General features: G+C 39.4%; 2 protein-coding genes and 1 long non-coding RNA gene across 3 annotated transcripts; 1 reads left to right on the forward strand and 2 right to left on the reverse strand.

Annotated features, from left to right (window-relative positions):
- Positions 1-1,146: 1,146 nt before the first annotated feature.
- Positions 1,147-1,868, reverse strand: LOC128922444 (uncharacterized). The gene is made up of 2 exons (XM_054232883.1): positions 1,272-1,868; positions 1,147-1,176 (listed from the first exon to the last, which is right to left on the reverse strand). Exons 1-2 carry the CDS (start codon positions 1,866-1,868, stop codon positions 1,147-1,149), a joined length of 627 nt encoding a protein of 208 aa, XP_054088858.1.
- A 4,467-nt stretch (positions 1,869-6,335) lies between these two features.
- LOC128922679 (uncharacterized) lies at positions 6,336-26,258 on the reverse strand. Its single transcript, XR_008471860.1, has 3 exons — positions 21,376-26,258; positions 11,155-11,476; positions 6,336-11,082 (listed from the first exon to the last, which is right to left on the reverse strand). It is a non-coding gene; the product is annotated as an uncharacterized LOC128922679 (long non-coding RNA).
- A 3,961-nt stretch (positions 26,259-30,219) lies between these two features.
- On the forward strand, positions 30,220-31,035 carry LOC128922678 (uncharacterized). The gene is made up of 2 exons (XM_054233970.1): positions 30,220-30,623; positions 30,685-31,035. Exons 1-2 carry the CDS (start codon positions 30,500-30,502, stop codon positions 30,867-30,869), a joined length of 309 nt encoding a protein of 102 aa, XP_054089945.1. The 5' UTR covers positions 30,220-30,499; the 3' UTR covers positions 30,870-31,035.
- The last annotated feature ends 41,054 nt before the right edge of the window (positions 31,036-72,089 follow it).

Here is a 72,089-nt window from a genome sequence, read left to right on the forward strand (position 1 = left end):
ACGACGCGTAAATGTTGTTTGATGCTCGGTTTCATTTGCAGATGCGATTAGTAGATCGTCAATGTATGCGAAGACGAACGGTAAATCTCGAGTTACCTCGTCGATGAACCGTTGAAAGGTCTGAGCTGCGTTTCGGAGTCCAAATGTCATAAATGGAAACTCGAATAAACCAAACGGTGTGATTATAGCCGTTTTATGAACGTCTTTGTTGGCTACTGGGATCTGGTTGAAAGCACGAATCAAGTCGATTGTTGAATAACATGATGTACCGTGTAAATTTGCGGTGAAATCTTCTAGGCATCGAACTGGATATCGATCAGGTATAGTACGTTCATTGAGGCGACGGTAATCGCCACATGGGCGCCATTCGCCACACTTCTTTGGCGCGAGGTGCAGTGGGGATGACCAAGGGCTGTCTGATGGTCTCGCTATGCCCAGCTTGATCATCTTCTGGAACTCTGATTTTGCGATTTTAAGTCGATCGGGAGCTAATCGCCGAGCTCGACTGCTGATTGGAGTACCAGGTGTTGTTTTGATGTGATGTTGCGTTGTATGTGTAACTTGTGTTGGTGCACCATCGGGACGAGTGATTTTAGGAAATTCGGCTAGCAGTTGCCAAAATCTTGATGATTGATCCGGCTGTTGAAATTTGATCGACTGTACATTCACGCTTCTGGTTGTACCTGAGGTGCACAGTCGAGTGGTTTCGTCGATGAGTTGTTGATTTTTGAGATCGACGAGTAGACCGTAGTGCGAAAGTAAATCGGCGCCAATGATCGGGTTCGAGACATCTGCCAGTATGAAGCGCCATGTTAACGATCTGCGAAGGCCGATGTTGAGAACGATTGTTGCGACACCGAATGTATTAACGGGTGTTCCGTTAACTGCGATGAGTTGGTAGCCGGTCGCCATCTTCGAATTTGGTTGTTGTTTGTGTGGGAAGACTGAGACTTCGGAGCCTGTGTCCACTAGAAATTGTGTGCGAGACTGGCGGTCCGTGATGAAGAGGCGGTACGATGGTGGTAGAGAGGCGCTTTCCGCCGCTAACGTCTCTCCGATGCGTTTCCCGCTTGTTTGCAACCTGGTGTGCATTTTTGAGCGAGGTTGCCAAACGTTTTGTGGTACCAACACGTGTTGTTGGTTGAATTAGCAGGAGGAATTGATCTTCTTCTGTTGCTGTTTTGTGAGCGAAAGCGTTTTCGCCCAGTAGTTTGATGGTTGTATAGAAGCTTCTGAAGACTTTTTGTAATGTGAGCGAGTTGTTGTCCCACATCTGTAGAATCGGAGCCGTGGTTGTTTGCAAGTGATGTTGCAGCCATGTGAGTCCCTTGAGAAGGTTTGAGTATCTCATGTAGACGATCTGCGGCTTCACTTAAGTCCTGTAGCTCGGCCGTGTGTTGCGTAACCAAACACGTGCGCATTTGGTCGGGCAGGTGTGAGAGCCACCTTACACGTAATATCTCCTCATTTATGTCTGGCACTAAACTTCGAAGGTGTCGAAGGTGTTGAGATGGCGTTTTGTCGCCAAGATACTCACCATCCAGTAGTTGAAGGAGTTTTGCTTCTCTGGATTTCGAATAGCACGCGATTAGTGCGGCTTTCAATCGTTGATATGGCTTGTCGGCTGGTGGATTGAGAATGATGTCTTCAGGGTCAGCTGCTATGCGCGTGTCAATCAGTGGAATCGTATGATGGAATTTGTCCACCTCGTGTGTGACGTTATGATTCCGGAACTGTGATTCCAACTGCGCGAACCAGAGACCTGGTCTGTCTTGGTTGAAATTTGGAACACGAATTGTTGCTGCGGGTTTGTTTCCCATGAATATTGATGCTTTCGGCAGACGTGGTGTGTCATCGTCGGAAGGCATATTGATTCGCTTCCAATACAAACGTTTTATTGTTAAATAAAGAAAATATGCGAACGATAGTTACAAAATTCCGATGGTTGATGAAAAACGCTGCGAAATGTTGGTTGGGTGATGTGACTTTAGGTTACGTTCACCTTTAGTGGTGTGGCCGGTTGTCGGTAACGGGCTGCTTACTGTTGTTCCACTGTTAGTCCAAGGTGACTACTAAAGTCATCACGTCGGGGTCACCAATTGTGGTAAATGGTTCTTTATTATTACACGTCTGGGCGACGTGGTAACCAAAATCCAACTGATTGTTGAATAGCTTAGCGTTAGTTAACTTATAGTAAAGGTAACGGTGATCGAGCATCAGGTGATGATGCTCTTAACATGTTTGCTTAGTATAATAGATTAATGTAATTGCTTAATTACTATGCGTAAGAGAGATAGCAATAGTGTAACTCTTAGGATAATAAGGTAAAGTAGAATGTAGGATAACAAGGTGAAGTGAAATGTAGGATAACTTAACCTTTAGTTGTGCTAATATAAATGATCTTAATATTAACCTGTAAGTGATCGCTTTATATAAATTATATGAAATGTTAAATGTGGGTATCGCCACATATATACCAAAGTGATCAGGGTTACGAGTAAAGTTCAAATCCGGATGTCTGTCTGTCCGTCCGTCCGTCTGTCCGTCCGTGCAAGCTGTAACTTGAGTAAAAATTGAGATATCTTAATGAAACTTGGAACACGTGTTCCTTGGCACCATAAGAAGGTTAAGTTCGAAGATGGACGGAATCGGACCACTGCCACGCCCACAAAATGGCGATAACCAAAAACACATAAAGAGCTATAACTAAGCCATAAATAAAGTTATTAAAATTTTGAACATAGGATCCCATTAGGGAGGGGCACATTTTAATGTAATTTTTTTGGAAAAGTGGGCGTGACCCCGCCTCCAAATAGGTTTTTTGTATATATCTTGCAAGCCAATAAAGCTATATAAACCAAACTTTCTGCAGTCGTTTCTTTTAGCCGTTTCCTTATACAGTCCAAAAATGAAAGAAATCGGATAATAACCACGCCCACCTCCCATACAAAGGTTAGGTTGAAAATTACTAAAAGTGGGTTAACTCACTAACGAGAAACGTCAGAAACACCAAATTTTACATAAGAAATGGCAGAAGGAAGCTGCACTGAGATTTTTTTACAAAATGAAAAATGGGCGTGGCATCGCACACTTATGGGTCAAAAACCATATCTCTGGAACTATTAAACCGATTTCAATGAAATTCGGTATATAATATTTTCTTGACCCTGATGACACTGGTGGAATATGGGCGAAATCGGTTCCCAACTACGCCTACTTCCCACATAACTCAATTTTGAATCCTTCTGATTCGTTCACTTTATAATGTATACATAAGGAACCGATAAAGATAGCGAAATAAAACTTTACACAAATACTGTCAAGGCCCCTGATATCAAACATGAAGAACTCAGTGCCAAAGGATAATTTTTTAACGAAAATATAGGTAAATCTCCAAATAAATTGCGAGAGTATAAAATGTTCGGTTGCACCCGAACTTAGCCTTTCCTTACCTGTTTTTATTAAAACATGTCGTTTAACGAACTTCACTCTTGGAAGTTCATATATATATATAACATATATATATATATTGTTTGTTATATATTATATATCAAACATTTTAAGTTTGAAGAAGATAAAAACCATATACAAGTACACATTTCATGTGGAGGATGGGATCATGTGTAGAAGTTCACGCAAGTGAGGAAAGTTTTTGATTGTCACTCACTTGGGAGTGGCCAGAAACGATTCTTCTCCACATGGTTCAAGCAGCTCACGACTTCCGGTTTTAGACCAAGTATCCTCTGGGTAGCCAACAGACATCCGTTTGAAGGCGAGCTAAAGTGAGAAGGCGAAGCCCGCTTATGCGGTTGTGCGTAGGGTTTGGGACCCACCACATAAAAACACCCCCCAATGAAAAATCTACGAAAGCCTCGGATGAGACACCCCCCTTTTGATGACGACCCCTGCAAACGTTTTAAGGATAATGATATAAGGGCATGCACCTGGAATGTCCGGACCCTTAATTGGGAAGGTGCCTCTGCCCAGCTGGTTGATGTCCTCATACGACTTAAGGCTGACATCACCGCCATCCAAGAAGTGCGATGGACGGGACAAGGACGGAAGAAGGTGGGTCCTTGTGACATCTACTACAGCGGCCATATAAAGGAGCGCAAATTTGGTGTTGGATTTGTGGTGGGAGAGAGACTCCGTCGCAGAGTCCTGGCATTCACCCCGGTGGATGAACGTCTAGCCACAATCCGCATCAAAGCGAGGTTCTTCAACATATCGCTGATTTGCGCCCACGCCCCAACGGAAGAGAAGGACGATGTGACCAAAGATGCTTTCTATGAGCGCCTAGAACGCACCTATGAGCGCTGCCCCCGCCACGATGTAAAAGTCGTGCTTGGTGATTTTAACGCCAGGGTGGGTAAAGAAGGTGTCTTTGGCACAACAGTCGGAAAATTCAGCCTCCATGACGAAACATCGCCAAACGGCCTGAGGCTGATCGACTTCGCTGGGGCCCGAAATATGGTCGTCTGTAGTACCAGATTCCAGCATAAGAAAATACATCAAGCTACTTGGCTGTCTCCTGATCGAAACACGCGGAACCAAATCGATCACGTTGTGATAGACGAAGACATGTCTCCTGTGTTTTAGACGTGCGTACGCTCCGAGGACCAAATATAGACTCGGACCATTATCTGGTCGCAGCGAAGATACGCACCCGCCTCTGTGCAGCAAAGAATGCCCGTCAACAAACACAAGGAAGGTTCGACGTCGAAAAGCTGCAATCGCAACAGACAGCCACGAAATACTCTACTCGACTTGCACTCCTGCTCTCTGAGAGCACTCATCAGCATCTCGGTATAAGGGAACTGTGGAACGGCATCTCAAACTCACTGCGTACCGCTGCAGCCGAAACAATTGGTTTTCGGCAACGACAAAAAACAAGCTGGTACGATGAGGAGTGCCGTCTCGCAGCGGAGAGAAAACAGACTGCCTACCTCGCAACATTGCAAACGACCACAACACGTGCGGGATGGGATAGATACCGAGAGCTGAAGAGGGAAGCGAGACGCATTTGCAGACAAAAAAAAAGAGGCCGAAATGCGTGAGTACGAAGAGCTTGAGAAGCTGGCAGACAGAGGGAATGCTCGAAAATTTTATGAAAAAATGAAGCGACTTAACGAAGGTTTCAAGACCGGAGCATCCTCATGTAGAGACCAAGGTGGTAATCTGGTAACCGATGTCCAGGGCATACTGGGATTATGGAGGGAACACTTCTCCGACCTGCTGAATGGCAGTGAGAGTACAACACCAGGAGATGGCGAACCCGATCCCCCAATCGATGACGATGGAACAGATGTTCCATTACCCGACCATGAAGAAATTCGAATAGCAATTACCCGCTTGAAGAACAACAAAGCAGCGGGGGCCGATAGATTACCGGCAGAACTATTCAAATACGGCGGCGAAGAACTGATAAGGTGCATGCATCAGCTTCTTTGCAGAATATGGTCGGAAGAAAGCATGCCTGACGATTGGAATCTCAGTGTGCTCTGCCCAATCCATAAAAAGGGAGATCCCACAATCTGCGCCAATTACCGTGGGATCAGCCTCCTAAATATCGCATACAAGGTTCTATCGAGCGTATTGTGTGAAAGACTAAAGCCCACCGTCAACAAACTGATTGGACCTTATCAGTGTGGCTTTAGACCTGGAAAATCGACAACTGACCAGATATTCACCATGCGCCAAATCTTGGAAAAGACCCGAGAAAAGAGGATCGACACACACCACCTTTTTGTCGATTTTAAAGCTGCTTTCGACAGCACGAAAAGGAGTCGCCTTTACGCCGCGATGTCTGAATTTGGTATCCCCGCAAAACTAATACGGCTGTGTAAATTGACGTTGAGCAACACCAAAAGCTCCGTCATGATTGGGAAGGACCTCTCCGAGCCGTTCGATACCAAACGAGGTTTCAGACAAGGTGACTCACTATCGTGCGACTTCTTTAACCTGATGCTGGAAAAAATTATAAGAGCTGCAGACCTAAACCGAGAAGGTACAATCTTCTACAAGAGTGTACAGCTCCTGGCGTACGCCGATGATATTGATATCATCGGAAGCAACAACCGCGCCGTTTGTTCTGCTTTTTCCCGCATGGATAAGGAGGCGAAGCGAATGGGTCTGGAGGTGAATGAGGACAAGACGAAATATCTCCTGTCATCAAACAAACAGTCGGCGCATTCGCGTCTTGGCTCCCACGTCACTGTTGACAGTCATAACTTCGAGGTCGTAGATAATTTCGTATACCTGGGAACCAGCATCGAAAACACGAACAATGTCAGCCTAGAAATCCAGCGCAGAATAACTCTTGCCAACAGGTGCTACTTTGGACTGAGTAGGCAATTGAACAGTAAAGTCCTCTCTCGACGAACCAAAATCAAGCTCTACAAGTCGCTTATCATTCCCGTCCTGCTTTACGGTGCAGAAGCTTGGACGATGTCAACATCAGATGAGACGACACTAGGAGTTTTCGAGAGGAAAATTTTGCGCAAGATTTATGGTCCTCAGAACATTGGCAACGGCGAATACCGCAGACGATGGAACGATGAGCTGTACGAGTTATACGACGACATTGACATAGTTCAGCGAATAAAAAGACAGCGGCTACGCTGGCTAGGTCATGTTGTCCGAATGGACGAAAACACTCCAGCCCTGAAAGTGTTCGATGCAGTACCCGCCGGAGGAAGCCGAGGAAGGTGAAGGCCTCCACTCCGTTGGAGGGACCAGGTGGAGAGCGACCTGGTTACACTTGGGATCTCCAACTGGCGCCGAACTGCGAAGGAGAGAGACAGGTGGCGCACTATCGTCGATTCGGCTATAACCGGCTAAACGGTTGCAACGCCAATCACATACACATAAAGTTTAGACATATTACATAATATAAAAGGTAATAAATTATTTATCTAAGAGATCCTTTTTTGCTGACCATACATAACGTACTTCACCCTTGTGTACTAATTCTGTACAATGTATAATACTACTTAAATAACTTATATTTAATATGTTCTTTAATTTTGTTTTTATAAGTGCATTTTTTAATGGTACCAACGGTACTCCAAAATCTATCTATTGATATCCATATCTTTCTTTAAATTATTATCACTTAACCCAAGTAACTTCCATTGAGTTATTATCTTATCGGGATCACAGAAATAAATTTTTAAATTTTGAATTAATGGTTGGTTGGTTCTTTTTCCAAAAGAACATTACTTGGTGTTATAATATTTAAAAACTGCAAATCTTCCCGGTAAAAATCAAATCTCGATTTGATTTGGTCTAAAGATCAATATTTCAATATATCAAGAACGTTTGTTTGATTATCACTTATTTCGTTATCGCTAGTTTTACTTTTAATATACATATTCTTCACAGTTGTCTCAACAAATATTTTTGATACATGAATACGATTTTTCGTATCTTTATATTTAATAAATATGTATATTGTTTCAAAATTTGTTGCCAATGAAATTACTTAAAATATGAAGGAATATTTACTTAATATTAGAATAAAATGATTACAACCGACAACTTTCCGACTGAAATTCCTTATTCAAAATATTAATATTTGGGTGTACATACACGCCGAGGATGGGATCATGTGTAGAAGTTCACGTAAGTGAGGAATGTTTTTGATTGTCATTCACTTGGGAGTGGCCCGAAACGATTCTTCTCCACATGGTTGAACCATGTCACGACTGCCGGTTTTAGACCAAGTATCCTCTGGGTAACCAACAGACTGTAGAAGAAAAGATTATACCGCCTTTCCTCGGCGCCAAAGCCTCGTTAACCTCGCTAAGCAAACAGGGAGTGCCCCGCGTAAATGAGCTTAATTGATAATCGGAGAGCAGAGCTATATATTCCCTTTCCCATCACACATCCCCCAGTCTTTTGCTCCCCCGCAGAGCATATCAATATGTGCATATATCCTTTTTAAAAATATTTGGGATGCAATTTTGAATTAGTTGGTTGTTATGTTTAGCTTAAGAAAAGTGCATTGGGGAGTGCGTATTCCAAAATTTGCTAAGCTGTAATCATATGCAATGTATAGAAAACAATTTTGTCAAAGTTACCCTCGTTATGAATTGATGATGTGATCAAATGTGAACTCAGTACAACTTCTTGGGTTCACGTCTCGGCATTTGCAATATTGTATAAATATATTTTTTATATATTCTAAAAATTCCTTTAAAATCATATTTAAGAGTTAAAAAATCCTATTAATCAGTAAACATTACTAAAAAATCATGGTCATTCCTCGATAAATCATTTCAAAGCATGGACATATCACATCAAAGGCCAATCGTCTCATTCTCGTTGTTATAAGTTCTCTGGCCTGCGTTCCTGCTGCTCGCCTTAATACTCTGCTTCTTTATCTTCTGATCCTTTCGCTTTACTTATTTTCTTCGCTTTACTTTATTGTTTCTTCTGGATTTAGCTTGTTGCTGACTTGATACGCTCATGCAACGATTTACGTCGCTTAAAATTTTCTGCTTCTCCGCTTATCTGTCACCGTTATACGTCTATATGTTTATTCGGTTACTTTTGCTTTATATATTTTGCGAATGTACAATTTCAGCGGACGTTTTATATTTTATAAAAATGATTAAAATGGTAATATGTCGGAAACATTTTGATTTGTTTTATAACTTTATGAGCACTTCTCTTTTGAAATGTAAAATGTCAATTGTAATATTTAATTAAAACTTTTATCTACCAAACCACTCCTGACACCAATTTGAAGGATCGCCCTTTCAAATAAACGCATTTAGTTTAAACTAAAAAGTTAATAAAATTATCTACGACTTCGCAGTTATGACTGTCAATAGTGACGTGGGACCCAGCCGAGAATGCACTGACTGTTTGTTTGAGGACAGGAGATATTTCGTCTTTTCCTCATTCACCTCCAGACCCATTCACTTCGCTTCCTTATGCAGGCGGGAAAAAGCAGAACAAACGGCGCGGTTGTTGCTTCCGATGATGTCAATATCATCGGCGTACGCCAGTAGCTGTACACTCTTATAGAAGATTGTGCCTTCTCTATTTAGCTCTGTAGCTCGTATTATTTTTTCCAGCATCAAGTTAAAGAAGTCACATGATAGTGAGTCACCTTGTTGAAACCCCGTTTGGAATCGAACGGCTCGGAGGGGTCCTTCCCAATCATAACGGAGATTTTGCTGTTGTCGATCGTCTTTTCAAGGCTCTTCTCATAGATTTGACGCATGGTGAATAACTGGTCAGTTAGTTATATATGCGGTATTTAGGAGGCTTAGCCCACATCGGCCCACAGATTACCTCATTGGTCTCTACATAAGGACGCTCCGGTCTTGAGTCTTTTTTAATAAAATTTTCGAGCATGACCTCTGTCGCAAGCTTCTCAAGCTCTTCAAATTCGTCTCTCTTCCCTCTTCACTCGGTATCTATCCCATTCCGCACGTGTTGTGATCGTTTGCAACGTTGCGGGGTAGTCAGTCTGTTTTCTTACCGACGAAATCAAATTGTTTCGGCTGCAGCGGAGTTTGAGATGCAGTTCCACAGTTCCCTTATACCGAGATGCTGATGAGCGCTCTCAGAGAACAGGAGTGCAAGTCGAGTAGAGTATTTTTGGCTGTCTGTTGCGATTGCAGCCTTTCGACGTCGAACTTTCCTTGTGTTTGTTAACGGGCGTTCTTTGCTGCACAGAGGCGGTTCATATCTTCGCTGCACCTGGATAATGGTCCGAGTCTGTATTTGGTCCATGGAGCGTACGCGTCTCTAAAACACTGGAGACATGTCTTCCGTCTATCACAACAGTCGATCAGCGTCAGGCCGTTTAGCGATGTTTCGTCATAGAGGCTGAAATTTCCTTCTTTAACCACACTAGCGCTGAAATCACCAAGCACGACTTTGGCATCTTGGCGAGGCAGCGCTCGTAGGTGCGTTCTAGGGGCACATAGAAAGTATCTTTGATCACATTGTCCTTCTCTTCCGTTGGGTCGTGGCTGCAAATAAGTGATATGTTGAAGAACCTCGCTTTGATGCGGATTGTGGCTAGTCGTTCATCCACCGGGGTGAATGCCAGGACTCTGCGACGGAGTCTTTCTCCCACCAAAAATCCAACACCAAATTTGCGCTCCCTTATATGACGCTGTAGGAGATGTCACAAGGACAAATTTTGTCCCGTCCATCGCACTTCTTGGGTGGCAGTGATGTCAGCCTTTAGTCGTATGAGGACATCAACCAGCTGGGCAGAGTCACCTTCCCAATTAAGGGTCCGGACATTCCAGGTGCATGCCCTTAAATCATTATCCTTAAGACGTTTGCAGGGGTCGTCATCAATAGAGGGGTTCGGAGCGCCAATATAATTTTAAATTGTAAAAAATAATTGGACTTTTTCACTTATTTCACGCAATTTAGTTGTGGTTATTTTTTAGATAATTTTTTAGATAAATCTAAATTTGTTTTCGCATACTGCAGAGATGAAATCAAATATCGATAAGATAGCAATCATATATGTATATCCTCCTGTTGCTCGTATAAATTTTACTTTGTGATGACTCTGTTGAATTTAATGCGTTAAATAATATAATGTTGGCCAAGGAACTCTGTTCGTCGAAGAGGCACCCTCATTACATATGGTCGGCAAAATATTGTTTTAAATATAAAAGTGAATGTACATATATTTCTTTTGTTTTTGGAAAAATAAATCGCTTATTTACATGAATAGTGTCACAAATCGAAAGTGGATTTTTCAGGAAAGTGGTTTAAAGTTTTCAGTTGTCTCTTATTTAGCAAATATAGAAAAATGCTATATTTTTATTGACTAAACTAGTGGTATGTATTATATTAAATAAAATGCTGAATACAAGTGGGCTAAATAGAGTGTGCTTTTTTACACAATATGGACAATGATAATGCACACTCAACTTAAAAATCTAATGTTTTAGTTATGACACTATTAATGTAAATTAGCGATATTTAATTCATTTCATTTTTTTTTTTCTTCCATACTCCCCCGCTTTCTTCGGTTTTGAATTAGGTTTGGTCTATAAAGTCAAACGGCAACCGTAATCAGAGGGTAAATTGAAGTAAATTCTGTGATCATAAAAATTTAAAAACTTCTTTTATGTATGTTCAATTATGTGGACTTTTTTGAAAAATTTTCACCTTGTATTGAATCCTCATACCGTTGTTGTATCGCTTTACAAGGACATGTTGCAATACTGAAAGTGCACGTTTCGTTTTCGTTCGCAGTTTTGGGCCTTTCATCCGTGATTGTACCAAGAACAGTGATGAATGTTAACGTGTTATTTGCACGAGCTATATTTATATTGCTAACTGATAAATATAATGTGCAAAAAATGGATGAACGATCTCACTTACACAAGAGGTTCGGGTACTTTTGTCAATTCACCCTTAAGAATATATATAAATAAATATAAAAAATAGATATACACATACCAAATATTGAAATGACCGTTTTTTTGTACTGGAATTAAATAAATAATAATAATAAATTAAAACTAAACAAATAAATTATGAAATTTGTAAGTATGGATCGGTTGCCGATTGCAGGTAAAGATTTAACAATATTTCACCGTTGAAAGTAATAACTGACCAAAATTTGAAACGAACGCTTGTCTTATTTCCTCTGCTCATGGGTTAACATTTCCACAAACGTTAGAGACATTTTCTGGCAACTGTCAAGTTTCGTTTTCGATTTGTTGTGTTGCAATCCACTTTTCATTAATTTCATCATTTTCCTCATTTAAAAAGTTTTACATCACGCTTTGATGACAGCTCTCGTGTTGACCATGTGGTTATCCAAGCCTTTGCCAACCTTATCTTTAAATGATCTAAAGCAGTCTCCACGACTCTTCGGCATTTCGAAAGTACATAGTTACATATTATTTATGCAATGTTCGCTCAATAAAACGACTAGAGCATTAACTGACGATATTTGTCTACTCATGTCTTTAAATAAACTATATTGTGCCAACTGACATTTTAAAGATGAAGTCTCAATTATTGAAGAGTCATTACAACGGCCTGGATTTCAAAAGTTTATGTATATAAAGCGGCATCTATAACATTATAGATATACATTAGGTGTTTAAAAGAGCTTCATGAATAGCATCCACTAAAGCCAAAAGAACGGTGGAATACCATCCTTTTTAATTGTAGTATTCAACAGCATCTTCCGCATAGCGAATAATCGGTAGCTTTATCAACAGTGAGTTTGGACAAATACTTTTTGAAGGAATAATTTTTAAACTGTCTAATTTTTGTTTTTGGTCGGAAGAAAGCATGCCTGACGATTGGAATCTCAGTGTGCTCTGCCCAATCCATAAGAAGGGAGAACCCACAAACTGTGCCAATTACCGTGGGATAAGCCTCCTAAATATCGCCTATAAGGTTCCACCGTCAACAAACTGATTGGACCTTATCAGTGTGGCTTTAGACCTGGAAAATCAACAACAGACCAGATATTCATCATGCGCCAAATCTTGGAGAAGACCCGTGAAAAGAGGATCGACACACACCACCTTTTTGTCGATTTCAAAGCTGCTTTCGACAGCACGAAAAGGAGCTGCCTTTATGCCGCGATGTCTGAATTTGGTATCCCCGCAAAACTAATACGGCTGTGTAAGTTGACGTTGAGCAACACCAAAAGCTCCGTCATGATTGGGAATGACCTCTCCGAGCCGTTCGATACCAAACGAGGTTTCAGACAAGGTGACTCACTATCGTGCGACTTCTTTAACTTGATGTTGGAAAAAATTATACGAGCTGCAGAGCTAAATAGAGAAGGTACAATCTTCTACAAGAGTGTACAGCTCCTGGCGTACGCCGATGATATTGATATCATCGGAAGCAACAACCGCGCCGTCTGTTCTGCCTTTTCCCGCATGGATAAGTAGGCGAAGCGAATGGGTCTGGAGGTGAATGAGGACAAGACGAAATATCTCCTGTCATCAAGCAAACAGTCGGCGCACTCGCAGCTTGGCTCCCACGTCACTGTTGACAGTCATAACTTCGAAGTTGTAGATAATTTCGTATCCTGGGAACCAGTATCAACAACACCAACAATGTCAGCCTCGAAATCCAGCGCAGAATCACTCTTGCCAACAGGTGATACTTTGGACTAAGTAGGCAATTGAACAGTAAAGTCCTCTCTCGACGATCCAAAATCAAACTCTACAAGTCGCTTATCATTCCCGTCCTGCTTTATAGTGCAGAAGCTTGGACGATGTCAACATCAGATGAGACGCCACTAGGAGTTTTCGAGAGGAAAATTTTGCGCAAGATTTATGGACCTCAGAACATTGGCAACGGCGAATACCGCAGACGATGGAACGATGAGCTGTACAAGTTTTACGACGACATTGACATAGTTCAGCGAATAAAAAGACAGCGGCTACGCTGGCTAGGTCATGTTGTCCGAATGGACGAAAACACTCCAGCCCTGAAAGTGTTCGATGCAGTACCCGCCGGAGGAAGCCGAGGAAGGGGAAGGCCTCCACTCCGTTAGAGGGACCAGGTGGAGAGCGACCTGGTTACACTTGGAATCTCCAATTGGCGACGAACTGCGAAGGAACGAGAGGAGTGGCTCGCTCTCATCGATTCGGCTATAACCGGCTAAACGGTTGAACGCCAATCACATACAATTTTTGTTCCGCTGTACATCTATTGAGCTCTGTTTTGAGAGCATCGAACCTAGTTTGCTGCCATCTTCGTCGAAGTTTGCGTTTTTTATGGATTTCATCTAAGAAGTATTTTCGGAATTTGTTTCCACTTAGATTCACGTGAATATTCGGTGTACTGTTCCACCGCATAATTGGCGATTCAATTATGATTTTGATTTAACAATTTTTAAAAAGCTTTTATAATTTCAGTTTAACAATTTTAATAATGTTTTATAATTTGACAAATGCGAAAATAAGAGGGCTGTTCGAGTCGCTCGAGACGTATAGGAATCACCCAAGACGTATGACAGATCGCTGTCGCTATTGAATAGAAAAAGAAGCAAAGGGATTCCCTCGTCGGTCCTTTCATTCCCTTTTGTGTGAATAGGTCGGTGGTGTGATGTGTGTGGTGTGATTGTGGTTGGGTGTCGATGTAGTAATGGAGGATGGAGTCATATGTAGAAGTTCACGCAAGTGAGGAAAGTTTCTGACTGTCATTCACTTGGGAGTGGCCAGGAACGATTCTTTTACATGTGGCTCAAGCAGCTCACGACTTCCGGTCTTAGACCAAGTATTCTCTGGGTAGCCAACAGACATCCGTTTGGAGGCGAGCTAAAGTGAGAAGGCGAAACCCGCTTATGCGGTTGTGCGTAGGGTTTGGGACCCACCACATAAAAACACCCCCCCAATGAAAAGAACAAAACAGCCTCGGATGAGAGACCCCAATTTTGATGACGACCTCTGCAAACGTTTAAAGGACTACGAAATAAGGGCATGCACCTGGAATGTCCGGACCCTTAATTGGGAAGGTGCCTCTGCCCAGCTGGTTGATGTCCTCGTAAGAGTAAAGGCTGACATCACCGCAATCCAAGAAATGCGATGGACGGGACAAGGACGGAAGAAGGTGGGTCCTTGTGGCATCTACTACAGCGGCCATATAAAGGAGCGCAAATTCGGTGTGGGATTCGTGGTGGGAGAGAGACTCCGTCGTCGGTTCCTGGCATTCACTCCGGTGGATGAACGTCTAGCCACAATCCGCATCAAAGCGAGGTTCTTCAACATATCGCTGATTTGCGCCCACGCCCCGACGGAAGAGAAGGACGAAGTGATCAAAGATACCTTCTATGAGCGCCTAGAACGTACCTGAGCGCTGCCCCCCCCACGATGTCAAAATCGTGCTTGGCGATTTCAACGCTAGGGTGGGTAGAGAAGGTGTCTTTGGCACAACAGTCGGAAAATTCAGCCTCCTCACCAAACGGTCTGAGGCTGATCGACTTCGCCGGGGCCCGAAATATGGTCGTCTGTAGTACTAGATTCTAGCATAAGAAAATTCATCAAGCTACTTGGCTGTCCCCGGATCGAATCACTCGCAACCAGATCGATCATGTTGTGATAGATGGACGACATGTCTCCAGTGTTTTTGATGTTCGTACGCTTCGTGGTCCCAACATCGACTCGGACCACTATCTTGTAGCAGCTAAGATACGCACCCGTCTCTGTGTAGAAAAGCGCACACGTCAACAAACACAAGGAAAGTTCGACATCGAGAAGCTGCAATCACAACCGACAGCCGAACGATTTTCTACTCGACTTGCACTCGTGCTCTCTGAGAGCACTCATCAGCATCTCGGTATAAGGGAGCTGTGGGACGGCATATCAAACTCCTTACGTACAGCTGCAACCGAAACCATTGGTTTTCGGAAAAGTAAAAAAAACAGCTGATTGTCGTCTCGCAGTGGAGAGAAAACAGACTGCCTACCTCGCAATACCGAGAGATGAAGAGGGAAGCGAGACGCATTTGCAGACAAAAAAAGAAAGAGGCCGAAATGCGTGAGTATGAAGAGCTTGACAAGCTGGCCGACAGGGGTCATGCTCGAAAATTTTACGAAAAGATCCGGCGACTAACTGAAGGTATCAAGACCGGAGCACACTCCTGTAGGACCCCCAGAGGTGATCCAGTTATTGATGACCAGAGTATACTGAGTTTGTGGAGGGAACACTTCTCCAGCCTGCTGAATGGCAGTGAAAGTATAACACCAGGAGGTGGCGAACCCGATTCCCCAATCGACGACGATGGAGCAGATGTTCCATTGCCCGACCGTGAAGAAATTCGAATAGCAATTACCCGCTTGAAGAACAATAAGGCGGAGGGGGCCGATGGGTTACCGGCCGAGCTATTCAAATACGGCGGCGAAGAGCTGATAAGGTGCTTGCATCAGCTTCTTTGCAGAATATGGTCGGAAGAAAGTATGCCTGACGATTGGAATCTCAGTGTACTCTGCCCAATACACAAAAAGGGAGAGCCCACAATCAGCGCCAATTACTGTGGGATCAGCCTCCTAAATATCGCATACAAGGTTCTGTCGAGCGTATTGTGTGAAAGACTAAAGCCCACCGTCAACAAACTGATTGGACCTTATCAGTGTGGCTTTAGACCTGGAAAATCAACAACAGACCAGATATTCACCATGCGCCAAATTTTGGAGAAGGCCCGTGAAAATAGGATCGACACACACCATCTCTTTGTCGACTTTAAAGCTGCTTTCGACAGCACGAAAAGGAGCTGCCTTTATGCCGCGATGTCTGAATTTGGTATCCCCGCGAAACTAATACGGCTGTGTAAGCTGACGTTGAGCAACACCAAAAGCTCCGTCAGGATCGGGAAGGACCTCTCCGAGCCGTTCGATACCAGACGAGATTTCAGACAAGGTGACTCACTATCGTGCGACTTCTTTAACCTGATGCTGGAGAAACTAATACGAGCTGCAGAGCTAAATAGAGAAGGTACAATCTTCTATAAGAGTGTACAGCTACTGGCGTACGCCGATGATTTCGATATCATTGGAAACAACACCCGCGCCGTTAGTTCTGCTTTCTCCAGACTGGATAAGGAAGCGAAGCGTATGGGTCTGGTGGTGAACGAGGACAAGACGAAATATCTGTTGTAGATAATTTCGTCTACCTGGAAACCAGCATTAACAGCAATAACAATGTCAGCCTGGAAATCCAACGCAGAATCACTCTTGCCAACAGGTGCTACTATGGACTAAGTAGGCAATTGAAAAGTAAAGTCCTCTCTCGACGAACAAAAACCAAACTCTACAAGTCTCTCATCGTTTCCGTCCTACTTTACGGTGCAGAAGCGTGGACGATGTCAACATCCGATGAGACGGCACTAGGAGTTTTCGAGAGAAAGGTTTTGCGGAAGATTTATGGTCCTTTAAGAATTGGCAACGGCGAATACCGCAGACGATGGAACGATGAGCTGTATGTGTTATTCGACTACATAGACATAGTCCAGCGAATAAAAAAACAACGGCTACGCTGGCTGAAGGACCGGGTGGAGAGGGACCTGGCTTCGCTTGGTATAACCAATTGGCGCCAAACTGCTAGAAGGAGGGATACGTGGCGCGCTGTTTTGGACTCGGCTATAACCGCGTAAGCGGTGTCTACGCCAGTCAAGAAGAAGAAGAAGAATGGAGACCTCTCTGGGATAATTAGAGTTCATTATATGTTAGGCTTGAATTAGCCAGCCGACCATTCGCCCGAAGTAGACTTTTCGTTTCTATAAATGGGTTTAGAACTAAGATTGAGCTTTTGTTTATTAATCGGCTTCGATCCTCTAAGTATGGATATGTCGAGACCGAAGTAGCGCGTAACTGCTATAAGAGCGACATTTGCTTTTTGTAAGTCTTGGTGCGTTAATGTATAACATTGGCTGTAAGTTGCTCCTTTAACTTTAAGTTTAAGTCGATCGATGAACTTAAGCATATAAGCGGCGACTCGGAGCGCTCGGGGGAACGATGAGAATCGTTGAAGGATGTCAGCGTCATCCAGTGTTGTATTATTAGTGACGATTTTCTGGGGCAATTATGTTGCGCGTGGGCGATTGTGGCCAAGAATCAGGAGGTTCTAGAGGGTGGTGGTGGCGAGATGTAACGGTTTGCATCCTCTTGTACCTAGGTCAGCACTGGCCACGTGTCGCCAAGTGGCTGATCCTTCTAGATCAAGTATTTGAGACGTTGGATTAGAAATATATGTCTTCCACGCGTGTGGTGGCTTTTCTAACCAGGCTAAAACTATTTCAGAATCGGACCATAGATATAATTTGTATTTCGCCATGTTTACATGGGTCTGCACCATAGAAACTAGTTTTGCTAGTAGCAGGGCGCCACACAGTTCTTAGTGTTTTTAGAGGAGCAACTTTTGCTTTTGCTACTAGTAGATGACTTGTTGTTACGGTATCGTTTTGTGTGCGCACATAGATAGTGCCATAATATGTCTTTTCAGAGGCGTCACAGACGCCGTGTAGTTCTACTTGGTATTCGGGGGAGTAGTCTATCCACCGTGGAATTTGTATCTACGAAATGTCGTTCAGAGTAGTAGCAAACTGGGACCAATTTTTTAAACGAAGAGCTTTCACTTGTTCGTCCCAGCCGGTTCCGTCTAGCTATAATTCTTGTATCAGAATTTTTGCTTGTATCATAATTGGTGTAAGCCATCCTGCGGGGTCGAAAAGTTTTGCCACAGAGGATAAAATTTGTCCCTCCGTTATGGCGGATATTGACTCTGTAGTGTATGAAAACTGGTCAGATATCGCATTCCATTGGATGCCTAGTGTTTTTGTTGTACTTCCCTTTTCGAATATAAGGAAATTATTATCCAACAAATTGTCTTTCTATATATTTTCTAAGATATTTGGGTGATTAGCTGTGATCTTTTTTAAGGTAAACCCTGCCGTTCTGAGAGCATTTATCACCTGTGATAAAGTCTCGTATGCTTGTGGAAGACTGTGGCTTCCAGACAGAATATCGTCCACATACGTACATACATACAGTCTTCTGCCAGTTCATGGAGTGTACGAGTGGATAAGTATGGTGCACAGTTCACACCAAAGGTAACTGTTTTTAATTTAAAGTCGCGTAGTGGACTATTGAAAGATTTTTGGAAAACAATCTGCTGAAAATCTTCTTCATCTTTATGTACGGCTATTTGCCGATACATTTTTTGGACATCTCCATTGAATACGTATTTGTATATACGCCAATTTAATATGAGGAGCTTTAAATCTGGTTGGAGTGTGGGTCGCGTAAATTGATTATGATTTAGGGAATTCTCAGAGCTTGTGGATCTAGATGCATTTAATACAACTCTTACTTTTGTTGTTTTTTGTCTGTCTTCACTACTGCATGATGAGGCAAGTAGAATGAGTGGTATTTGCCTTTAATGATTTCTTCGCATGATGTGATCTAAATGGAGGTATTCTTCTAAGACCCCATCATAAACATGTTTCAGTTCACCTTTTCTATGTAGTTTTTTCCCATAATTAGAAATTGTTGTATAGCAGAGGTGCGAGAGTGACCTAAGGCGAGTGTGTTTGGGAATTGTTGTTTTAATGGTCGTACGACGTACCGACCATTCTTTGATCGAGTAGTTGTGACTTTGTAGAAATCTTCACAATACTGATCTTCTGGTATTTTTTTTATATAGGGGGAAGTCCTTCTATCTCCCAAAATTTCCTTAATTGTGAATTAAGGTATTCATTGGAAATTTCTTCAACTTGAGTTGTCAAGGTGGATTCTGTTTCTGCCACTAGCCCACTTATATATGTACAATATCGTGTTTTGAGCTAGTAGGGTTGTTTAAATGAGTCTCACTCATCCCCCCACTGTAACATATATCCACACTTACTAAGCATCAACATACCACACTGACATACAACATTTATCCAAATCCACACCACTGATACATAACATTCACCAGACTCACCACAGAACAGAAGAAAACTGTCACATCAACACACTCACACACACAACAACACCGTTCACCACACAAAAGGGAATAGAAAGGATCGTCAATTATACCCGCGATTTCTTCTTTTTCGACATGCGTTCCGATTCTCGTATCATCATTCGTTTTCACCATCCATCCGGCAACTCGTCGCAGCAAGCAGATTATTAATTCGACAACGTCCACGAAACGCTACATTCGCACCAACCGATTCTTTCTCATCCACCTTTATATAAAACTAATATTTAAAATAAAGCTCCGTCAGGATCGGGAAGGACCTCTCCGAGCCGTTCGATACCAAACGAGGTTTCAGACAAGGTGACTCGCTATCGTGCGACTTCTTTAACTTGATGCTGGAGAAAATTATAAGAGCTGCAGAGCTAAATAGAGAAGGTACAATCTTCTACAAGAGTGTACAGCTCCTGGCGTACGCCGATGATATTGATATCATCGGAAACAACACCCGCGCCGTTAGTTCTGCTTTTTCTCGCCTGGATAAGGAAGCGAAGCGAATGGGTCTGGTGGTGAACGAGGACAAGACGAAATATCTCCTGTCATCAAACAAACAGTCAGCGCATTCGCGTCTTGGCTCCCACGTCACTGTTGACAGTCATAACTTTGAAGTTGTAGATAATTTCGTATACCTAGGAACCAACATTAACACCGATAATAATGTCAGCCTTGAAATCCAACGCAGAATCACTCTTGCCAACAGGTGCTACTATGGACTGAGTAGGCAATTGAAAAGTAAAGTCCTCTCTCGACGAACAAAAACTAAACTCTACAAGTCCCTCATCATTCCCGTCCTACTTTATGGTGCAGAAGCGTGGACGGTGTCAACATCCGATGAGACGGCACTAGGAGTTTTCGAGAGAAAGGTTTTGCGGAAGATTTACGGTCCCTTAAACATTGGCAACGGCGAATACCGCAGAAGATAGAATGATGAGCTGTATGTGTTGTTCGACGACATAGACATAGTCCAGCGAATAAAAAGACAGCGGCTACGCTGGCTGGGTCATGTTGTTCGAATGGATGAAAGTGCCCCAGCTCTGAAAGTTTTCGATGCAGTACCCGCTGGTGGAAGCCGAGGAAGAGGGAGACCTCCACTCCGGTGGAAGGACCAGGTGGAGAAGGACCTGTCTTCACTTGGTATTACCAATTGGCGCCAAACCGCCAAAAGGAGAGATGCGTGGCGCACTGTTGTGGACTCGGCTATAACCGCGTAAGCGGTTTCTACGCCAGTTAAGAAGAAGAATATTTAAAATATAAAATTAACTAAAACATATAAAATCTAATAAAGACAAATATTATAAATTGTATCAGCGGAATATACGTGTTTCATTGTTTTTCGGACATATACTATGTATATTATCAGAGTGCGTCCAAAAGTAGTGAAAAGCTATGCCCCCTATTAAAAAAGGGTGTTTGATATTTTTTCAACATCTTTTAGTATAATTTGTGGAATAAGGTTCCTGCCTAATAGAATCTCTATTGGAGCTGGGCTGTTGCAAGATTCCGATGTGAAATCTTATCCAAATGCTGGCTTTTATTTCGTAGCATCTAAGAATGTATGTAAGTTGCGGTAAGACTATAGCTTCTGCTTGAATGCGCTTATCCATTAGTGGTGAAATTAGGTAATGGGGCAGATTTTATTTGAGTTTTGGGCACGATTCCGATTACTTTGGTTTGACAACGGTATAAATGGGGTATCGGGTGAAAGAGGAGGCTCTCCAGAGCAGGAATATATATAAATATTCTTGATTGGACTTGGATAGTTTTTAAAATATTCATGTTTAAAAGTCCAATTTTTTCTATAAGTAACACATGGAATTTCACACACTGTAACACTATTTTTTCACATTTTTCACTTCACATATTGAAATTTACACTATTAACATTTTAAAAAAATTACCATGGTCGAGCCAAAACCAGGTGTGTTCGAAGTTTTTTCGCGTAGAACTCCTTTCTGGTCAATCCAATACAAGTGTTAGCAAAATTTTCCGTTTTTTTCGTTTTCCGCATAATTGTAAACACATAAATTTGAGAGTGAAAAGTGATTTTTGAAACATATAATTCTGACTTTAAAATTATATAATAAAAGTTAAATGTACATTTAATGCAACGCCTACAGTTTTATTTAATATATTTGAGGTGAAAAATGTGCGTAAAATGTGTTAAAGTGTATTAAATTGTGTGAAAATTTTGATTTTTTTATCTTTAAAGCGGAATATCTCGAAAACTAGGCGTCTGCGGTACCTATTACCCTATATATTTTTGAATCAGCATTAACAGCAATAACAATGTCAGCCTGGAAATCCAACGCAGAATCACTCTTGCCAACAGGTGCTACTATGGACTAAGTAGGCAATTGAAAAGTAAAGTCCTCTCTCGACGAACAAAAACCAAACTCTACAAGTCTCTCATCGTTTCCGTCCTACTTTACGGTGCAGAAGCGTGGACGATGTCAACATCCGATGAGACGGCACTAGGAGTTTTCGAGAGAAAGGTTTTGCGGAAGATTTATGTTCCTTTAAGAATTGGCAACGGCGAATACCGCAGACGATGGAACGATGAGCTGTATGTGTTATTCGACTACATAGACATAGTCCAGCGAATAAAAAAACAACGGCTACGCTGGCTGAAGGACCAGGTGGAGAGGGACCTGGCTTCGCTTGGTATAACCAATTGGCGCCAAACTGCTAGAAGGAGGGATACGTGGCGCGCTGTTTTGGACTCGGCTATAACCGCGTAAGCGGTGTCTACGCCAGTCAAGAAGAAGAAGAAGAATGGAGACCTCTCTGGGATAATTAGAGTTCATTATATGTTAGGCTTGAATTAGCCAGCCGACCATTCGCCCGAAGTAGACTTTTCGTTTCTATAAATGGGTTTAGAACTAAGATTGAGCTTTTGTTTATTAATCGGCTTCGATCCTCTAAGTATGGATATGTCGAGACCGAAGTAGCGCGTAACTGCTATAAGAGCGACATTTGCTTTTTGTAAGTCTTGGTGCGTTAATGTATAACATTGGCTGTAAGTTGCTCCTTTAACTTTAAGTTTAAGTCGATCGATGAACTTAAGCATATAAGCGGCGACTCGGAGCGCTCGGGGGAACGATGAGAATCGTTGAAGGATGTCAGCGTCATCCAGTGTTGTATTATTAGTGACGATTTTCTGGGGCAATTATGTTGCGCGTGGGCGATTGTGGCCAAGAATCAGGAGGTTCTAGAGGGTGGTGGTGGCGAGATGTAACGGTTTGCATCCTCTTGTACCTAGGTCAGCACTGGCCACGTGTCGCCAAGTGGCTGATCCTTCTAGATCAAGTATTTGAGACGTTGGATTAGAAATATATGTCTTCCACGCGTGTGGTGGCTTTTCTAACCAGGCTAAAACTATTTCAGAATCGGACCATAGATATAATTTGTATTTCGCCATGTTTACATGGGTCTGCACCATAGAAACTAGTTTTGCTAGTAGCAGGGCGCCACACAGTTCTTAGTGTTTTTAGAGGAGCAACTTTTGCTTTTGCTACTAGTAGATGACTTGTTGTTACGGTATCGTTTTGTGTGCGCACATAGATAGTGCCATAATATATCTTTTCAGAGGCGTCACAGACGCCGTGTAGTTCTACTTGGTATTCGGGGGAGTAGTCTATCCACCGTGGAATTTGTATCTACGAAATGTCGTTCAGAGTAGTAGCAAACTGGGACCAATTTTTTAAACGAAGAGCTTTCACTTGTTCGTCCCAGTCGGTTCCGTCTAGCTATAATTCTTGTATCAGAATTTTTGCTTGTATCATAATTGGTGTAAGCCATCCTGCGGGGTCGAAAAGTTTTGCCACAGAGGATAAAATTTGTCCCTCCGTTATGGCGGATATTGACTCTGTAGTGTATGAAAACTGGTCAGATATCGCATTCCATTGGATGCCTAGTGTTTTTGTTGTACTTCCCTTTTCGAATATAAGGAAATTATTATCCAACAAATTGTCTTTCTATATATTTTCTAAGATATTTGGGTGATTAGCTGTGATCTTTTTTAAGGTAAACCCTGCCGTTCTGAGAGCATTTATCACCTGTGATAAAGACTCGTATGCTTGTGGAAGACTGTGGCTTCCAGACAGAATATCGTCCACATACGTACATACATACAGTCTTCTGCCAGTTCATGGAGTGTACGAGTGGATAAGTATGGTGCACAGTTCACACCAAAGGTAACTGTTTTTAATTTAAAGTCGCGTAGTGGACTATTGAAAGATTTTTGGAAAACAATCTGCTGAAAATCTTCTTCATCTTTATGTACGGCTATTTGCCGATACATTTTTTGGACATCTCCATTGAATACGTATTTGTATATACGCCAATTTAATATGAGGAGCTTTAAATCTGGTTGGAGTGTGGGTCGCGTAAATTGAATATGATTTAGGGAATTCTCAGAGCTTGTGGATCTAGATGCATTTAATACAACTCTTACTTTTGTTGTTTTTTGTCTGTCTTCACTACTGCATGATGAGGCAAGTAGAATGAGTGGTATTTGCCTTTAATGATTTCTTCGCATGATGTGATCTAAATGGAGGTATTCTTCTAAGACCCCATCATAAACATGTTTCAGTTCACCTTTTCTATGTAGTTTTTTTCCATAATTAGAAATTGTTGTATAGCAGAGGTGCGAGAGTGACCTAAGGCGAGTGTGTTTGGGAATTGTTGTTTTAATGGTCGTACGACGTACCGACCATTCTTTGATCGAGTAGTTGTGACTTTGTAGAAATCTTCACAATACTGATCTTCTGGTATTTTTTTTATATAGGGGGAAGTCCTTCTATCTCCCAAAATTTCCTTAATTGTGAATTAAGGTATTCATTGGAAATTTCTTCAACTTGAGTTGTCAAGGTGGATTCTGTTTCTGCCACTAGCCCACTTATATATGTACAATATCGTGTTTTGAGCTAGTAGGGTTGTTTAAATGAGTCTCACTCATCCCCCCACTGTAACATACATCCACACTCACTAAGCATCAACATACCACACTGACATACAACATTTATCCAAATCCACACCACTGATACATAACATTCACCAGACTCACCACAGAACAGAAGAAAACTGTCACATCAACACACTCACACACACAACAACACCGTTCACCACACAAAAGGGAATAGAAAGGATCGTCAATTATACCCGCGATTTCTTCTTTTTCGACATGCGTTCCGATTCTCGTATCATCATTCGTTTTCACCATCCATCCGGCAACTCGTCGCAGCAAGCAGATTATTAATTCGACAACGTCCACGAAACGCTACATTCGCACCAACCGATTCTTTCTCATCCACCTTTATATAAAACTAATATTTAAAATATAAAATTAACTAAAACATATAAAATCTAATAAAGACAAATATTATAAATTGTATCAGCGGAATATACGTGTTTCATTGTTTTTCGGACATATACTATGTATATTATCAGAGTGCGTCCAAAAGTAGTGAAAAGCTATGCCCCCTATTAAACAAGGGTGTTTGATATTTTTGTCAACATCTTTTAGTATAATTTGTGGAATAAGGTTCCTGCCTAATAGAATCTCTAGTGGAGCTGGGCTGTTGCAAGATTCCGATGTGAAATCTTATCCAAATGCTGGCTTTTATTTCGTAGCATCTAAGAATGTATGTAAGTTGCGGTAAGACTATAGCTTCTGCTTGAATGCGCTTATCCATTAGTGGTGAAATTAGGTAATGGGGCAGATTTTATTTGAGTTTTGGGCACGATTCCGATTACTTTGGTTTGACAACGGTATAAATGGGGTATCGGGTGAAAGAGGAGGCTCTCCAGAGCAGGAATATATATAAATATTCTTAATTGGACTTGGATAGTTTTTAAAATATTCATGTTTAAAAGTCCAATTTTTTCTATAAGTAACACATGGAATTTCACACACTGTAACACTATTTTTTCACATTTTTCACTTCACATATTGAAATTTACACTATTAACATTTTAAAAAAAATTACCCTGGTCGAGCCAAAACCAGGTGTGTTCGAAGTTTTTTCGCGTAGAACTCCTTTCTGGTCAATCCAATACAAGTGTTAGCAAAATTTTCCGTTTTTTTCGTTTTCCGCATAATTGTAAACACATAAATTTGAGAGTGAAAAGTGATTTTTGAAACATATAATTCTGACTTTAAAATTATATAATAAAAGTTAAATGTACATTTAATGCAACGCCTACAGTTTTATTTAATATATTTGAGGTGAAAAATGTGCGTAAAATGTGTTAAAGTGTATTAAATTGTGTGAAAATTTTGATTTTTTTATCTTTAAAGCGGAATATCTCGAAAACTAGGCGTCTGCGGTACCTATTACCCTATATATTTTTGAGTCGGGAGGACGTCCTCTTTCCAACGGTGTAATCAGATCGCGGCGCCATAGTAATCGGAATTGTGCCGAGTGTTGGACTACTCTTCCGCCCATTTCCGAAATTTGGAAATTGGAATACTTTGTTGGCAATTTTATCCGATTTTGAGCTTTTGCTGATATAAAGGATCTTTGAGATCATATGATAATTCAACAGACAGTTTATGCAAAGTTTGTGTTGACGGACAAGATTTTTTCTATCTGAAACGGGTAATTTTTTGAATCTCTCGCCAGATCTTAATTTATGACCTCCCTTACAGTGTTCACACAATGTTTGCCGTTGATTATTTTGATATGAAACGAATGAGTGTCTTTTATTGGCGTATCTATTGTATTGCATATTATTGCTGCCTTGGGGTTTAAACAAGGTTTTCCTTGACTCATTTTGATGACTTGTTAGATTTATATTTTTTCTGTCCATTCGCTCAGCTATCTCGTACTGAGCAGTGAGGAATATTTTCATTTGCTGCCATGCGGGCAATACTCTTCTATCCACCAGTGATTGTTCCCATCGTAGTAACGCAGCCTCAGGGAGTTTTTCTGCACAAATAGTTACTATCATATGGTCCCACGATTTTGCGGGGGCATTTTGTGTTTTTAACACTGATAGGCAATTAATCACTGTCGAATAAATTTTTTGAAATTCCTGGCTGGTTCCTTGTTAATTTTCGGATAATGTAATATAGTTTTTATCGGGTATTCTATCATTACTGTTTTATTTTCATATCTTTCGACTAGTGCTTCCTAAGTCAGCTTAAAATTTTAGCCATTTAAAGCGAATTGCTTGACGATACTGCCTGCTTCCCCTTGTGTTTTGTACCTTAGTTGGTATAGCTTTTGTGATTCTGCGAGTTTAGGATGGTTTATATAAAGGGCTGTGAACATGTCACGGAATGATGGTCATTGGTCATAACATCCATTGAAAATTTCAGTATCACAAGCTTGTACATTTACATGCCTTATCTAGGTCTTCTTTTGCTGTTGTGACTACACTGGGAGGGGGAGTAGTGGTGCTATTTGGCCTTAATAAATCAAATTGTTCCCTTATCATTCCCTTTATTAGTTCGTGCTGATCACGGCAATTAACATATTTGGCTGTCGCCGAAGCTTTTATGTTTTTTGGGATTTCATCGTTGTCAGTATCAATTACTGTATCGTACGCTTCCAGAAGGCGTACCCATAATTCGTGAACACTTTCGAGTTTTACCTTTAGAACCGATTCCGTGATGTCAGCAGTAGGGGAAGCTTTAAATCTTGTGCTATAGCTTATAAAAGTATCACTTTCAGTGATGAATCTTGATATTAAATTATCTTTTGGTCTTTTTTGTTGTAGCTTCTGTGTGTGCCTTGTTTATCGTCATCAGTCATTTTTGGAATTTTTAAAAATTGAGTAGCTTTGGATTCTTTGGAATCTGTGTTCATTTAGAAGAAGTGAATTAATAAAATATATGTGTATATATTCTTTCAGCGTAAACTGAGAAATGTGTGAAATAGAAAACTCTTTTAAGTTAATAAGAGTTGTTATTTTCGCAATATTACTCAAAAGTACTCGTTTATTGGTATTATTAATCGCGTTTGTATCTACTTGCGTTTTTGATTTTTTATATGTAATTATCCGTATACCCTTGTACGGGCTCGAGAAACGAGGTCAATATCCTTTGTACCTACGTATGCATGTTATGTGCATATGGAATGCATTAAATGTTTTGTATGCAATCCTTCACGTGGGTATAACGTGGGTACATATATTCGCGTTCAGAATAATGCGCGAAAGCGGAATTTAAAATATAAATATTTGTTGCGTATTGTATGTATTTATGTATTTTAGTATATACATTCATATTGTAAATTTGAGGATATGTATATATGTATGTTTGTATTTGTTCTCGTTTCCTGTTGACAGCTTAATAAGCTGAAGGGGTGTCGCTGAGATAATTTTGTGCAAGTAAATACTTGAATTCTCCTTTTTTTGTCTTTGTGAATTTTGTGGATTTGTATACACGAAGATAAGCTTATGTGTTGTTGGTTCTTGTTGGTAAGGTGACTTATGTCTTTTTATACTCTCGCAACCTGTTGCACAGAGTATAATAGTTTTGTTCACATAACGGTTGTTTGTGTCACCAAGAAATATAAGAGTTAGATATGGGGTTATATATAAATAAATGATCAGGATGACGAGTGGATTTGAAATCCGTGCAAGCGATAACTTGAGTAAGAATTAAGATATCTTAATGAAACTTGGAACACATGTTCCTTGGCACCCTGATGGGCAAAATCGGTCCACTGCCACGCCCACAAAATGGCGGAAACCGAAAACCTATACAGTGTCATAACTAAGTCATAAATAAAGTTATGAAAATGAAATTTGGAACATAGGATCCCATTAGGGAGGGGCACATTTGGATGTAATTTTTTTGGAAAAGTGGGCGTGACCCCGCCTCCAAATAGGTTTTTTGTATATAACTCGCAAACCAGTAAAGCTATATAAACCAAACTATCTGCAGTCGTTTATTTTAGCCATTTCCTTAACTCACTAACGAAAAACGTCACAAACACCAAATTTTACATAAGAAATGGCAGAAGGAAGCTGCACTGAGATTTTTTTACAAAATGGAAATTGGGCGTGGCGTCGCCCACTTATGGGTCAAAAACCATAACTCAAGAACTATTCGATCGATTTCAATGAAATTCGGTATATAACACTTTCTTGACACCCTGATGACATGGAATATGGAAATCGGTTCACAACTACGTCTACTTCCCATATAACTCAATTTTGAATTCTTTTCAAATGAAGATAGCGGAATAAAACATTACACAAATACTGTATTTGAGCTGTGACATCACTTGTGGAAAAATTGTCAAAATCGAACCATGACTTTTTAAGGGAGCGTATAGTCTTCGATACATTGTATCTTGGTGGTGAAAACGAGTGAAATCGGTTTAGGAATTACCTCAGTCCCCATATACTATTTATGATGATTTTCGTTATTCTATTGAACTTTATACCGAATATATGGGTCGAATTGTGTTATCTTTATAAAATTACATCAATAAATTGCGAGAGTATAAAATGTTCGGTTACACCCGAACTTAGCCCTTCCTCACTTGTTTTTATTTAGTTTAGGTGGTTTTCTTTATTTGGTTTCTTGTTTGTATGCACTTCACTGCTCTGTATACTTTGTTTGTCTGATTATTTCACTTTTTTTGTGTGTATTTGATTTATTAACTTACATATGTAATTATTTATATGTTTTTTTTTTGTCACTGCACTTCGCTTTCGATTTTTCTTAACTTTTGCCAATGTGCCTTTCGTTATGGCTCGAAGGACCATGTATGAAAAAAGGGAGAACCGAATAAATATGAACGTATGTACTTTATTGCGGATATATACATATATATATCGCTCATTTACTGAAATAGTGTCACAACTCAAAAAAGTCGATTTTTCAGGAGAGCGATTTAAAGTTTTCAATTGTCTCTTATTTAGCAAATATAGAAAAATGTCCTCAGTTTATTGACAAATCTAGTGGCCTGTAATACATTAAATACAAAGTTGAGCATAAATGGACCAAAGAGTGTATTAATGCTTTTTCTTGGACATAAATGTGACCCACTTTGAATTATGTCGTTATTTGTGAAAAAGATAGACCAATTTCGCCGTCATAAGTCAAATGTGTCGTTTTTGCTGAAAAAAGCAATATGAAAAATTTAATTAATTTTTCACCAATATCGTTGTAATACAAAATGTGTTGTTCTTTCTGAAAAGAAACCCAAATTCACCTTTTCACAATATGTGTTGGAACACAAAATATGTCGTTATTTCGTAAAAAAATTATAACTAACTGCCCTATTCTGAAAAAACCTCATAACTGAGTTGAGAGGAAAAATTTGTGAGGTTTCGTATATTTTGTGAGTCTATTCTGGTTCGAATCTCATAAGAAAAAAGCTTAAAAAAGTCACCAATTGAGGTGAAAAGCATTTTGCTGTCAAACAGTTGTTTCAAAAGAAATAAATTCAAAATACAGAAGTTTTCCGAAATAACGAACACATTAATTGTCAGGCCTGTTCGCTATATCAAATTTTTCGTTAATTCGAGTACTCACTTAGAGGTATTTTTATCAATAAAAATGAGTTATATATCCGTAAATAGCAGTTTAATAAATTGTTTTATTAATTATTTGTTAAAAAATGAAAAACCATAACAAAACATTTCAAATCCAATAAATTCTTCCAAAATGGATCAATTCTGACACTCATACTTCTATTTGGTGCTGATCAATTGTTTTAAGCTTTTTTATAAAATTTAACATTTTTTCAATTTGCACATTTTTTTTAATTTTTGCAGTTTTATTTTTAATTCTAGTTCGATGTAATTTCATTTTTTCCTCTTTCTTCATATGTCTTCTTCGTGTTGTTCGTTAAACTGAGTACTTACAAATTCTCGATGTTCGTTATTTACGGTACTCAATGTAAAAAATTTGCTTGTTCGTTATAAGCGGTTTTCGTTAAAACGAATATTTCGGAAAACTACTAAATACAAATTGCTATAAAATTTGTAAACAAATGAAAAACATCAATTTGCGTATTTATAGCCGAAAGTTAAAAAACAAAAGAATTATAAAAAAATAACATGGATGTAAATCATCGTCTTATAGAGGCTGTGCGTCAGTGTCCTTTGCTTTACAAAAATAATGCGTCCTTATCGGATCGTAGTTGTGGTTGGCAGCAAATCGCTCAACAAATGAAAATGCAAGGTACGTCCATATTGCTCCAGATTCGGTTAAATACAATTATTCGATAACTGAACTTTTATAGAGGCCCTTTTGAAGACGCGTTGGCATTGTTTACGTGAACATTACAAGCGTAATGCCATAGCAGACAATCAGATAGACACTAATCAGTTTCCGTACAAAAAAGAAATGAAATTTTTATTGCCACCCAGGGAAGACGAACAAGGTGAAGCAGAATTTATGCCAGACGGCAGAGAATGTATAATATAGAGAAGGTTCACGGCGGGCTAATGACCACACTGGTTTGCTTTTCGAAGGGGTACTCGTTTCTATAAGCGAGTTTCACCACAGAATTCTATAAGGGAGTTTCACCATTGTTTAACATCAGAGGCCTAGAAAATAGCAGAATTGAGCGTTTGCAGTGTTAAATGAGAAAAATTGTGTTAATTTCTATGTTGGGAAATGTAAGCTTACAGATTCGCTTATATACAATGCGCACATGGCTTTTTGCATATAATTTACAGATATTTCGTTGATATTTGATATGAAGGCACATGCGCACATACTTAAGTAATCATTTACAATATACAATAAACTAAATTACTTTATATTCTTTTGTAAATTTAACATAATAATACTACATTTATTTACTTTAGTCATTTAAATGGAGGATGGAGTCATATGTAGAAGTTCACGTAAGTGAAGAAAGTTTCTGACTGTCATTCACTTGGGAGTGGCCAGGAACGATTCTTTTACATGTGGCTCAAGCAGCTCACGACTTCCGGTCTTAGACCAAGTATCCTCTGGGTAGCCAACAGACATCCGTTTGGAGGCGAGCTAAAGTGAGAAGGCGAAACCCGCCTATGCGGTTGTGCGTAGGGTTTGGGACCCACCACATAAAAACACCCCCCAATGAAAAAGAAAAAAACAGCCTCGGATGAGAGACCCCAATTTTGATGACGACCACTGCAAACGTTTAAAGGACTACGAAATAAGGGCATGCACCTGGAATGTCCGGACCCTTAATTGGGAAGGTGCCTCTGCCCAGCTGGTTGATGTCCTCGTAAGAGTAAAGGCTGACATCACCGCAATCCAAGAAATGCGATGGACGGGACAAGGACGGAAGAAGGTGGGTCCTTGTGACATCTACTACAGCGGCCATATAAAGGAGCGCAAATTCGGTATGGGATTCGTGGTGGGAGAGAGACTCCGTCGTCGAGTCCTGTCATTCACTCCGGTGGATGAACGTCTAGCCACAATCCGCATCAAAGCAAGGTTCTTCAACATATCGCTGATTTGCGCCCACGCCCCGACGGAAGAGAAGGACGAAGTGATCAAAGATACCTTCTATGAGCGCCTAGAACGTACCTATGAGCGCTGCTCCCGCCACGATGTCAAAATCGTGCTTGGCGATTTCAACGCTAGGGTGGGTAAAGAAGGTGTCTTTGGCACAACACTCGGAAAATTCAGCCTCCTCACCAAACGGTCTGAGGCTGATCGACTTCGCCGGGGCCCGAAATATGGTCGTCTGTAGTACTAGATTCCAGCATAAGAAAATCCATCAAGCTACTTGGCTGTCCCCGGATCGAATCACTCGCAACCAGATCGATCATGTTGTGATAGATGGACGACATGTCTCCAGTGTTTTTGATGTGCGTACGCTTCGTGGTCCCAACATCGACTCGGACCACTATCTTGTAGCAGCTAAGATACGCACCCGCCTCTGTGTAGAAAAGCGTACACGTCAACAAACACAAGGAAGGTTCGACATCGAGAAGCTGCAATCACAACCGACAGCCGAACGATTTTCTACTCGACTTGCACTCCTGCTCTTTGAGAGCACTCATCAGCATCTCGGTATAAGGGAGCTGTGGGACGGCATATCAAACTCCTTACGTACAGCTGCAACCGAAACCATTGGTTTTCGGAAAAGTCAAAAAAACAGCTGGTATGATGAGGATTGTCGTCTCGCAGTGGAGAGAAAACAGACTGCCTACCTCGCAATGTTGCGATCGACCGCAACACGAGCGGGATGGGAAAGATACCGAGAGCTGAAGAGGGAAGCGAGACGCATTTGCAGACAAAAAAAGAAAGAGGCCGAAATGCGTGAGTATGAAGAGCTTGACAAGCTGGCCGACAGGGGTAATGCTCGAAAATTTTACGAAAAGATCCGGCGACTAACTGAAGGTTTCAAGACCGGAGCGCACTCCTGTAGGACCCCCAGAGGTGATCTAGTTATTGATGACCAGAGTATACTGAGTTTGTGGAGGGAACACTTCTCCAGCCTGCTGAATGGCAGTGAAAGTACAACATCAGGAGATGGCGAATCCGATTCCCCAATCGACGACGATGGAGCAGATGTTCCATTGCCCGACCGTGAAGAAATTCGAATAGCAATTACCCGCTTGAAGAACAATAAGGCGGCGGGTGCCGATGGATTACCGGCCGAGCTATTCAAATACGGCGGCGAAGAGCTGATAAGGTGCTTGCATCAGCTTCTTTGCAGAATATGGTCGGAAAATAGCATGCCTGACGATTGGAATCTCAGTGTACTCTGCCCAATACACAAAAAGGGAGACCCCACAATTTGCGCCAATTACCGTGGGATAAGCCTCCTCAACATCGCGCATAAGGTTCTGTCGAGCGAAAGAACTAAAGCCCACCGTCAACAAACTGATTGGACCTTATCAGTGTGGCTTTAGACCTGGAAAATCAACAACGGACCAGATATTCACCATGCGCCAAATTTTGGAGAAGACCCGTGAAAATAGGATCGACACTCACCATCTCTTTGTCGACTTTAAAGCTGCTTTCGACAGCACGAAAAGGAGCTGCCTTTATGCCGCGATGTCTGAATTTGGTATCCCCGCAAAACTAATACGGCTGTGTAAGCTGACGTTGGGCAACACCAAAAGCTCCGTCAGGATCGGGAAGGACCTCTCCGAGCCGTTCAATACCAGACGAGGTTTCAGACAAGGTGACTCACTCTCGTGTGATTTCTTTAACTTGATGCTGGAGAAAATAATACGTGCTGCAGAGCTAAACAGAGAAGGTACAATCTTCTATAAGAGTGTACAGCTACTGGCGTACGCCGATGATATCGATATCATTGGAAACAACACCCGCGCCGTTAGTTCTGCTTTCTCCAGACTGGATAAGGAAGCGAAACGTATGGGTCTGGTGGTGAACGAGCACAAGACGAAATATCTCCTGTCGTCAAACAAACAGTCAGCGCATTCGCGCCTTGGCTCCCACGTCACTGTTGACAGTCATAACTTTGAAGTTGTAGATAATTTCGTCTACCTGGGAACCAGCATTAACAGCAATAACAATGTCAGCCTGGAAATCCAACGCAGAATCACTCTTGCCAACAGGTGCTACTATGGACTAAGTAGGCAATTGAAAAGTAAAGTCCTCTCTCGACGAACAAAAACCAAACTCTACAAGTCTCTCATCATTCCCGTCCTACTTTACGGTGCAGAAGCGTGGACGATGTCAACATCCGATGAGACGGCACCGGGAGTTTTCGAGAGAAAGGTTTTGCGGAAGATTTATGGTCCCTTAAGAATTGGCAACGGCGAATACCGCAGACGATGGAACGATGAGCTGTATGTGTTATTCGACGACATAGACATAGTCCAGCGAATAAAAAAACAGCGGCTACGCTGGCTAGGACATGTTGTTCGAATGGATGAAGGTGCTCCAGCTCTGAAAGTATTCGATGCAGTACCCGCTGGTGGAAGCAGAGGAAGAAGGAGACCTCCACTCCGATGGAAGGACCAGGTGGAAAGGGACCTGGCTTCGCTTGGAATAACCAATTGGCGCCAAACTGCCAGAAGGAGAGATGCGTGGCGCGCTGTTTTGGACTCGGCTATAACCGCGTAAGCGGTGTCTACGCCAGTCAAGAAGAAGAAGAAGTCATTAAAATGTCACATATTATCATACATATGTATATTATCACAAAATGATAAACGTACGCGCATTCGTAATTATATATGTGCACATGTTAACAAATATCAAAAGAACCATTCGAATTGTGTCTATATGTCAATTTGTCAACATTCAATATATATATGGAAATATGTGTACCCATGGCTTCATATAAGATCTTCGTTGCCGCGGACAACGAATGGCCGTAGCGTTTAATTTTTTTGTTTTCATGTCAAAGAGTTGTAAGGAATGTGGAGCGTACGCAGGCAAAGAGGCCCAGATGGCCAACATATAATGTCTTTAAGTTTTATGCCTTGTTTCTTAAAAAGATCAATAGAAATTATTCTAAACATGATTTAATATGTTGGTAGATATTAAAATGCATTTAATTATATAGATAACCAATTAATACTTCAATATTTGTCAATACATATTAAGCGCAAATTATATTACGGCGGGATCACTTGAAACGGCCCTGTAAAGCTCGATGTGTCGAAAAATTGATGGCCGGCTGCGCAATGCAAAAGCGACGCAACATTGCGTTGTTGGTAGAAAATCGGCTTGTCGTAAATATGTATGAATATGTATGAGCATGCAAACATATCGACATACATTTTTGCGAGCCACAGAATTTTTGCTGAAAAATATTTTAAATCGACTGAAGGGCTATGTTGCCACTTTTATCCCTAGGTTTTTGCGGCGTTGCAACTTTTCCTTCTGGAAGAAACATTAGAAAAATCTTCAATTTATAATTTTTGTCATCGTCGCGAAAAGGCGTTTGTTGGCATGGCATGCGCAGGGAGATGTGTATGGCTCTGCTTTTATGAATGAAGCAACTTTGCCAAGTAAATGTGCGCCTGCGTTCATGAATGAAAATGTTTTTGTTGAGTTTACTGCAATATTTGCCTTTGCCGATTGGCTGCCATATTGACTTGTGATGCTGCTTATGCGTTTGAGGGGCTTGTTGTTTTTGTAGAACAATGCTTTTGATTTTTTTGATGGTTAGCAGATTTACGTGCACGCATATGCCAATGTAAGTTTGTGTGTTTGCTCAGTGCCATACAAACATATGTATGTATATGCATACAGAGCAATGCGCGCACATATGAAATGTCCTTCACTGATAAGTGGTAATGAGACAATTCGAATTTTTGAAGACATACCTATATATGTATGTATGCACATACGTAAATGCTTAATATACATATGTATGTATATGCAAATTTAAGTTACGAAATATGTATTTCATTTTAGTGTTATACGAAATGTATTTAGTATAAAAATATAAACATATAAGGAATCTAAGTACGTATGTATATTGTAATAAAACATTACATAAATATGTGGGTCCGTTTGAATATATTTTTTACAAATATACCTCTGAAATCGCATAATGCTTTCAATTGTGGATGCATTCATAAATATCCGCAAAACGAATTTCATATATTCTATTTCTGAGCATATTTTTCATTTAATACTCAGCTCTGCTAACGTGTCACTGTTAATATTTCTCCTTCCGAGCCGGCTGTGGTGAAACTCGCTTATAGGATTTTGTTAGTTTTTGACAATTCACACGCTGGTCCGCAATTGAACCTTCTCTATATTTAACGTTCTCTGCAGACGGCATGACAAAGCCAGAATTCGATATTACAGAAAAGGATTTGGAGAACGATAGTGGCAATGAAGAGTACGTATTTCTAGAAGTAGAGGCGCTCGGCCCTGAATACGAAAAAGCCAAAAAAGATTTTCGATACTTTGGTGATGACAAAAAAGTCAAGAAGATCTGGTAATTCCTAATATCTGCAGGCCAATAAGTGGGTCTCCCTGTCGAAATAACATTGCATCCATTAACTTGTATAGCTTCTCGAACTTTGGTTGTAGTTAAACGAGATCCCCAATGAGTATGCTTTGCATTATGATATACCTTTAGGGATGCAAACATCGTAAAATGAAACATCGATGGTTCGATGTATCGATGTTTCTTCAAAACCAATCGAAATCAAAAACATCGGCCATTAAAACATCGATACATCGAAACATCGATGTATTTTTGAACTTTTTTAACTTATTTTAAATTTAGTGTGAAAAGCTAAGGGATACAGAAGCAGAAGTATAAATAAATGAAATGTAGTACGCCTTAAGTTGATACATTTTATTTCACTTAGCATTATATGTCTGTTAAAGTTTTTTCTCAATAAATAACAGAATTTCAAAACAACGATATGGAAAATTTTTTCACTGTCATTTCTTTTTGATTTTACTTCTGCGTGATAGTTGCCCTGGGTTTAGAAAACAGTCGTTTACTCGACACTGAAGAGGCTACAATGTGTAAATATTAATAAGCCAATTTATACAACTCCGGAAACACAGTATTCATGTCAACCCAAACATCAAACGAGTATTCTGTTTCACACTCATCCGAATATTCTGTTGTATCAGCGCGATTAATTTTCTATGAAACAAAAAAAAATGTATTTCCTTTAGCCCTAGCATCTTTAAAATCAAGTAATTTGAATCTCTGAACAAACGCAGTTGTCTACGCCAGAATTATGTAAATTGTATAAATAAATCATAAAAGTAACCGCAGGTCCAAGCGCACATTTTCTTAACGAATTCTCCGTATTTTACAAAAATCTAATTCCAATGTAATAAAGCGTATCCAAATAAAGGGTTTCGGGTTAATACCCGAAAAAGTGTGAAGGTGTAAAGTAAATTTTTTATATAAAACATCGTTGAAAGTGACATCGATGCATCGATGTTTTTAGATTCGAGACATCGATGGCTAACATCGATGCTTTTTGACGAAAACATCGATACATCGTTTGCATCCATATGTACCTTCCGTCATATTTTTTATGCTGTACTTATAAACTTATGCGAACAGCCCATGATAGTTGAGTCAAAAGTATCTCTAACATCTTTTAAAACTAACTGGTTGAAATATAGAAAATATATCAGTAGCCACATTAATATCGATTTAAAAATAAATACAGGAAGATATATTCATGAAAGCATAATGGAATTCAATGATGTAATAACAAATGCAGCTGTCTTGGCAACACCTAAAAGAAACATCAAGGTTTTTAGAAAAATCAATAATAATGAAATAGAAGAGCTTGTAAATGAGAAAAGGCAAGCGAGACGTGAATCGCAGTTAAGTCGTTCCCCTTCAAATCTGAGCCAACTGAAATCGGCTGTACGTAAGTTAAAAAAAAGCACTTAAACGCGATGAAGAATACAATACCGAAAATTATATAAAGCACCTGTGTCCAAATTCTAGCAAGAAAAACTTCCTTTGGAAAGCCCAAAAGTCTTTTAAGCCACCATTAGATTCCAACTTGCCTATAAGACAGTCGAATGGTAATTGGGCGCGTAGTAATGAGGAAAAGGCAAATTGCTTTGCAAATCACCTAGAAAAGGTATTTCAACCCAATGGTCCAAAATACAATTTTAAGTTGCCAACTTTGCCCAATATCGCAAACGAGTCAAGCGTGTCTATTAGGACGTCTACTTATGAAATTACCAAGATCCTAGAAGAGCTAAGTCCGAAAAAATCAAATGTTAATTGAGTTTCCAAATATTGCTATATCAGTGCTCTCTTTGCTCTTTAATGCAATTCTTGGGTTCGGGTACTATCCAATTTCGTGGAAAAAGATGATAGATAAACCTGGAAAAGACATAACACAACCGTCTTCCTACAGACCAATAAGTCTCTTACCCTGTCTTTCCAAAATATTCGAAAAAGTTTTACTATCACAAATGTCTCTTTTTCCTCCACGAAAATAATATACCAACACCACCAACCCACCAATTCGGGTTTCGTGCTAAACATGGCACAGTAGAGCAAATAAATAGAATTACAAACGAAATCAGGAAAGCATTCGAGCACAGAAAGTTCGGTTCAGCTATTTTTCTTGATGTAGCTAGATAAGGTCTGGCATGATATTCCAATAGCTAATAACGTATTGAAATCAACTTTTGCGGATGACACAGCCATAACAAATGCCCCATAAAAGCATCAAGAGTATTACAGGAGCACTTAACTTGTGTCGAAGAATGTCTAGCCAACTGGCGTATAAATATTAATGAGCAAAAATGCAAGCATGTTACATTCTCGCTAAGATCGGAACCATGCCGGATAGTTAAAATAAACAATGTGCTAATACCCCAAGCAAATGAAGTAACTTATCTTGGGATTCACCTGGATCGAAGGCTCACGTGGCGGAAACATATAGCGAGTAAAATAACATGCATGAAGTTAAGAGCAGCCAATTTAAATTGGCTTTAAACAAAAATTCTGAACTTACCCTAGACAACAAAGTCCTGTTATACAATGCAATCATAAAACCGATATGGATGTATGGTATTCAACTGTGAGGTACGACCAACATTGATATAATTCAGAGATTCCAATCTAAAATGCTTTGAACAATAACGGGTTCACCATGGTACATCCGTAACAAAAATATCCATAAAGATCTTGATATTCCTATGGTAAAGAAGGAGATAGAGGACAGTAGAAAGAAATATATTTCTAAACTTCGTGAACAACCAAACCCTTTGGCTAATTAGAGAGCACCGTTCTACCAAACCAGCTCAACCACATTCCTGAGCTTTTTTAGTTGTAAATAGATTTAAGATTTTATTACTTATTGTTAGGCTTTAAACAAAGCAGATTCAATAAATAAAGAAATATGTATAAAAATAATATTTTTTTTAATAAACTCGTATCGTATAAGTATCTGTTTTGATATTATGCCTGGGCGGACTATATAGAGCAATTAAGTATAACAAGTAAGGAAAGGCTAAGTTCGGGTGCAATCGAACATTTTATACTCTCGCAATTTATTGATGTAATTTTATAAAGATAACACAATTCGACCCATATATTCGGCATAAATTTCTCTAGAATAACGAAAATCATCATAAATAGTATATGGGGACTAAGGTAATTCCTGTTCCAATTTCACTCGTTTTCACAACCAAGATACAATATATCGAATACTATACGCTCACTTCATTTTATATTACCTATAATCAGGTATATGGGAGGTAGGAGATGTTATGAACAGAGACACACTCTTAGATGAAAAAAATTTCCTCTGAATTACATTAAATTAGCTGAGAATTACCCTAATGCACTTAGTTCTTCATGTTCGATTTTCCACAAGTGATGTCAAAGCTCAAATACACTATTTGTGTAAAGTTTTATTCCGCTATCTTCATTGGTTCCTAATCTATATATTATAAAGTGAACGAATCAGATGGAGTTCAAAATTGAGTTATATGGGAAGTAGGCGTGGTTGTGAACCGATTTCACTCATATTCCACCCGTGTCATCAGGATGTCAAGAAAATGTTATATGTCGAATTTCACACCACGCCCATTTCCCATTTTGTAAAAACATCTGAGTGCAGCTTCCATCTGCCATTTCTTATGTAAAATTCGGTGTTTCTGAAGTTTTTCTTTAGTGAGTTAACGCGCTTTTAGTAATTTTCAACATAACCTTTGTATGGGAGGTGCGCGTGGTTATTATCCGATACCCACACAAAGGTTACGTTGAAAACTACTAAAAATGCTTTAATTCAGTAAGGAAAACCAACAGAAACCTTAATTTTCATTATAAAGAAGGTACAGAAGAGCTGCTCTCAAAATGGTATAAAAACTTTTAATTAGGTGTGGCTCCGCCCACTTATGGGTCAAAAACCATATATCCGAAACTACTCGTCCAATATCAATAAAACTTTGTTTGTAATATTTTACTTACATCCCAAGGATATGTTGTGAAAATAGGCCAAATGGGTTCACAACCACGCCTACTTCCTATATACCAGAACTTTGAAGTCGACCTGAATAGTTTACTTTACAATATGTAAAGTAAGCATTAATGAACATATCGGAACAGAACTTTGCATAAATACTGCACTTGTAGTGTGGCATCGCCCTTCTAAAAATCGGCGAAATCGGACCATAGGTTTTCAGGGCCCCAAATATCGAACATGAGGACCTCGGTGCTTCTAACATAATATTAGGGTTTCCAACTTTCAATGGACTTTATACCATATACATATATGACGAATATGTGGGTCAAATTTTGTATTATATAATATTAAATAAATAAATTGCGAGAGTATAAAATGTATGGTTACAACTGAACTTAGCCCTTCCTTACTTGTTTGAACTATATTTTTCTGACCTTCCTTAGCCATTTGCGCAAATATAAGCTTTGAAGTTTATGGGAGGGGTCTTACTTCCTTCCTTCCTTTGTCCGCAACGGGGTTCTTCGCCTGAGCATTGACATTCTCCTCAACTGTACTACCATTCTTTTTGTCTCTAATTTTTTGCAGTGCGATACAACCACGGAAGATTGCAGGGTGAGAATCGCCGCAGTTGCAACATTTGGCAGGATCTTTTTCGGCTTTGGTGCATTCAGTTGTAAGATGTTTGCCTCCACATTTCACACATCTCGATGGCTTATCGCAGAAGTTTTTTGTATGTCCAAAAGCTTGACAGTTTTTGCACTGAGGGAATAATTTAGAGGCTTTGATAGGCTCAACCTTGACAACAGTATTAAGAATGCTTTTGATCTGATAAACTTTCTTAATGTCCTCGGTAGCATCGAATACTACTAAAAACATATCTAGCGGTTCTTTAGTCTTCCACTTAAGTTTGTTAATTGCATTTAAAACATTAAAGCCTTGATTTTTAAGGTCGTTCAAGATGAATTGTGTATCACATGAGTGGTGTAAATTTTTTATCATTACCTTTACTGACCTGTTATGTTTGCTGTCGTAGCTAAACTAAGGTATATTTTTTTTGACAAGAATTTTGTTGATGTTCGATAGCCAGTAGCATCAAATGTATTTAGTTTGTAGTCACCGTTACTCAAAAGCTTTATTAAAAATTTGTTTTTTGTTAGAGCGGTAACACCAGAATGTCATTTATTATAATTGGTGTTGGTTGGTGAGTTTTGGTATCATTAATGGCCGCATTTTCTTTATTTTTATTCTCCAATGTGCTATTAATTGTTGCGGAACTATCAGCTTTACGTTTTTTTGAAGAGCCTTTCTTTTTGAGTATCCACTCTTCATTAGCTAGTTCATCTTCATCCGTTTCGTAAACATCATCAACACAAACATTTGATGATTTTGCACTAGCAGGTTTGATTTTACTGGCTTTCAGTTCTTCGTTTTCTTTTTTAAGTGGTATATTATCTTTGTGTAATTTATTACACATCGCTCCTAAAGTTTTAAGCCTCTCATTTACAAGAGAGTTAGCCTTTTGTAACTCTTTAATTGTATTTACTCTAAACGAGCTTAGACTGTTTCTCGGCGTCACCTCATGTTGAGGTTTTGCCATTTTTTGTTTTTAGTGATTTCCCTACTGGGTGTTAGCAACCTGACGTTTGGTCGGTAATGCAGTTGGGAATACAACTTTTTATTCTGTATTTACTAAACTTGTATGGCAGCTTTGATCACAGCTGATAATTGTAAGAAGAGAACAGCTGATTGTACATATAATCATTTGCTTTGCTCGTGTTTAGTATGTATTGTGCTTTTTTTTATAAATTGTTTATATGAATTTTATTGTGTTTTTTTTAATTTAACATAATGTTTAAGTAATTTTGTTTTCTTTTTTATAAGATTCCGCAAACAACAAAAGTGAAGATATGTATATTCAATTTGCACCAGGACTCTGTGTATTTCTTTCATGCACAAAAAATTCAGTTTCGCATTCAGTTTAACAGTGTAATTTAGACTTTTTCACGGCACTGAAAATTGTGAGGAAAGTTTTTGATTGTCATTCACTTGGGAGTGGCCAGAAACGATTCTTCTTAAACCAAGAGACCAAGTATCCTCTGGGTTGCCAACAAACATCCGTTTGGAGGCGAGCTAAAGTGAGAAGGCGAACCCGCTTCTGCGGTTGTGCGTAGGGTTTGGGAACTACCATACGGCCATATAAACGAGCGCAAATTCGGTGTTGGATTTGTGGTGGGAGGGAGACTCCGTCGTCGAGTCCTGGCATTCACCCCTGTGGATGAACGACTAGGCACAATCCGCATATAAGCGAGATTCTTCAAAAATCGCTGATTTGCGCCCACGCCCCAACGGAAGAGAATGACGATGTGATCAAACATACTTTCTATTACAAAAACGCACCTACGAGCGCTGCCCCCGCCACGATGTTAAAATCTTGCTTGGCGATTTCAACGCTAGGGTGACAGTCGGAAAATTCAGCCTCCATGACGAAACATTGCCAAACGGGCTGAGGCTGATCGACTTCGCTGGGAACCGAAATATGGTCGTCTGTAGTACCAGATTCCAGCACACAATATCATGTTGTGAAAGACGGAAGAGATATCTCCAGTGTTTTAGACGTGCGTTCGTTCCGAGGACCAAATATAGTCTCGGACCCATCACCAAACACAAGGAAGGTTCGACGTCGAAAAGCTGCAATCGCAACAGACAGCCAAAAAATTCTCAACTCGACTTGCACTCCTGCTCTCTGAGAGCACTCATCAGCATCTCGGTATAAGGAAACTGTGGAACGGCACCTCAAACTCACTGGATAAGCCTCCCAAATATCGTCTATAAGGTTCTAACGAGAGTACTGTGTGAAAGACTAAAGCCCACTGTCAACAAACTGATTGGACCTTATCAGTGTGGCTTTAGACCTGGAAAAACCACTACTGACCAGATATTCACCATGCGTCAAATCTTGGAGAAGATCCGTGAAAAGAGGATCGACACACACCACGGTTTTAAAGCTGCTTTCGACAGCACAAAAAGGAGCTGTATTTATGCCGCGATGTCTGCATTTGGTAACCCCCTTAAACTAATACGGCTGTGCAAGTTGACGTTAAGTAATATTAATACAAGTAGCTTGTTTGATAGACAAAATGTATTAATTAATATGTGGGCAACAACAACAGCAGCAGAGCTAAATAGAGAAGGTACAATCTTCTATAAGAGTGTACAGCTGCTGGCCTACGCCGATGATATTGATATCATCGGAAGCAACAACGGCGCCGTTTGTTATGCTTTTTCCCTATTAGATATGTAAGTCAGTCATAACTTCGAAGTCGTAGATAATTTCGTATGCTTTGGAACCAGCATCAACAACACCAACAATGTCAACCTCGAAATCCAGCGCAGAATCATTTTGGCAACAGGTGCTACTTTGGACTGAGTAGGCAATTGAAAAGAAAAGTCCTCTATATCATCGATTCGGCTATAACCGGGTAAACAGTTTCAACGCCAATGACATACAAGTTAACGGCAGCAGTTGCACAGACACTTATGACCAATATAAACAAATTGAATCTTGTAAAAGATTGTCCCTACGTGGGGCCACGAGAAAACAATTATCCGCGGAAAAGGATAGGTGATCGTGGTATTAAACCCACATATAAAAGATCCTTATAAAGATCCTAAAAATATAAAAACCTCGTGCGAGAGGTAACGAATATGCAAATGGTGCACCAAAAAATATTAAAACAAGTAAGCTTAATAAATTACATAGTAACACTCTCACGACCCACTAAAGGGAATAGGCAACACAAGAATTATCAAATGGATAACGGAAATGTGAAACATAGTGAACCAAACTGAATAATGTGCAGATAAAATATAACAATGAACGTGATTCCTTAAATCTTCAGCCGTAAAATGATCCAATATAATAAGGCATATTTAAAATTATATGTTTTGTTACAAAAATCGGTCGGTCGAAATCGGTTCACAACCACGACAACTTCCCATATAACTCATTTTCGAATTTTATCTTATTCCTTCTCTTTATAATATATACATTAGGAACCAATGATGATAGCGAAATAAAACTTTACACAAATACAGTATATGATCTGTGGCATCACTTGTGAAAAAATTGTCAAAAACGGACTATAACTTTTCAAGGCCCCAGATATCGAACATGTTGAACTCAGCGCCTAAGGTTAAATTTTAACCGAAAATATGGGTAAATCTCTCAGCTAATTTAATGTAATTCAGAGGAAATTGTTTTCTTCCAATGGTGTGTCTCTGTTCCAAAAATTATTAAAATCGGGTCACAACATCTCCTAGCTCCCATCTACATAATTATAGGTTTTTCAAAAATATCATCCCCTAGCTCCCATATATGTACCTAATTATAGGTTTTTCAAAAATTCGTTTGGCTTTATTACGCATATATGTATTGGTTAATATGTGATATATCTTATCAAAATTAAGTGAGCATTTAGTCTTGGATATAGTGTACCTTGGTGATGAAAATGAGTGAAATCGGTTCAGGAATTACCTCAGCCCTCATATCTATATATGACGATTTTCGTTATTCTATTAAACTTTATGCCGAATTTATGGGTAAATTTGTGCGTTATCTTAATAAAATTTCTTCAATAAATTGCGAGAGTATAAAATGTTCGGTTGCAACCGAACTTAGCCTTTCCATACTTGTTTATACTATTGTTGTTAAATTCCGCCATTGCGGACTTCTTTTTCAAGTTAATACATTTTTCACTTAGAATTTTAAATAATAATTAAGCACTAGCTTTGACTTCAGCTCTTTGTTTTGGTTTTATTATTTTGTACCACCGTGCAATTTGTAGTTGGATTAAAGTGAAATTATTTGTGCAAAAAATTAAAAAATTGGCGATTTATTTGTTTTAAATAATCGATTGTTATTATAAATGATATATCAAAGCTATTTTACGTTTCTACTGGCAAAATAACGTCATATTTGTTATAATTTTTAATAATTTTACATTTCATATATTAGTGGCAACTCTACAGCTGCCCATAGAAACATTTTTATTTTGGCGACAACGACAACTACAAGCCTGTTGTCGCGTAGTCGTGCTGTTGTCAAAAAATCTGTGCCCATAAGAACGCGTGTATTTTAATATTTGACAGATGTTGCTCGTCGCTTGTCGTGTTCTATGTGTTCAGCACAGCAGCCACAAAATCGAAAATTGCCCATATTTAAAGGGAAAAAATAGAAAAAAATATCTATATATATAAAAGAAAGTCGTGTTAGTTCAAGTCTTTATAACTGAAGAACGGCTGAACCGATTTGGCTTAAATTTGGTTTGGAGGTAGCTTAGCACCGGGGGCAGGACATAGGATACATTTTTCGTGACAAGAACGTGAATAAACTGTGGTATAAAAAACGCAACTGACATTCCATATAAAACACAAATTCAGAACATCAGAGCTAGATATCGCTGCTAAAAAATAGTATTCAGTTCATGAAACTTGCCACCTTCTTATGAAAAGCAAGAACTGAAAACGAAAAAATTATCAGTCACATTAGTTTAATAAAATAAAATGCAATTTCTGTATAGATTTTATAATGAACTGCTATTTGAGTGACTGTTGCGTTATTTCAAATATGAGATTTATTATATGGAAGAACTCTTTACAGTCAATGGCACTAATATCCCTGCTTCATAATATAAAGTAATGCAGTTGGGAATACAACTTTTTATTCTGTATTTACTAAACTTGTATGGCAGCTTTGATCACAGCTGATAATTGTAAGAAGAGAACAGCTGATTGTACATATAATCATTTGCTTTGCTCGTGTTTAGTATGTATTGTGCTTTTTTTTATAAATTGTTTATATGAATTTTATTGTGTTTTTTTTAATTTAACATAATGTTTAAGTAATTTTGTTTTCTTTTTTATAAGATTCCGCAAACAACAAAAGTGAAGATATGTATATTCAATTTGCACCAGGACTCTGTGTATTTCTTTCATGCACAAAAAATTCAGTTTCGCATTCAGTTTAACAGTGTAATTTAGACTTTTTCACGGCACTGAAAATTGTGAGGAAAGTTTTTGATTGTCATTCACTTGGGAGTGGCCAGAAACGATTCTTCTTAAACCAAGAGACCAAGTATCCTCTGGGTTGCCAACAAACATCCGTTTGGAGGCGAGCTAAAGTGAGAAGGCGAACCCGCTTCTGCGGTTGTGCGTAGGGTTTGGGAACTACCATACGGCCATATAAACGAGCGCAAATTCGGTGTTGGATTTGTGGTGGGAGGGAGACTCCGTCGTCGAGTCCTGGCATTCACCCCTGTGGATGAACGACTAGGCACAATCCGCATATAAGCGAGATTCTTCAAAAATCGCTGATTTGCGCCCACGCCCCAACGGAAGAGAATGACGATGTGATCAAACATACTTTCTATTACAAAAACGCACCTACGAGCGCTGCCCCCGCCACGATGTTAAAATCTTGCTTGGCGATTTCAACGCTAGGGTGACAGTCGGAAAATTCAGCCTCCATGACGAAACATTGCCAAACGGGCTGAGGCTGATCGACTTCGCTGGGAACCGAAATATGGTCGTCTGTAGTACCAGATTCCAGCACACAATATCATGTTGTGAAAGACGGAAGAGATATCTCCAGTGTTTTAGACGTGCGTTCGTTCCGAGGACCAAATATAGTCTCGGACCCATCACCAAACACAAGGAAGGTTCGACGTCGAAAAGCTGCAATCGCAACAGACAGCCAAAAAATTCTCAACTCGACTTGCACTCCTGCTCTCTGAGAGCACTCATCAGCATCTCGGTATAAGGAAACTGTGGAACGGCACCTCAAACTCACTGGATAAGCCTCCCAAATATCGTCTATAAGGTTCTAACGAGAGTACTGTGTGAAAGACTAAAGCCCACTGTCAACAAACTGATTGGACCTTATCAGTGTGGCTTTAGACCTGGAAAATCCACTACTGACCAGATATTCACCATGCGTCAAATCTTGGAGAAGATCCGTGAAAAGAGGATCGACACACACCACGGTTTTAAAGCTGCTTTCGACAGCACAAAAAGGAGCTGTATTTATGCCGCGATGTCTGCATTTGGTAACCCCCTTAAACTAATACGGCTGTGCAAGTTGACGTTAAGTAATATTAATACAAGTAGCTTGTTTGATAGACAAAATGTATTAATTAATATGTGGGCAACAACAACAGCAGCAGAGCTAAATAGAGAAGGTACAATCTTCTATAAGAGTGTACAGCTGCTGGCCTACGCCGATGATATTGATATCATCGGAAGCAACAACGGCGCCGTTTGTTATGCTTTTTCCCTATTAGATATGTAAGTCAGTCATAACTTCGAAGTCGTAGATAATTTCGTATGCTTTGGAACCAGCATCAACAACACCAACAATGTCAACCTCGAAATCCAGCGCAGAATCATTTTGGCAACAGGTGCTACTTTGGACTGAGTAGGCAATTGAAAAGAAAAGTCCTCTATATCATCGATTCGGCTATAACCGGGTAAACAGTTTCAACGCCAATGACATACAAGTTAACGGCAGCAGTTGCACAGACACTTATGACCAATATAAACAAATTGAATCTTGTAAAAGATTGTCCCTACGTGGGGCCACGAGAAAACAATTATCCGCGGAAAAGGATAGGTGATCGTGGTATTAAACCCACATATAAAAGATCCTTATAAAGATCCTAAAAATATAAAAACCTCGTGCGAGAGGTAACGAATATGCAAATGGTGCACCAAAAAATATTAAAACAAGTAAGCTTAATAAATTACATAGTAACACTCTCACGACCCACTAAAGGGAATAGGCAACACAAGAATTATCAAATGGATAACGGAAATGTGAAACATAGTGAACCAAACTGAATAATGTGCAGATAAAATATAACAATGAACGTGATTTCTTAAATCTTCAGCCGTAAAATGATCCAATATAATAAGGCATATTTAAAATTATATGTTTTGTTACAAAAATCGGTCGGTCGAAATCGGTTCTCAACCACGACAACTTCCCATATAACTCATTTTCGAATTTTATCTTATTCCTTCTCTTTATAATATATACATTAGGAACCAATGATGATAGCGAAATAAAACTTTACACAAATACAGTATATGATCTGTGGCATCACTTGTGAAAAAATTGTCAAAAACGGACTATAACTTTTCAAGGCCCCAGATATCGAACATGTTGAACTCAGCGCCTAAGGTTAAATTTTAACCGAAAATATGGGTAAATCTCTCAGCTAATTTAATGTAATTCAGAGGAAATTGTTTTCTTCCAATGGTGTGTCTCTGTTCCAAAAATTATTAAAATCGGGTCACAACATCTCCTAGCTCCCATCTACATAATTATAGGTTTTTCAAAAATATCATCCCCTAGCTCCCATATATGTACCTAATTATAGGTTTTTCAAAAATTCGTTTGGCTTTATTACGCATATATGTATTGGTTAATATGTGATATATCTTATCAAAATTAAGTGAGCATTTAGTCTTGGATATAGTGTACCTTGGTGATGAAAATGAGTGAAATCGGTTCAGGAATTACCTCAGCCCTCATATCTATATATGACGATTTTCGTTATTCTATTAAACTTTATGCCGAATTTATGGGTAAATTTGTGCGTTATCTTAATAAAATTTCTTCAATAAATTGCGAGAGTATAAAATGTTCGGTTGCAACCGAACTTAGCCTTTCCATACTTGTTTATACTATTGTTGTTAAATTCCGCCATTGCGGACTTCTTTTTCAAGTTAATACATTTTTCACTTAGAATTTTAAATAATAATTAAGCACTAGCTTTGACTTCAGCTCTTTGTTTTGGTTTTATTATTTTGTACCACCGTGCAATTTGTAGTTGGATTAAAGTGAAATTATTTGTGCAAAAAATTAAAAAATTGGCGATTTATTTGTTTTAAATAATCGATTGTTATTATAAATGATATATCAAAGCTATTTTACGTTTCTACTGGCAAAATAACGTCATATTTGTTATAATTTTTAATAATTTTACATTTCATATATTAGTGGCAACTCTACAGCTGCTAAAAAATAGTATTCAGTTCATGAAACTTGCCACCTTCTTATGAAAAGCAAGAACTGAAAACGAAAAAATTATCAGTCACATTAGTTTAATAAAATAAAATGCAATTTCTGTATAGATTTTATAATGAACTGCTATTTGAGTGACTGTTGCGTTATTTCAAATATGAGATTTATTATATGGAAGAACTCTTTACAGTCAATGGCACTAATATCCCTGCTTCATAATATAAAGTAATGCAGTTGGGAATACAACTTTTTATTCTGTATTTACTAAACTTGTATGGCAGCTTTGATCACAGCTGATAATTGTAAGAAGAGAACAGCTGATTGTACATATAATCATTTGCTTTGCTCGTGTTTAGTATGTATTGTGCTTTTTTTTATAAATTGTTTATATGAATTTTATTGTGTTTTTTTTAATTTAACATAATGTTTAAGTAATTTTGTTTTTTTTTTATAAGATTCCGCAAACAACAAAAGTGAAGATATGTATATTCAATTTGCACCAGGACTCTGTGTATTTCTTTCATGCACAAAAAATTCAGTTTCGCATTCAGTTTAACAGTGTAATTTAGACTTTTTCACGGCACTGAAAATTGTGAGGAAAGTTTTTGATTGTCATTCACTTGGGAGTGGCCAGAAACGATTCTTCTTAAACCAAGAGACCAAGTATCCTCTGGGTTGCCAACAAACATCCGTTTGGAGGCGAGCTAAAGTGAGAAGGCGAACCCGCTTCTGCGGTTGTGCGTAGGGTTTGGGAACTACCATACGGCCATATAAACGAGCGCAAATTCGGTGTTGGATTTGTGGTGGGAGGGAGACTCCGTCGTCGAGTCCTGGCATTCACCCCTGTGGATGAACGACTAGGCACAATCCGCATATAAGCGAGATTCTTCAAAAATCGCTGATTTGCGCCCACGCCCCAACGGAAGAGAATGACGATGTGATCAAATATACTTTCTATTACAAAAACGCACCTACGAGCGCTGCCCCCGCCACGATGTTAAAATCTTGCTTGGCGATTTCAACGCTAGGGTGACAGTCGGAAAATTCAGCCTCCATGACGAAACATTGCCAAACGGGCTGAGGCTGATCGACTTCGCTGGGAACCGAAATATGGTCGTCTGTAGTACCAGATTCCAGCACACAATATCATGTTGTGAAAGACGGAAGAGATATCTCCAGTGTTTTAGACGTGCGTTCGTTCCGAGGACCAAATATAGTCTCGGACCCATCACCAAACACAAGGAAGGTTCGACGTCGAAAAGCTGCAATCGCAACAGACAGCCAAAAAATTCTCAACTCGACTTGCACTCCTGCTCTCTGAGAGCACTCATCAGCATCTCGGTATAAGGAAACTGTGGAACGGCACCTCAAACTCACTGGATAAGCCTCCCAAATATCGTCTATAAGGTTCTAACGAGAGTACTGTGTGAAAGACTAAAGCCCACTGTCAACAAACTGATTGGACCTTATCAGTGTGGCTTTAGACCTGGAAAATCCACTACTGACCAGATATTCACCATGCGTCAAATCTTGGAGAAGATCCGTGAAAAGAGGATCGACACACACCACGGTTTTAAAGCTGCTTTCGACAGCACAAAAAGGAGCTGTATTTATGCCGCGATGTCTGCATTTGGTAACCCCCTTAAACTAATACGGCTGTGCAAGTTGACGTTAAGTAATATTAATACAAGTAGCTTGTTTGATAGACAAAATGTATTAATTAATATGTGGGCAACAACAACAGCAGCAGAGCTAAATAGAGAAGGTACAATCTTCTATAAGAGTGTACAGCTGCTGGCCTACGCCGATGATATTGATATCATCGGAAGCAACAACGGCGCCGTTTGTTATGCTTTTTCCCTATTAGATATGTAAGTCAGTCATAACTTCGAAGTCGTAGATAATTTCGTATGCTTTGGAACCAGCATCAACAACACCAACAATGTCAACCTCGAAATCCAGCGCAGAATCATTTTGGCAACAGGTGCTACTTTGGACTGAGTAGGCAATTGAAAAGAAAAGTCCTCTATATCATCGATTCGGCTATAACCGGGTAAACAGTTTCAACGCCAATGACATACAAGTTAACGGCAGCAGTTGCACAGACACTTATGACCAATATAAACAAATTGAATCTTGTAAAAGATTGTCCCTACGTGGGGCCACGAGAAAACAATTATCCGCGGAAAAGGATAGGTGATCGTGGTATTAAACCCACATATAAAAGATCCTTATAAAGATCCTAAAAATATAAAAACCTCGTGCGAGAGGTAACGAATATGCAAATGGTGCACCAAAAAATATTAAAACAAGTAAGCTTAATAAATTACATAGTAACACTCTCACGACCCACTAAAGGGAATAGGCAACACAAGAATTATCAAATGGATAACGGAAATGTGAAACATAGTGAACCAAACTGAATAATGTGCAGATAAAATATAACAATGAACGTGATTCCTTAAATCTTCAGCCGTAAAATGATCCAATATAATAAGGCATATTTAAAATTATATGTTTTGTTACAAAAATCGGTCGGTCGAAATCGGTTCACAACCACGACAACTTCCCATATAACTCATTTTCGAATTTTATCTTATTCCTTCTCTTTATAATATATACATTAGGAACCAATGATGATAGCGAAATAAAACTTTACACAAATACAGTATATGATCTGTGGCATCACTTGTGAAAAAATTGTCAAAAACGGACTATAACTTTTCAAGGCCCCAGATATCGAACATGTTGAACTCAGCGCCTAAGGTTAAATTTTAACCGAAAATATGGGTAAATCTCTCAGCTAATTTAATGTAATTCAGAGGAAATTGTTTTCTTCCAATGGTGTGTCTCTGTTCCAAAAATTATTAAAATCGGGTCACAACATCTCCTAGCTCCCATCTACATAATTATAGGTTTTTCAAAAATATCATCCCCTAGCTCCCATATATGTACCTAATTATAGGTTTTTCAAAAATTCGTTTGGCTTTATTACGCATATATGTATTGGTTAATATGTGATATATCTTATCAAAATTAAGTGAGCATTTAGTCTTGGATATAGTGTACCTTGGTGATGAAAATGAGTGAAATCGGTTCAGGAATTACCTCAGCCCTCATATCTATATATGACGATTTTCGTTATTCTATTAAACTTTATGCCGAATTTATGGGTAAATTTGTGCGTTATCTTAATAAAATTTCTTCAATAAATTGCGAGAGTATAAAATGTTCGGTTGCAACCGAACTTAGCCTTTCCATACTTGTTTATACTATTGTTGTTAAATTCCGCCATTGCGGACTTCTTTTTCAAGTTAATACATTTTTCACTTAGAATTTTAAATAATAATTAAGCACTAGCTTTGACTTCAGCTCTTTGTTTTGGTTTTATTATTTTGTACCACCGTGCAATTTGTAGTTGGATTAAAGTGAAATTATTTGTGCAAAAAATTAAAAAATTGGCGATTTATTTGTTTTAAATAATCGATTGTTATTATAAATGATATATCAAAGCTATTTTACGTTTCTACTGGCAAAATAACGTCATATTTGTTATAATTTTTAATAATTTTACATTTCATATATTAGTGGCAACTCTACAGCTGCCCATAGAAACATTTTTATTTTGGCGACAACGACAACTACAAGCCTGTTGTCGCGTAGTCGTGCTGTTGTCAAAAAATCTGTGCCCATAAGAACGCGTGTATTTTAATATTTGACAGATGTTGCTCGTCGCTTGTCGTGTTCTATGTGTTCAGCACAGCAGCCACAAAATCGAAAATTGCCCATATTTAAAGGGAAAAAATAGAAAAAAATATCTATATATATAAAAGAAAGTCGTGTTAGTTCAAGTCTTTATAACTGAAGAACGGCTGAACCGATTTGGCTTAAATTTGGTTTGGAGGTAGCTTAGCACCGGGGGCAGGACATAGGATACATTTTTCGTGACAAGAACGTGAATAAACTGTGGTATAAAAAACGCAACTGACATTCCATATAAAACACAAATTCAGAACATCAGAGCTAGATATCGCTGCTAAAAAATAGTATTCAGTTCATGAAACTTGCCACCTTCTTATGAAAAGCAAGAACTGAAAACGAAAAAATTATCAGTCACATTAGTTTAATAAAATAAAATGCAATTTCTGTATAGATTTTATAATGAACTGCTATTTGAGTGACTGTTGCGTTATTTCAAATATGAGATTTATTATATGGAAGAACTCTTTACAGTCAATGGCACTAATATCCCTGCTTCATAATATAAAGTAGTGTACTGATAACAATTATAAATTACTTTATCGATTTTTGCAGACAAACAATATTTATATGTTACAAAAATTCTCTTTCTCTTGATCGAAATTCTTTATTACTTATTTAGCTTCTGTTACTTGATTAACTTTTCTCAATGAAGTATTGGCCGTGTGAAGGGCAAAATCAATTTGATAAAAAAAGCAACTGACAAAAAACGCAGTGTTATATATCCTGATGAAAAACTGAAAAACGAAAAAATTATCAGTCACAAAATCAATTTGATAAAAAAAGCAATTGACAAAAAACGCAAAGCAACTCTGCGACAAAGACCGTATTTGTAATTATATATACGTTCTTTGCTGCGAAATTTTTGTTCACGTTAAACGACTTAGATGTCGCTGCAAAAAAATAGCAATCAGTTGATGAAACTTTTATATACGTTATTTGTCTGCGAATTTTTGTTCATGTTAGATGTCGCTGCTAAAAGTATCAATCAGTTGATGAAACTTTTATATTCGTTCTTTGTCTGCGAATTTTTGTTAATGTTAGATGTCGCTACTAAAATTAGCAATCAGTTGATGAAACTTTTATATTCGTTCTTTGTTTGCGAATTTTTGTTCATATTAGATGTCGCTGCTAAAATTAGCAAACAGTTGAAACTTTTACGCAATGTTACATATCATGATTAGAAAATTTGCTTTCCTTTGCAATTAAAACTTTTTGAAACGCATTGACACATCTATGCTATCATTACTTCCCAGTATATAATTGAATGTTAACTTAACCGGTTCATATTTTTTCCGTGTTTTGCGTTTCTTATTATGTCCTGTCGTGTGTTGTGATATTTGTTGTGCTAAAAAAATCCATGCCACGACCAAAACGAACAGACCTATCAAGAGCCAGCCGTAAAACCACTAGGACTAGAAGCATTGTTGCAGAAAGGACTCAACAAGAAAATGAAATTGTACGTGAAGAACGCCGTAATAGTATGGGCTTCTTCTTCGGGCTTCTCAGTCACAAGAGCAAAGAGAGGCAGCCCGTGAAACGACTCGGTTAGCAATGATAAATCGGCGAGTAAACCTCAGAGATCAACAAATAGATTATTTGCGAAGCTCCAGAAGAAATGTATCAAATGGTGATTTGAATCGAGAAGCGTTTCGATACGATTGTAGTATTGATTACAGTTTGCATAGGAGCGTTCGCATTGGGACAATGGAGGTTGCTTGCGAGTATTGTGATGCATTGAAGTTTTCCGGTGAAACTCCAGGATTATGCTGCCTTAATGGGAAAGTGAAATTGCCTTTATTAGCATTCACTGCTTCGTGGCGAAACATCAGATTCAAGACATTTTCTAGCAAACACTCAACAATATAACGATAGTTTAATCCAACGAGGTTTTAATCCGACTTTCAAGGTATATTGTATATTTATTTTTGTACTTACACATACATTTTGCACTATATTATTCCTATGTTTTAACCCTTTACCTGGCCGTGAGACAGTTATGTTACATACCGTATTATTGACTCAATTTCTGTATTACTGTTAAAACAATTCCAATAGTATAGCATATCTCAGATGAGAGAAAACTTTCAACCTATACGGACGTGTATTTGATGCGCTCCGTGATTATTTTCTAAAACCAAAAATTAAAAGAAATACCTAAAAAACAAAACGATTTAAAAAGTTCATTAAGCCAAGCGTTAAGTGCCCTGGAGACGATCAAATAATTGCGTCAAACAGTGCATATGTGTTAGTGATGTTCAATCGTGTGTTGCCCGCAAACGTTCAAATTACCACGGCAAACATCAGTTTAGTTTTGAGCTCGAAACGAACGGTCATCATGTCATCGTCGGATGATGGTTATCTATTATTGGCATGTGCTGCAATTCTTATGAAAAAAAAATTTTCCATTTTTGTATTATTTAGTTTATTTTATTATATTTGACTTTACTTTATTTTATTATATTTGATTTTAGTTTATTTTATTTTATTATATTTGATTTTAGTTTATTTTATTATATCTGATTTTACTTTATTTTATTTTATTATTTTAATTTATTTGATTTGATTTTATTTATTTTAAAATTTCAAACTTATTTCAATTCACTTTTTTTCTGCTTCGCTTCACTTCACTTTTCTATGTCCTCTCAGAACTCAAACATGAGTGGAGACGATCAAATTATCGTCCGTCAAATAGAAATATCAAAAATATTTGATTTTCATCAAACAGAGCCAACAACAGGTCTGTGTAGCGTACGTGAAGCCGACGAGAGCCGACGACACCAACACACTTAAAGTGTTTGACGCAATTATTTGATCGTCTCCAAGGCACTTTAATCAATAACGCTGAAAGTATTAGCAAAACAAAAAAATTACAAAAATATAAGTGTACAAACAATAATAAATACTAAATAACAAATTCTAACAGCCGGTTTCACGAAACAAAAAAAAGTGAAAAATAATTAATTTCAGTTTCACCATTTGACTCAATTTTTATTTAAATGGTCACGCTTTGCCATTTAATATTATTTAAATACTGTCATATGTAACCATGGCTACGCTTTTCTATCAGCTGAGTTCCCATTTGTTTACCATTTTGACAAAGAAATAATTTTTTTTGTTTACATAAATCAGCTGTTATTCTTACTAACATCCCTGCATTTTAATTTTTTGGGTGCCAAATGTCAATAATGGTGAAACGCAGGAAACTTAAGTGCAAAGTTAAATAAAAATTAAAATTAAAATTAAATGGAACTTAATTTTCAATTATAAAATTTCGTGAAACATATGTAACCATGGTTACGCTTTTCTATCAGCTGAATTCCCATTTGTTTACCATTTTGACAAAGAAATATTTTTTTTTTGTTTACATAAATCAGCTGTTATTCTTACTAACATCCCTGCATTTTAATTTTTTGGGTGCCAAATGTCAATAATGGTGAAACGCAGGAAACTTAAGTGCAAAGTTGAATAAAAATTAAAATTAAAATTAAATGGAACTTAATTTTCGGCTGTAAGTGCGAGAAAATCAATAACATGAGCGCTGCGCAGCCTCACCAACAAGGCCGTGGCCATTCTCTGAAAAGGCGAGAATGATGTGTCATCACAGCGATCAACTGAGCAGAGTTTAGCAACAACAAAAGCAGCAGAGAACGGCAGTCAACAACGGCCAGCAACAAACGCACCAACAAGTAAGCAGGTACCTGCAAGCGAGCATACAGCGAAGAAAAGCATAACGCAAGGTGAGAAAGCACAAACCAAAAAAGGTCCATCTGTTCAGATTGGCATTGACCGCTACGTCAATATTAAAAAGAAATTAAGTCCTGTGAAGTCAGCGGTCAATCCTAAAAAATTTCAAGGCGGCACGCCAATCAAGAATAAACCTGAAGTATTAAATGGCAACAGATTTGCCGTACTAAGCAATGGTTCTGATGATGATGCGAAGAGTACCACCACAGTCGCGTATGCCAAACCGCCCCCAATATATTTGGGCGAGCGTAACTCAAATACCCTTGTTGCTAAATTAAGCGAAATTGTAGGTACAAAAAATTTTCACATAGTGCCTTTAAAAAAGGCAATATAGATGAAACGAAAATACAGACATACACTGAGAAAAGCTTTATGGGTGTGGTAAAGTTTTTGTCAGATAAAAACAAAAATCAGCTGAAGAGCTCAAAGGGTCTAGCTGTAGTAATTGAAGGTATAGAGTCTTCCGTAGACTCTAGTGAAATCAAAGAAGCTCTTGAAGAATGTGGCTTTGAAGTCAAAACTGTCGTAAACATCTTTAACAGAAATAAAGTACCACAACCAATGCTTAGAATTGAATTGATGCCGAATTCTAACCAGCTTAAAAAGAACGAAGTGCATCCAATATATAATTTAAAATATTTGCTGCACCGTAGAGTAACCGTAGAAGAACCACACAAAAGAAATGGTCCGGTACAATGCACCAACTGCCAAGAGTATGGGCATACCAAATCATATTGCAGTGTTTGTGTGGTATATGGAGATTTACATCCAACTTCAAAATGTATCCTCAAGAAAGAAGATTTAAACAAAAAAATGGTTCGTGGAGTCCCTACGCGCGGAAGAAGTTAGACTTCTTAGTGATATTCACTTTGAATGAAAGAAAACTAGCGAGAGGGAAAGGATAAAAATATGGTGGAGTGACCAACACTTTCTTAAATTCACATTTTATAAATTTATTATGTACATTTTATAAAGCAAAGTCCAAATCAATTATCATTTCTGGGTTCTGACGGATTGATATCTATAATATTTACATTTGGATTATGATAACTAAAATACTATATGAAATGTCTTACATCTATTTTTTCTATAGTTCTCGCGAATACCGCATCAATAGTCGTAGCTTATTTTGTCGTAGGATAATTTCTTCCATTGATCATTTCTAATGAAAATTTCTCTCTGAGGAATGCCAGTAATGGTTCCGCTTCTGGCAATTCACAATCTGGTGCACCAGGTCTTGCATTTACCATTTGCACCAGATTGTGAATTGCCCTACTGTACTTATTGACTGCTTTATTATATATAATTATTTGTATAAAACCTTGAAATTTATTCATTAAAATCACCACTCAGAAGTCGTTTCATCCGTTGTCATAATGCGCAAGCATACAATCATACATATGCGTACACATGTGAATATGTCACCAACCAAAAATGTACACATTGTTCTACAAAAACAAGAATTGCTCAAATAGCAAAAGCATGGCAAGTGCTTTAAGTTTTCTGCTTTACTCTCATTCACTCTCTCTCTCGCATTAATTGTTCAACGCTATTCCCTCTCCACTGAAGCGTTAAACAATTATCGCAAAAACAATTAAACAATATTCGAAGTCGTATAAGAAGTATTACTTCAAAAATGCAGCAATTGATGAGGAAGTCACACTGCCAACTAGAGGGGTTGTCCTGTTTATAAAGATTTGAAATCGAAGTTGTCACAGGGAATTCAAGCACGACGTAACCAAATGTTACATACTCCCCGTACTGACATTATAGATATCACAGAAATATTAAATCTAGTAATATTAAAAATAATACTGTACAAGGGAGCTATGCCAATGTTGTAAAAGGCAACAATGTACAAATGCAACCACCGCAAAATCCTCCAAATAGTGGTATTGAAACTATGATCTTACGCAATGTATGACACAATTTATGTCTACAATGCAAAACATGATCCAAGATTTAATAAAATCACAAAACCAAATGCTGCAAACTTTATTAAGTAAAAAATGAGCGTACTAAATATCTGTATATGGAATGCTAATATCATGTTCCGACAGAAAATTTGAAGTGATTAGATTACATTTAAACGCTTCACAAAACTATCCCGTTCTCACTGCCGTTGGAGATTTACAAATCAGCTGTTTTTGACTCATATAAGTAAGAGTGTTTCTGTACTGTTAGCTAGTGAAACTATGAAAACACAAATTATGAGTTATTATTAAAAATAATTATTTTTTTTGTTGGGGCTTTAGTTTTAAATATCTTCCCATGTAATTTATTCAATATTATATTGGTGAATTTTAAAAATATAATACGGTTGGTACTCTTCTTCTTCTGAAAGCCAGCAGCAGCCAGCACCTACTAACTGTAAACAAACATATGCTGAACACAAAGACGACGACACGACGTAGCGACGGCTGATCACAAATGTCGCTTTGAAGCCAGCGTCTTGAACATTTTGAAGACGGCAGCGACATATCAAACAGCAATTTCATTGTTGCTGTACTAACATCTTTCACTTCAATAAAATTTACATATTTAGTTTAAAGTGAAATTATTTACGCAAAAAATGTAAAAAATTGGCGATTTGTTTGTTTTAAATAATCAATTGTTATTATAAATGATATATCAAAGCTATTTTACGTTTCCGCTGGCAAAATAAAGTCATACTTGTGAGAACTTTGAATAATTTTACATTTCACATGTTAGTGGCAGCTCTACAGCGGCCATTGTCGTCGGCAAAATTAGAAACATTTCTAGTTTGTAGTGAAAAGCAGGTCTGATTAAACAAATGTGACCAACAGATGGCGCACAATCAGAGTCGCATAGGCGGATTTAGAGTAGTTCAGCTTCAAATCGCTTCGGTAAAGTGATTATGAAGTGTCATTTTTGTATGGCGAAATCTTGTTAAATTCTGCGGTTTAGTGAGTTAAACGTCTCAACAGCCTAAACTTCGGTGATTAGCGTCTGTGGGAACATAATATAAATAAGTAATAAAGAATTTCCATCAAGAGAAAGAGAATTTTTGTAACATCTAAAGAATGTTTGTCGGCAAAAATCGATTGGGTAATTTATAATTGTTATCAGTACACTATTTTATATTATGAAGCAGGGATATTAGTGTCATTCACTATAAAGAGTCCTTCCATATAATAAATCTCATATTTGAAATAACGCAACAGACACTCAAATAGCAGTTCATTATAAAATCAATTTTTTTTAGTTTTGAATTTTTGCTTAGAAGCCAATTTAAGTTTGCAGCTCTTATCTTCATGCAGGTTATTTTGCTCGATATGTGTTTTCTCCACCTGAGCCTTCTATCCAAGTGAATACCAAGATATGTTACTTCAGTCGCTTGGGGTACTAAAATATTGTTCGTTTTAACTGCCCACGTTTTTGGTCTTAGGGAAAATGTAACATACTTGCACTTTTGCTCATTTACATTTATACGCCAGTTGGCTAGCCATTCTTCGACAAAAATCAAATGCTCTTCTAATACTCTTGATGCTCTTGGGCATTTGTTTCGGCTCACTAAAGCTGTGTCATCCGCAAAAGTTGAAGTTGAAAGTTACTAGCTGTTCTCCTGCTAATGGCAGGCACCTTGATCCAGGGTGTTATGCGACTCCCGTGCCCATTGGATGCTTTGCAGCCAGGAGGAACATCCGGCTGTATTCTAACGGAGCCTTCCCAACACCAGGCCGCATTGGGAAGTAACTGTGTCCTTACCACGTCATGGGGCTCTGGCGTGGCGGACCTACCCCTTCCCCACAGAAAACGTAGACCAGGAGGCTAACTCTATGTTAGCCGAATGGTCGTAAGAAACAGAATGGCAAGAACAAACAAAAACAAAAACAACAACAACAAACAAAAACAAACAAACAGCGATAAGGGTACTCCCAGCTCAGGGAGAAGACCACGCTTCCTTGATGCTTTAACAGCAGAGGAGCGTACGCTGTTCGAGGAGTACGCGAGAAACGACGACGTACCCTCAACGAGCAGCGGTAGAGTAGGCAAGTCACTACTCCTGGCATCCCAGACGGGAAAACACCCAAAGGAGGTTCGAGCGAGCACGAACCCCAGCAATGTACCCTCTATCGCAAAGGATAAAGGCAAGGAGCCGGCGAAGGAACGGCCCGAAAATCTGAATGAGACCAACAGGAGACGGAGGCACAGGAGGGGTAAATACCCTCCGCTACCTGAGGCAGGCTGCCCAGGTGGTCCAGACGATGCCCGCAGGAAAGGAATGAGTGGGGCCACTGTAAAGTGGTACCTTCGGCATCTGAACGAGGGTAAATCGCCTGAAGTAGCCAAGGAACTTGCCCTTGGCAGAATACGCGGCGACGGAGGAAACAACAAAGAGGAAAACTCTGACACCAGGCGGCAAGTCAGAGGTGAAAGAGCTGGCAAACGTGACAGAAGCCAAGTAACGCCACAAGAACTACCAAGTTCTAAGCGGCGCAGACCAGCCACGGTTCCGGAGTCGAGCGGGCATGCTAGGTCCGAAGAAGCGTCCAGGGTGGTAGATAGCCAGCGCAGGTATGCGGACACTCTCAGGAGCGTACGCATTGCAGTACTGCCGCTCAACTACCCTGAGATCGCTCTGGTCCCGGCTCAACTCACCGTCCTCCAGAACCGCATCATGAAACGGGTAGCTAAAGGATGGAGGCACGCTCTATCCTTTAATGGCGTCTAATTCCGATCAGGCATGCTACTGGTTGACTGTAGGGACGAAGAGACCGCAACCTGGCTTACGGAGACTGCTCCCAAGCTTGAGGGTTGGGACAGTCCAATCCTCTGCGCCAAACGAGGTGAAGAAATACCGCATATACACAGTATGACAGTATTCGTTCCTAGAAGCGCTGATGAGCCGCTTGAATTCGCCATGGAGCTGATTACAGCACAAAATGAGGGCACTAACACCTCAGCTTGGCGAATTATAGACAGCAAGAAAGAAGACTCCGGAATAAGACTATACGTTGGGATAGACGACGTATCTTATAAAATACTCCGGAAGGCGGGCTTCCGCCTAAACTTCAGGTTTAGCGCCGTCCACATGCGCCCTTGGCGGCCAAAGCCCGTGGAAGAAGCAACGGCAAAGGAAAGCGCCAAAGTGCAAGATGGAGCGGGGACAAATGTCAAATCCGCCCCTTGGTTCCCGTCGCGCAGGCTTCCACTGCCGATGTCATGGACACCATGGAAGCGCTTCTCAAAGAGTCAGTAGAGGAGGCACCCTCTACTCAGGAGCTCTTGGAGGGGATGGAGGAGGTAGTCGCTGCAGATAGCAAGGCGACTCGGAGGACCTCCCCCTCCTAGAGCCCATTCTATGATGGACTCCAGTTTAGAAGTTGCTCAGGTGAACCTGCATCATGCAATGGCTGCATCGGCGGTTATCGCCAGCAGGTTCGTTAAAGACAAACTGAGCATCATCTTAGCCCAGGAACCCTGGGTTTTCAGAGGGGAGGTCAGAGGACTAAACACTGACAACAACAAGGTAATCTGGGATTTATCCAGTGACAGACCTAGAGCCTGTATTGTTCTGAAGAAAGACATTGATTTCTTCTGCATTTCAGAGTTTCTAACACAGGACCTGGTGGCTGTACAAATAAGGGACAAGGAGGAAAAAGCAGTTGTCCTAGTGTCAGCCTATTTTCCAGGAGACACCACTGTTGTGCCCTCCTCAACGGTGGAGAGGTTATGGGACTACTGCAGGCTACACAAGCTTCCACTCATCCTAGGATGTGATGCCAATGCGCACCATGTGGAATGGGGCAGCTCAGACTGCAACCCAAGAGGTGAGTCTCTTTTAGAATTTATTATTAGTAATAATATAAACGTGGAGAATGTAGGGTGCAGGCCCACCTTCATTACCATGGCCAGGGAAGAAGTATTGGACGTCACTCTGAGTAACGACCTTGCGACAAATCTGATCTCTCAATGGAGGGTCTCCTCGTATCATAAGGTTTGTACTCGGAGTTGAGATCAAAAACTTTCTACCAAAACGCGACCCAAGAAATACAAATTGGGATACCTACAAAATAACTCTTAATTTAAACTTAGAAAGAGTTGACCAGTATGTTAGGGACAGATTTGTAGGGTCACTGGAAAGCAGGGTCACTGCAATTACCGGCATATACGTCATTGACGCATACCATAACAGCTGCCCTATCAGTAAGTCCACTGGCAGGCAAACCTGCAAATGGTGGAACAGAAAACTCTCGAAACTCAGAACCTCTGTGCGCAAGCTTTTCCACAAAGCGAAATGCACAGTTTGCTGGTTGGAGTATAGGACAAGTCTGACAAACTATAACAAGGAGATCAGACAGGCAAAGAGAGACAGCTTCAGGAACTTTTGTGAAATCGTCTCCTCGACGCCAGAGGCTGCGAGATTACATAAGGCCCTAGTCAGGGGGAAAAGTGATACTACATTAGCTATCAAACTCCCTAACGGATCTTATACAACAAGCGCAGAAGACAGGATAAGAGTGCTGCTGAGTACGCACTTCCCGGAGTCGATCCCGGAAAATCAGGTTGTGGAGAAAGGTCCTTACCACCCCAAACGCACTGATTGGGCACTCGCGGGAAAGCTATTCACAGTGGACTCAGTGAAATGGTCTTTAGGATCTTTCAAGAAATTCAAGGTGCCAGGAGCGGACGGGATCTTCCCGGACCTTCTACAGCATGGAGGAGAATCCTTAATAACTCACCTGGTGGGATTGATGAGAGCGAGCCTTGCATTAGCATACATTCCGCTCCCCTGGAGGATAGCTGGGGTCATCTTCATAACCAAAATAGGTAGGAAGGATTACTCCTTGGCCAAATCTTTCAGGCCAATCAGTCTAACATCCTTCATGCTGAAAAGCATGGAGAAGATAGTCGATAATGAGATTAGAGCAAAGGCACTCAAGGTGCAACCTTTGCACGGAAATCAGCATGCGTACAGAGCTGGTAGGTCTACCAACACTGCCCAGTATCAGCTACCAACTGATATCCGGAAATCTCTAGAGGACGGAGAAGTAGCTCTATGTGCTTTCCTAGACATCGAGGGAGCATTCGATAAAGCCTCACACACTAGCATTATCAATGCCATAAAAAAGTGGCAACGCGTCAACTGTGAAGCTCTTATTTTTTCTCGGCTCCTAAATTTTTGTGAAATTTTGTCTTAAATATTAAATTTTATTAAATATAATTTATTTTGTGCTAAGTGAAATCTAAAACTAAGTATTTTGTGCTATTTTTGATATTTTGCTTCTGTGTTGTACATATATTTTAGTACTATTTTAATTATTTTTCTTAAATTCTTGTGCCGAGTCATTTCAATTATTTATTGTTGTTATAAATTCTTCTTTTATACTTTTCATATTGATTTTGTTATTTTTCGTTTCTTGCTCACAGCTGTTCGCGTTTTAAGCGTTGCAGTGCCTCTCAAACTGCTCACTATATTGGTTGTGATCTTTGGTCATCCATTATTAGCGAATTACATTTATTTTATTATTGTTTACTATTTTTTGATTTTCATTCTACTTAAACTTTTCGTAATGACTTGTAATTTTCCAAACTGCAATATTAAAAGCGATTCCGTACTATTCGCTGTCCACTCTTCAATTCCATCTGAAGAAGTTGATATCCCTCATGCGGACTTAATTGAATTTAAATGCATACGAATTTGCGTTAATAGTGGTTACACTTACTTAACGCTATCTTATATACCTCCTCAATCTGACTTATCTGTATATATGCAGCATGCTTCTTTAATAAAAAATGTTTTTTCATTTGCTAATGATACTGATTCCATGATTGTTCTGGGCGATTTTAATCTACCGTATGTATCATGGAAATCCATTGATGATTACATTATACCAGTTTGCACTCGTTTAAACTTTAATGAGTTTTTGGAAGAAATGTCTGAGTTGGGTCTTAACCAAATTAGTTTGATTCCTAACAAATTCGGTAAATTCTTAGATTTGGTCTATGTTGATAATACTTCAATATTTTCTGTTGTCCGATCTGATCCTTTAGTTTTGCCTGAGGACTTTTATCATCCTGCTTTGGAAATTAATATCGAAATCAAATCCGATCTTGTTTTCAATAAACAGGACCATTGTTTTAGTTTCAACTTTGCGAAAGCTAACTTTAAAAAGATTAATCTGGAACTCTCTAAATTGACTTGGCCCGATTATAGTGGTAATATTGAATTTAATGTTTCACATTTTAATAAAACTATTTTTAATTTATTTGAAAGGTTTGTTCCGAAATGTCTTGTTACCCAAAGTAAAAACTCAAATTTGTGGTTTTCGAAAGAGCTATGTACACTAAAAAATAGAAAAGCTCGTGCTTTTAAACTTTATAAAAAAACTGGAATGCTTAGTGAATATTTAAAATATTCTAAGTTACGACGAGAGTTTGCGGTAGTTAACAAAAAATGTTATAAAAACTACATAAATAAAGTTAAAAATAACATTATTCGTAATCCAAAATCTTTTTATGGTTTCGTTAACTCCAAACGCAGGATATCCAATTTTCCGTCCGCGATGAAATATAATTCAACCATGTCATGTGACAATTATACTATTTGTAATATGTTTGCTGAATTCTTTAAGTCTAATTATTGTTCTAACTCCCCTACGAATGTGCCATATCAACATGTGTCTTGTCCGAGTACCGTTATTAATGCACCTATAATTTCTGAATTAGATGTCTTAAACCATCTAGATACTTTAAAAAGTTCGTTTAAATATGGCCCCGATATGATTCCCTCATGCTTCCTTAAAAATTGTGCAAAATATATTTATCTACCTTTAACCAAGCTTTTCAACTCATCTCTTAAACAAGGTATTTTTCCGTCATTGTTTAAAAACTCTTTTATAATACCTTTGCATAAAAGCGGTGTTAGATCATCCGTTGAGAACTATAGGGGGATAGCAAAAATGTCAGCTATACCCAAACCTTTTGAAGCTATTATCACTGACCAAATTACATTCTCGATTTCTCCATTGATTTCATTTTCTCAGCATGGATTCTGTAAAGGGAAATCTACAGCAACAAACTTGCTTGAATTCGTAAGCCATGTGTCAATGGGTTTTAGAGACAATAAGAATACCGATGTTATTTATACAGACTTTAGTAAAGCATTCGATAGAGTAAACCACTCTATTCTATTGCAAAAATTGGATTATCTTGGTTTTCAACCAAGACTTCTTAATTGGGTATCCTCATATCTTACTAACAGAAAACAACAAGTTATATTTAATAACACTTTATCCGATTCAATTATGGTCCCTTCAGGCGTTCCACAAGGTAGTCATCTCGGTCCGATTCTGTTCTTATTGTTTATTAATGATATACCTTCCGTAATTAAGTTTTCAAACATTTTATTATATGCGGATGATGTAAAACTTTTTAAATCATATACTTCTTATAATGATAGAACTGAGTTACAATTGGACTTAAATAATTTAGTTACTTGGTGTCACATAAATGATATGCCACTGAATCTTAAAAAATGTAAAACGATGTGCTTTTCCCGTAGGTCTGTTGATCCTTCTCCCTACGTAATAAATAACTTCAGTTTAGAGCAAGTATCTAGCTTTGTTGATTTAGGAGTTACTATGGACCCTAAACTAAATTTTAATTCTCATGTAAATTCAATTGTTTTAAAAGCTAAAGGTGTTCTTAGCTTTGTTAAACGTTGGTCTAAAGAATTTAGTGATCCGTATATTACTAAAACTCTTTTTACAACATTGGTAAGACCTATATTGGAGTATGGTTCTGTGGTATGGAATCCTAGCTACAATACCCATTCTGATAAGTTAGAGTCCGTTCAAAAACAATTTTTACTTTTTGCTTTAGGTCACTTACACTGGGATTCAAGATTGAATCTTCCTCCGTACACTAGTCGCTTAAAACTTATAAATCTACCTACACTCACTAGTCGTAGGGAAATGCTAGGTATAATATTTCTAGTAAAACTTCTGAATGGTTCTGTTTGTAGCTCTTTTCTTTTGTCTGATATCAAGTTCAATGTCCCATTTCGTTCATCTAGGCAGTTTAGACCATTACTTTTAAAATCTTCGAGAACAAATTTTGAGTTAAACGAACCATTCCGTCAAATATGTTATGATTTTAATTCTCATTCCAGCACAATTGACCTGTCTGATTCGATCTTTAGCATTAAAAAAACTATTTTGTCTTCGCTTAATAAGTAACATTAAACATTTTTTAACCTTTTATTTTTGTAAATTTAAATCTTAGCTGTTGAAATTTTTCTTTCTGTAGCTGAGCAGTTTGAGATCTCGACGCTTTAAAACTCTTGCCTTTCATGACTCGGCAAATTCCGCTCGTTTGCGGATTGCGCCCCACGCGTCGGTTGGGCGGGAAGTGGGTAATCGTTTGGGTTTATAATAATGGACGGAAGCGCTGCTTAGCTCGAGAATCGCTGAGACCATCTCAGGGGAAAGCATAATTCAGATTGGCACCACTAGGGGCTGCCCGCAAGGGGGAGAGAATCCCTCTAGCACTCCTTCCTAGAGATGATACTATCCGAGAGACCAACTTTACTAGGAGTTTCACGATCACCCTAGGAAAAATAGACAACTGGGACAGTCAGGCTTTCGAAGCTTTATTGAAAAGCAACTCGCTGCACTGGTACACTGACGGTTCCAAGACATCTGAGGGCATAGGTGCGGGAATAACAGTCCCTCGCACTAAACTCTCTGTGCCACTGGGTGCTTTTCCTAGCATATTCCAGGCTGAAGTTTACGCAATTTATCGGTGCGCTGAAATAAACATTCAGCGCAGGTATCATAACGAGAGAATTGCCATCATGAGCGATAGCCAGGTGGCACTAAAAGCGCTTTCCTCATACGAAACGAAGTCCCGCCTGGTCAGAGAGTGCATGGATAGGCTAAATTACCTATCAGCGTGTAACAAAGTTCACCTGATCTGGGTGCCGGGATATAAGGGGATAGAAGGGAACGAAATTGCAGACGAGCTGGCTCGTACAGCTGCTGCAACTATACCTACTGGGCCAGAACCCTTTCTAGCAGTGGGTCCCCACACTATCAGGGATATGTTCCGGGCAGAGGAAAGAAGGGTTAGGGAGGAGCATTGGCGCCATTCAGCTGAATTGCGTCAGTCAAAAGGCCTATTGGGAGGTTACAATACCAAAAGATTCAAATGCTTAATAAACCTCCCAAGATGCAAACTGAGGGTATTGGTGGGTATATATGTGGCGATACCCACATTTAACATTTCATATAATTTATATAAAGCGATCACTTACAGGTTAATATTAAGATCATTTATATTAGCACAACTAAAGGTTAAGTTATCCTACATTTCACTTCACCTTGTTATCCTACATTCTACTTTACCTTGTTATCCTAAGAGTTACACTATTGCTATCTCTCTTACGCATAGTAATTAAGCAATTACATTAATCTATTATACTAAGCAAACATGTTAAGAGCATCATCACCTGATGCTCGATCACCGTTACCTTTACTATAAGTTAACTAACGCTAAGCTATTCAACAATCAGTTGGATTTTGGTTACCACGTCGCCCAGACGTGTAATAATAAAGAACCATTTACCACAATTGGTGACCCCGACGTGATGACTTTAGTAGTCACCTTGGACTAACAGTGGAACAACAGTAAGCAGCCCGTTACCGACAACCGGCCACACCACTAAAGGTGAACGTAACCTAAAGTCACATCACCCAACCAACATTTCGCAGCGTTTTTCATCAACCATCGGAATTTTGTAACTATCGTTCGCATATTTTCTTTATTTAACAATAAAACGTTTGTATTGGAAGCGAATCAATATGCCTTCCGACGATGACACACCACGCTTGCCGAAAGCATCAATATTCATGGGAAACAACCCCAACACAGCAACAATTCGTGTTCCAAATTTCAACCAAGACAGACCAGGTCTCTGGTTCGCGCAGTTGGAATCACAGTTCCGGAATCATAACGTCACACACGAGGTGGACAAATTCCATCATACGATTCCACTGATTGACACGCGCATAGCAGCTGACGCAGAAGACATCATTCTCAATCCACCAGCCGACAACCCATATCAACGATTGAAAGCCGCACTAATCGCGTGCTATTCAAAATCTAGAGAAGCAAAACTCCTTCAACTACTGGATGGTGAGTATCTTGGCGACAAAACGCCATCTCAACACCTTCGACACCTTCGAAGTTTAGTGCCAGACATAAATGAGGAGATATTACGTGTAAGGTGGCTCTCACACCTGCCCGACCAAATGCGCACGTGTTTGGTTACGCAACACACGGCCGAGCTACAGGACTTAAGTGAAGCCGCAGATCGTCTACATGAGGTACTCAAACCTTCTCAAGGGACTAACATGGCTGCAACATCACTTGCAAACAATCACGGCTCCGATTCAACAGATGTGGGACAACAACTCGCTCACATTGCAAAATGTCTTCAGAAGCTGCTATACAACCATCAAACTACTGGGCGAAAACGCTTTCGCTCACAAAACAGCAACAGAAGAAGATCAATTTCTCCTGCTAATTCAACCAACAACACGTGTTGGTACCACAAAACGTTTGGCAACCTCGCTCAAAAATGCACACCAGGTTGCAAACAAGCGGGAAACGCATCAGAGAGACGTTAGCGGCGGAAAGCGCCTCTCTACCACCATCGTACCGCCTCTTCATCACGGACCGCCAGTCTCGCACACAATTTCTAGTGGACACAGGCTCCGAAGTCTCAGTCTTCCCACACAAACAACAACCAAATTCGAAGATGGCGACCGGCTACCAACTCATCGCAGTTAACGGAACACCCGTTAATACATTCGGTGTCGCAACAATCGTTCTCAACATCGGCCTTCGCAGATCGTTAACATGGCGCTTCATACTGGCAGATGTCTCGAACCCGATCATTGGCGCCGATTTACTTTCGCACTATGGTCTACTCGTCGATCTCAAAAATCAACAACTCATCGACGAAACCACTCGACTGTGCACCTCAGGTACAACCAGAAGCGTGAATGTGCAGTCGATCAAATTTCAACAGCCGGATCAATCATCAAGATTTTGGCAACTGCTAGCCGAATTTCCTAAAATCACTCGTCCCGATGGTGCACCAACACAAGTTACACATACAACGCAACATCACATCAAAACAACACCTGGTACTCCAATCAGCAGTCGAGCTCGGCGATTAGCTCCCGATCGACTTAAAATCGCAAAATCAGAGTTCCAGAAGATGATCAAGCTGGGCATAGCGAGACCATCAGACAGCCCTTGGTCATCCCCACTGCACCTCGCGCCAAAGAAGTGTGGCGAATGGCGCCCATGTGGCGATTACCGTCGCCTCAATGAACGTACTATACCTGATCGATATCCAGTTCGATGCCTAGAAGATTTCACCGCAAATTTACACGGTACATCATGTTATTCAACAATCGACTTGATTCGTGCTTTCAACCAGATCCCAGTAGCCAACAAAGACGTTCATAAAACGGCTATAATCACACCGTTTGGTTTATTCGAGTTTCCATTTATGACATTTGGACTCCGAAACGCAGCTCAGACCTTTCAACGGTTCATCGACGAGGTAACTCGAGATTTACCGTTCGTCTTCGCATACATTGACGATCTACTAATCGCATCTGCAAATGAAACCGAGCATCAACAACATTTACGCGTCGTATTTCAGCGCCTTCAACACTACGGCTTAGTTATTAATACAACAAAAACAAAGCTAGGCCTCAAAGAAGTAGAATTCCTTGGGCATACCATTACTGCCCATGGTATAAAACCACTTGAGGAACGAGTCAAAGTCATTGCGGACTACCCTCGTCCTTCAACAATCACCAAGCTACGCAACTTCATTGGTACAATCAACTTCTATCGAAAATTCATCAATCACGCAGCAAGCTTATTAGCCCCACTTAATAAGCTACTCGAAGGACCTAAAATCTGTGGAAAAACTCCGATTCACTGGACCACAGAACTCGAAGACGCATTTTCGAATTGTAAGAAAGCACTAGCTAATGCAACGCTTTTGGCACACCCGGATAACAACGCCGAGTGGGCCATCTTCTCAGACGCATCTGAAAGCGGAATAGGTGCCGCTCTACAGCAACGGATTGACGAACACTGGCAACCACTCGCCTTCTTTAGTCGCAAACTCGCAACATCCGTTCAAAAACGATCAACATACGATCGTGAACTCAACGCAGTCTACGAAGCAGTACAATATTTCAGGCACATTTTTGAGGGACGACACATCGTAATCTACACAGATCACAAGCCCTTAATACATGCATTCAAACAGAAGCCTGAACGCGCATCACCATGGCAATTTCGACGACTCGATTTCATTGGTCAGTTTACCACCGACATACGGCACATATCCGGATCAAACAACATCGTTGCGGACGCCTTATCTCGAGTCGACGCCATTCACACAGCAATCAGATCAGAAGAACTTGCAACTGCACAAACCAACGATGCAGAACTTCAACAACTACTCCACAGTTCTAACACTCCACTTGAGCTACGCAAAATTAAGAGTAATACCACGGACACTACTGTATACTGCGACATATCCACAGGTACAGCTCGTCCATTTGTTCCACAACCACTAAGACGACGAATTTTCAACACTCTACACTCAGTTTCACATCCAGGCCGTCGAGCTACTAGACGTCTCATTACGCAAAGATACGTTTGGCCATCAATGAACAAGGATTGCATCACTTGGACCAAAGAATGTATTCAATGTCAACGAAACAAAATTTCTCGACATACATTCTCACCTATAGCAAATTTTCAACCACCTTCACGTCGATTCGAACATATTCACATAGATTTGGTGACACTTCCTCTATCAAAAGGACACACCAAATGTCTAACAATCATCGACAGATTTACACGTTATCCAGCAGCCTCACCTCTCATTGACGGCACAGTCGACCGAGTAGCACACGCACTCATGCAAACTTGGATATCCTACTTTGGAATCCCACTTCGCATAACCACCGATCTTGGAGGACAATTCGAGTCAGACCTTTTCAGGAAACTCGCTGATCTCCTTGGCTTCAAACATCAACGCACAACGAGTTATCATCCACAATCAAACGGACTTATCGAACGTTTTCATCGACAGCTGAAATCATCTCTTCTCTGCCACAACGAAAGTTGGTACGATGCACTCCC

The sequence above is a fragment of the Zeugodacus cucurbitae genome, chromosome 6 (genome assembly GCF_028554725.1).
Source record: "Zeugodacus cucurbitae isolate PBARC_wt_2022May chromosome 6, idZeuCucr1.2, whole genome shotgun sequence".
Lineage (NCBI taxonomy): Eukaryota > Metazoa > Arthropoda > Insecta > Diptera > Tephritidae > Zeugodacus > Zeugodacus cucurbitae.

What these genes read in the sequence shown, in the direction of transcription:
- LOC128922444 (XM_054232883.1), bottom strand. Translation starts at nt 1,868, where the DNA reads ATGCCTTCCGACGATGACACACCACGTCTGCCGAAAGCATCAATATTC. An exon ending in ACGGCTCCGATTCTACAGAT is followed by an intron (nt 1,177 to 1,271) that starts GTGGGACAACAA and finishes CTCACAAAACAG; the next exon opens with CAACAGAAGAAGATCAATTC.
- LOC128922678 (XM_054233970.1), top strand. Translation starts at nt 30,500, where the DNA reads ATGGATGTAAATCATCGTCTTATAGAGGCTGTGCGTCAGTGTCCTTTG. An exon ending in TCAACAAATGAAAATGCAAG is followed by an intron (nt 30,624 to 30,684) that starts GTACGTCCATAT and finishes GAACTTTTATAG; the next exon opens with AGGCCCTTTTGAAGACGCGT.